Here is a 72,089-nt window from a genome sequence, read left to right on the forward strand (position 1 = left end):
TCATCCTCCATGTGAAAATGCTGTGTTGGCTGTCTGTTAGTGGTCAGGAAAGCCTGCCCTCTAAACTCCTCAGCATGTTGCAGAGTAATAGGAAGAAAGTCAGCAGCTTTTCAGCTGCTCCAATGAACAAATATTTTTGTTTGGGCACATTTGATCAATATATTTTATTTAATCTCTAGCTGCAACATTTACTTTTGTTCAATTTCATCTCTCACCTTCACTGCTGTATTTTATCTTCACATGTCCACTCCAGTCTCTTGACAGTTTACAACTGCCATTCCTGCTCTAATCAGGCAGCTAATAATTATGGTTCTTATGAATGTACAGAACTCTGAGCACTGAGCTTGCATGCACAGCAAGTCAGCAGATCCTGTGCTGCTCACTGAAGTGCAGCAGAGCTCCTCATGAAGTCCATCAGACCAAGGGCCATTTCTTTAAGACGGCACTGGTAGTACTAAAGAATGGATGCACTACAAATCCTGATGACCTCTGTAGACTTCCTGGTTCAGTGTGTGATTGTTCTATAGTTCTGCTCAGTTTACTTTTAGTTACTAATCAAAAAGACTTCAGCATCTTTTATTTTCATCCTCCTGGCAACAGAAATTTAAGTTTTGACATTAGAGATGGATTACTTTCACATGAGCATTGACATAGCCACCTACCTCCAGTTGTAGGAGGGAGTGCCTTGTACATATCTAGAGAATAAGTATGTTTCCTTATACAAATCTAGAGAATGAGCATATTGGCAAGGGGATGCTAAAGAAGTAAGTTTCAGAGAACATTTATTGAAAGAAATTCAAAAATCTGAAAATTTTTACAAGCAGTGTAAGAACTGATTCATATTCAACTCATAGGGGAAGAAAAGTATGCAATGCATTTAGTCATAACTAGAAAGAAAGCTCCAAAAATACATTTTTACAGAAAGAAGCTACTCAGTCAGACCAAAACCAATTCACAGAAAATACTGAGCAAAGAATTTTCACTACCGACTGTATTTCACTAGTGAATATGTCAGAAAGGCTTCCATAGCTTAACCTGCTCTCTCTGTCATTCACTACTGAGAAATCATCTCTTTCTGACAGACAAACAGTGACACAGATCTTTGACCACGTGTTAAGTTTAAAAACAATTACAGTTGTGCTTTTTCTCATTTACCTCAGATGGAACACTCCTTGGTTAGGAAACTACATAAACGTCTAGAAAGATACCTCATTATTTTTCTTCATGCCCTAAATAATGTCTTTGTTTAACTTTTGCTATGACGGGTGTTCAAGACAAAATGACACTGCTTAGGGTGTGGGCATACTGGAATTACTGCTCGAGATCAAACTGTCTTGTCATTTCCTTACAGTCCCCATAATCTGCCTCTGTCAGCATTGCCTCTTGGTATATATGTAAAACTGTAAGCATTACAAGGCAAATGCTATCTTTAGGTTCTTTTTTTTTTTTTTTTTTTTTTTTTTCCAAACATCTTGTATAAAGGGATCCTAATCCAAAACTTGGGCTCCAACACAGTGAACATACAAATAATACACAGTATCTGTAAACTGAGTTATATGGGAAATCTGTTTGCTGAATATTATGATTTATGTTATCCAGTTTGCTCCAGAACACATCTTGTTTGCATACGAGCTTTCTCACTGGCCAGTACACATGAATCTCTCTATAATAAAAAAAAAATAAAAAAAAAAACAAGAATTCACACCTGCTTCTGTCTACCACGAATTCCACTTCGAAGTAGGATCATTTTGCAGCTATTGCCTGCAGGTGCTAATGCTACACAGCAATCTTACAGCCTAAGTCATCAAACTCAGAACATTGCATTGCTCTAATAGTTTTCATCTTTAGAAGAGAATATTCTTATCACAATGTATACCAATTCCGATTTTCTCACATTTAATCTACTATCTTCAGTCATTATTGTCTAGGTGTTTGTATTAGCTTTACCCGCCACTCACCTGTCAATATAGGAACAAGACCATTGTTCCACCATTGATTGTCCCACCAATCAATATAGGAACAAGACCACTGGGAGGAGATGCACATAGTCAGCTTTCTTCTGGCATTAACAACACACTTGCTGCATAGGAGCTTTTAAATAGAGGGCTGCACCCCAAGTGCTCTTGAGGAGCTTGAGGCTGTGCCCACTCAAGGTACATGTTGTTTCTCGATAAAACCCTGCAGGTTTACTGCATCTTACTGAAGTCAATGCACAGCAGAAGACCTAAACCTCTAGGCTGAAGGCTCTTCTCCCTTACAGGCTGTGTTTATCCAGCTGAAAATCCAGGCATTGTCCTGAGGCTGTAATAAAACAACCTTCTAAGATGAATTAGGATGAAGTGTTGCTATTGTTAAGAGGAAATTTGAAATTGAGGCTCATATGCAAAATGACTGTAGTACAGTATCTAACAAGAGAAGTTCTTTTGATGCCCTACTTTAGCTTCAGTTATCTTGATCTTCAGCCTCCCACAACTGTTCAGGAAGGCAGAAGCTCGTATGTCACTGTGGTCAGTTGTGGGAGAGAAAGGAAAGGGAGTTCACAGTCTTGCTGCACAAAGTTTTGCATTTGTTCCTTCTTGATCAAACATTCTAGGGTTTTTCCCTTCACCTCAAAGCCTCTCCAGTTTTTATTTTAGCTTAGTATTTTCAGGCGATATATCCTGGGAATAAGGAACATTGCAGCTATATCCAAACAAAAACGGCTCTTCAGGAACATAAGGTAAGACCTATTATGACCACTAGATGACGGTTTCACATCATCCTATGAAAAACACTGCCATAGGAGAAGTACTAGTTATCTGAATACTCTCTTGCTGGATTCGGGATTCTAGTGATTCTTTTTCTTATATGTAGAGTTTCATTTATGACAGGGAGTTGCATCTTTCTGTGCATGACACAGAGTGATAGTGGCATATAAGGTAATTCTAAGGAAAATTAGCAAAAATAACACAGTATAAACCAATGAGCCCATTCAGAAATGGCTGGTGATATCTCTATGGTATACATTAATTCAAGTAGGTTCTGTGGGGATAGAGAAGAGAACAGAGAAAAGCCAGTGAGATATCTAGGGTTGGAGGAGTGAAGGGCAAATTGTGAAAAGGTGGAGGAATTAACGAGAATTCAAAGGAGTGCAGTTAAGGGCAGGGGTTCCTCTCCTGTTTCAGCACTCCACCTTCTTAGTGGGAAGGCTCCTTCTCCTTTTTATTATAGAAATCAAAAGCCATCTACAAGCTGGGGCCCACACCTTTCAATTTAAGGGGAGGAAAAGCAAATGAGTAAGAGACCACTGCATACCAGCCCAGTGGGTGTCTCATTGAAACCTGATGGAAAACATGACAGAGAAAGTCTGCAGTGGCCACACTTTCTACTTCCATGAAGGATTAAGCTGGAGAGGTGCTCATAAACCAAGGGGAATTGATGCTTGCCCTGCCTTTTAAATGTAGGATGTAGGCATTCCCACCCTGCTATATGCATGGTCTTTCTTTCTTGAGAAAGCCCTACAAAGCATGGCCAAGAATGTCTGATCACAGGCAAACATAAGCATATATTCGCAGTAGGAAAATTAGTTTCACCAACCCTTTGCCCTTTCCCCTGTATCTTTATGGCTTTGTCACAGAGAGAACCGTGGACCAAATACCTTTAAAAGTTTGCATCCTATCACATTTCCCCCTTCACATTTCTCCCAAGTAACCACTTCCAGGCCCCAATTCAAACCACCCATCTCTGCTTAGTTTCTTTCTTTTGACTTTTCTGCAAGCACTCAGACCTCTTAATACTGATGAAAATCTTAAAAGGTTCTTGTCATGTTACGGTCATGTTACAGATACATTGCAAGGGGCTGAAGATGTGCACTTGGGCTGTATGATGTGAAAAGCTGTATATTCAAACACAAAACAGATGACTGGGTCTGGGGTTGCATGACCCATCGTGCTCCTTAGCATGCTGGTTCAGGAGAGGGAAGTAGGGGTGTGTAAGATCCCAGCAAAGAACTGGGTTATCTAGCCTAGCTAGTCCTGTTATTGGTAGGACCAAGAGCATAAATCTGCAGTAGGAAACTTAAAAGAGCTTATAGATGTGGTGCCTTATAGATGAACAACTGTAGGAACATGCTTTTTAGGAGCGTTTACCACTGGCTGCAATACAGTACCGCTGTCTCCTTACTACTGCAGGACCCACATTGTAGGAGAGCAACTCAGCACATTATAGATCTGCTGACAAGCTAAACCTGATGTAGGGGATATCCAAACCAAGAGGATGCTGCAAACGTAGGAGCTGAGCTGTCAGTGCCACAGCAGAGCAGCACAGGAGGTAATAAGAAACAGAGGTGTTTTTTTAAAAAAAGCTCTCTGCACCTCATTGACCCAATGAGGTTGAAGTAAGTAGGCACTCCTGGCTATCTGGACTTAGTATTTTAAAAGCAGTCAGAACAATGGAGGAGACTAATACTGCTTTGCCTATTAGTAACACCTCCTGGCCAGAGATCTTACAGTACTTCACCATTACTTATATATTTAAGTACATTAATCCCCTCTGAATTATCATCAATATTTCAAATAGACAAGAAAATGAAGGGAAGTGGAATTCAGTGATTCGCCCACAATCACCCAGAACAACATTGTGTCCACTAAAAAATAAGGAAAGAACAGCTGCAAGAGGAAAGAAAAATAATAATAATAAAAAATGTATATAAAATAGACCCTCAAATCTGCCTTAAATAAAGCTGACAATACCTTTAATAAACATAGGTAAATTTCTTCTCCTCTAGAAGTCCCACTTCTCCTGTAGGTAAAACAGGGTTTATGACCTACTCTGTGCAGTGCATGGTCTTCTAGTTATTGTAGATACTGTGTAGAAAGTAAGCATGAATTCTGTCATCAAAGTGCATCCACCTCCAAGCTTGAACACAGTTAACTATGAGAACTGTCAATCCATTTAAGAGTTTTAGAATAGAAAGTGAAAACTGTAATATCAAATTGAAACTACCAAACTGGGTTTAGATGGGGAACCTGCTCTTCACCCCTACCCCCTACATTTCTAACATGTCACAGAAGTGTGTATACCATCCTCACAAAGAATAATATTGAGATTTTAAGGGACAACATTTTTATGCCATTTGGCATCTGATTTCAGAGGTCACCTTACAGCAAATCACTGTCTTTTGTCCATTTATTAAGTAATACTTTCCATAGGATACTTTTTTTTTGTTTGCTTGTTTGTTTTCCTGTGGTCTTCTCACTTCACGCTGTCCAGTGCCCAGCAGTGTTTTAGCTGTACAAGCTGATGAGCTCATGCCCTGAAGTGGAAAGGTTACACAAGACTCAGCTGCTAACACTTCCAAGGCTGAAAATCTACTAACACTGCCACGTGTATGCAGGGGTGGGAGAGTGGCTTTTAAAAATAAAAAAAAATTAAAAAACTGCAAAAGCAATGTATAGCACTGGGACTTGGTTGTGCGTCATCTGTTTTCATTTACCATTTCAAGCTCTAGTGCACCAGCTGAAAGTAAACATTATTTCTACTCTTTATAACCATAATCATAACCATGGATCAGAATACAAAAAATCACTTAGATGACCGCACGAAAGTGAAAGAGATTGCAAGACACTAGCTCTAAGGAACTAAAATACACTGGGATAGCTCAAAAGAACTCTTAAAATTATTCCAGGTAAATATTATATCCTTCCTTGCTTTACTCCTCACATCATCAAAAGCAAGAATAAAATCTCTAGAAGGAGCAAGTTACATAGGGGATTGAGGAGAGAAAGTTTGTAAAAATTTCCATGGTGGCTTTTCAGCTTCTAACCAGATTCCATTAACCTTATTCATCCCGTAAAGGGAGCAAATCTCAAGTCACATAGAGTCCAATATATGACTGCTTAATTGCTTTTAATGCAGGAGGATTTTATTTCTCATGCCCTGGCTAAAGATTAAAAGAAAACTATTAGGGCAGGAGGTGGACACCAAAACGTCTGTTGATGCCAGCTCTTTTTTCCCCTTTTTCAGACTTTCATCCAAAACATGCTTACTTTGGCAGCCTACCCAGAGGGCTATGAAATCATAAAGAGCCACTGTCCAATTCTTACCTCTGCAAGACAGTAGACCAGATCTAATCCCTGCAAATTGCAGTTATTTTGATCAAAACTGTTTGGCCAAACTATGAAATCTCTCTCTTTTCTTTTCTTTTCTTTTTTTTTTTTTTTTCTTTTTTTTCTTTTTCCTCACTGTTTTATTTCTGTCAGCAGGACCTGGAGGGACTCTGGAGACAGACTTTTCCCAAAAGCTTTTGAGGCTATTCTTTCCTACCTGCCTTTTAATTACATAAAGAAAAAGGGGTGGGGATTGCTGGGGAGAGAGGGACAGAAAAATTACTTGCACTGTTTAAGAGCTTGCTTTCAAAAGACTGAATGAATGGCTCAAGGGATAATGAGGCCTTGCCTTTATGCTGCTGGCTCAAATTTGAGGTGATTGAAGATTACTGCTTTGTTATTACTCATGTTTATTATAGCAATGTCTAGGGAATAATCAAAATTGACAAAGATATAGTAATCACTATACAAACGGAGTTGTAGACTGTCCATTACCTAAGAAACTTACAATTTAAACAGACACACCAGACGTGGCAGGGCAGGATATCAATAGTGATGTTTGAAAGCACATGCAGTGTTGGCAGCATGTTTAATGCTTTAATGCCAGCTACCTCTTCCCGGATCACAGTTAAGATTTTCAAAAGCACACAAGGGTGTGAGATGCATGAATGTATTGAGAAAGCTCACTGTAAATTACTAACTCTGCAAGCTGATCACTGATAGTTTCTGTTTCTGTTGCAACATCCTGTAGAAACATGCTAAAATCTTAAGTGAATAGCACATATTCCACTTAGTAGCTCAAAGCAACACTAACAATTCAAACAACTGTATGTCAGACACTATAAAAGCAGCAACCAGTTCTTATGAGGACTTTTCTTGGGCAGACATCAAGGTAGATAAGTTGAAGGTAGGTAAGACTCATTGTATTCCTACCGTGGAGAGGAGAAGGTAGTCGGCAGATGGAATTTAAGGCATCAAAGACAAGGTGAGAATTAACCCGATACAGAGTAACTTGGAATTAGACTGGTAGGACAGAATTCAGCTTGAGCAAGAGTGATTTTGTGCATTTTGTCAGAAACCGAGTAACTGCAAGTAGAACAAGAAGTTATATGTAAACTTGAATAGCATAATCCCCGCACTGATACCCTCTGGATTTTCAGGTGCAAAAAGTTCTCCCTTTCAAACACAGAATCACAGAATCACAGAGTGATTGAGGTTGGAAGGGACCTCTGCAGGCCATCTGGTCCAAGGAGATTTATGGTTCTTTTTATGGCATCATATTCAGATATTAATGCTCTATGAAGTCAAATTCTAGCTACTATAGTCTGCTATGTGTTAACAGATGATGCTGTAATGCATGTATGAATTGTGTTCCTGCTTGAACCACAATACAAAAAATCCAGTGTCTCAGTAATGTAAGATTTTGATCTCACAGGAAAAATTAAGTGCAGATTACCTAAAAACTAAAACAAGTAAATAATGTTCTTTTGGGATTCATATCTGGCAGTTTACTAAGGAAATTTAAAAGTATAAATATTTACAGTAGGAGGTACACAGATTTCTTGTAATGTTATAGCTGATTCCAATTTGGAATACATGCTGTTTTGCTTAATTTTATTCCATTTGCTTTTGAAAGCTGACCCACACCCCACATTTAAACTTCATTATTCCCACATATAAACTTCATTATTTGCTCATCCTTTCTGTCCCTATCCCTGCTCTGTTATTTTTCCAGGGTTTGTCTTTTATTGGAAATTCCACGTGCTTTTAAATTTACCAAAGGATTGCTTTGATGAAAAACTGTGAATACAAAAAGCAGAATCCTAACTTGGTATTGACAAAATATATTTGTGCTGCATCTATAGTGTATGAATCTACAAATGTATGTATATAACATTACTATTATTTAATAGTATCACTGGCAAATTTAGAGATCCTGCTGAAAACCAGAGATAAAAGCTTCTTCCTTGTAGAGTTTACAGCTTGGATAGTCAAAATAGATAATGTGGAAGAAAATACCTTCAAGTCTTCTTCACAGATGTATACTTTCAACCTTTCTTACCTCATTCCTTTCCTGCATCTCAAAAGGAACTTGCAATTTAAGTAACACAGAAGGGATTATACCAGTCAGTAAAAACAATTTGTAATACACAGGGCCAAAACAATGAAAACCTTGTCAGCACAGTGTGACACATCTGCACTGGGGGTTTGCAGTAGCATGAGTGCATCAGGGTCCCTGCACTACTGCAAGGAAGATCATAATTAAAACAAATTGAAAGGCTCTAGCTAGGGCTGGGCAGACCTCAGATTATGCAGAGGTTCCCGACGGCCTTTTTTTTTCTAACGGTGCAGATGTTGGCTGGGCCTTCTCTGAATAAGCCTCAGGATGTGTCTACTCCATAACTTCAGCTCTCAGTCAGGTTCCTGTGGTGGTTTATCACTTCCCATTCCCAAAGCAGAAGTAGACTTAAAATAAATTATTTGAAACCTTCTTCTATCAGTTCAAAAGGAGTTAACCTTAAGCTTGGAGTCCAGATTTCATCCGAAGTATTTTGCCCCCCTTTATAATGCAGCATTAAAAGTTACCAGTTATCAGTTTGAAAACCTGGTTCTTTCACTGAAGGATTCTCCTGAATCAAGAGGAGATACTAGTGTCTGATCATGGAAGAGAAGTGGGACTGTCACAGAAGGTTGGTGAAAACTCACAAATATGGGAAGTTTGTGCATTCTATAGTCTAATGAGAGGTACATCATGACATTCATCCTTGATTTACTGGAAGCTAGAAACTGAGGGCAGAAGATCAGTTCCCAAATCTAGCTTAATTGTTGGTAATAACTGGAGTGATAATCTGGTGCATTCTACTTATACTGGAGGCCATGGATTAAACAGATAAACAGTAGAAGGTACGCACTTACCGTACAAAGTGCAGTCACTTCTAGAGTTTGCTCCTTCTCTAGAGGACTTTCTGATGCTGTGCAGCGCTGGAGAATGTTTCATTCTTTCTCTCTGCAATAAAATGATGAACCCTGGTATTACTAAAACTGTTAAACAAAACAAAACAAAACACTTTTTCCCTGCTTTGCAGAGAAATATTCAATGTGAGCCGCAAGTGTAAGAACATTCCAGGGTCAAAGTCATGTCAGTTTTACTCAGTCTAACATACGTAAGTAGCAAAAAGATGTATAGACAACTGGAAATGCCTTGAAAATTCAGCCCTTATAGGTTTGAATCAGGCCTATATCTGAAGTCCAAACATATGATCAAAGTAACAACACTTAAACTAGGCATTAAGAAATCAGAAACGTGTCCTCATTCTGGCCTCAGCTTATTTGGAAGTAATGTAACTGTTTCATTGGATAGATCCCTAGGTTGTAGCCAAGGGATTTAAATCAAGTCTTGTTATCCACTGAAGCCTCGAGGGTCTAAGAATACAAGTAAAATCTCATGATTCTCTTTTAGGCAGGGAATCACTTTGCTTTTGCCAATCTATAATCTTTCAGGCCAGGCAGCTTCCCGCTGAGCCAAAGCTAATACAGACCTTTGCATTCTAGGCCGTGCCCTTTGTGTATTTGACACACAGAACAGAAAAGGGGAAAAGAACTGGTTTTATCTGTGCACTGGGAATTCCCAGCTACCTGAAGTTTTTTTCTTTGGACAGTTTCACCTTGTGCCAATGGGTGGCCCAAGACTAGCAGAGGCCAAGGACCAGGGAGTCGTATGAGTGGTTTCAAAGCAACTATAGCTGTGTGTGTAAGACCTCTTTGGACTTCTGCCAGATCCAGTTCAGGCAACCTGGAGAACGTGGGCCAAGCTGTACAATGCAGGCCTGTGGTGGTTTAAGACCTGAGGCACATGAATAGTGTGAGGTTCAAAGGGACGCAGGGAAAAAAAAGCACACAAAGCACAAAGCAGTATCTTTCTGTGGCTGCGAGTTCTAGACCTAAGAGTTACTGCCTTGTCTCAGGGAATAACCTGGAGGCATAATCAGCTCTGATCTGTTTGTTTTTGTCTCCTCCTGGGAGCCATTATACGATATTAACAAAATAAATCAATTTTAAATAACTCAGTGTGTACACTCACAACAGAGCAGTTCTTTCTGGCATACCTCAGGGACATTGCACAGTCCTCCACCATTATGAATGAATGAATGGGCCTTAGCTGTACTGCAATAGAGTAATTTGTTTTAATAATGTCTGAATATACACTGAGGTAATATTTGTGCAATCCTTAATAGTGTTCTCGGGGCAAAAATGCACATATTAAGGGAATAGTGTTTATTTACATTTAAAGAGCAGTTATGTACAGAAAAGAGCCTCTAAAAATGACACCAGGAGGATCATATTTACTCTCTCCCCGTGGTTTTAGTTTAGACTTGCCTGGTTCACAAGTCAAAGGTGTTTTCTTTCAAATGACAGTTACAGAAACTTCACATAGGATTTGAAAGACATCTGCTTTTTATCCCCATACCCGCAGTGGAGAGCCTGCAACTGTATTTAACTGGAGTTGGCAGCAAGGAGAGACACCAGATGCCCAGAAGCTTCTTAATCCTTTACAAGAGTCAGTCGTTCTCCTCTTAAAAAAGGAACATTTTGGTTGGTGGTAAGTGAAATCTGTATACATACTAGAAACACCACAGAAAGAGCACTGTTTCAAGGGTGGGAGTGGTTTCTTTGGGTCTGTTTTCTAATGTTAATTCCTTCTCCTATTAAAAATGGCAGAATGCTCAAAAAGGGAGAGTATACTACAGTCTTCATGAAAGCCTTGCTGGGGAAGATAAAGTCATGGGTAAATACATGAATAAATCCTTCCTGGATCAGAACATTTCAGTGACTTTAAGAAAGGTTAAGAATTGAGTATCACATGTTTGTCATTTTTTGATTTTCCAAAAGTATCCTGGAATCAATGTCTCCTCTCAGCCCAATATTAAGCTGTTCTGAAGGTATTTCCTATGCTGACTTGTTTCTGCAGAGATTCTACCTGTTTCTTCTTAATTTATGACAGCTCTTTGGAACATTTTTTTCTGAGTCCAAGAGAAACTGTTTATAAAAGAACAGCTGAAATCTCATTAACAACATAACACACAAAAATAAATTGCTCTAAGCCAGTATTTGAAGGCCCAAATTTCCTGTTAATAGTCAACCATTCATGGTCATTTGATAAACCTAACCTGAATTTAATTCTGGCAGAACATCTTGTTTGGCCACTCGGTGTTTCAAACCATAAAAGACTACTTGCAAAGTTCTTTCCTGTATATGTGTATATATATATAATTTTTTTTGAAGGAACACTGATGATGGCTTTCTATTCTCCAGGCTACCTGCTCACTAGACGACATCTTTCCTGATGTATAGATTCAACACATTTTTTTTGTTGGTGTAGCTTATTACCTCATAAAGATAGATCTGCTGCTCCTGGATTGCTGCTTCAGCAGCGGTGGAGCTCATGCAAGCACTGGCAAAGCACAATGCTGAAGATGAGACTGAGATGGAATTTCCAGGCTCAGCATTGCAATCAGTTATAGCCGTCTCTCTCTTTCCAAACAACAATATCCCTTCTGGGCAGCAGTTATTGATGCTTGGCTTTGACTCAGAAGCAAATCTTTGCAAGGATTGGAAAGTTTGAATGTAATCATTTGGCTGCCTTGCAGTTATCTCAAGTGAACAAAAATGTTTTTCATCTGTTAGGAACTTTGTTCAGCTCAAGGCAGCTGAAACATCATTCCAACACTTCACAGACCTATATGCTTCTCTTTTTAGTATTTCGTTTTGTCCAATTCAGGTTTTAGACTCTACAGAAAGTGCTTAACGAAGTGAATATAACCCATATGCCTGGGTACTGCTATAGGACTCAGTTTCATTGGGGGTGACAGCCCCATACTTCATCTGCACGTGATAGGTTCATTAAAACCAACTACAAAAAAAGTATTATTCTTGAGGAAGGAATATAAATAACAAGAGTATAACCCTTTGCTGTGCACTTAGAGGCACTGGTATATTGCTCAACTGCCTGTAATACAAATTCCATGACAATCCACATGACAATCCACAAGATGTAGCAGAATTTCATTAATACATATTAACAGGAAGATAAAGATCAATAGAGCTATTAAAAAAAAAATCACTACATGAATAATGCAGAATATAAACCAGATTCACTCCTTTCAGAAAGAATTTTAGCAATCCCTGCTAGGTTATTATAATACCTGAAATTAACAGTAATCATTCTTTACCTCATGAAAGTAATAAAATCGTAATAGGAAATTTTATTACAAAACTATGAGCCTGATTTAACAAATAACCTTATTTTTACATCCTAATGAGCGAGTTTCTTCATGTGCTTAAATTTGAACACAAGAATCAATTGCATTCCTGACTGGAATTAGCTCTCTTAGAATCTATTTTCTGATGTTTTAGAAGACACCATTGTAAGAGTTACATTATAAAAGAGAAAATGAATGGCTTTTGAATATTTTTCAATTGATTTTCAGTTCATTACATTTGTGCATGGACAAAGGCACTGTATTTCCATTAAGTAAAATAGCACACTAAGTCCTCTTTCTAAGTTAGGATAGAAAACAGCTGATTCCTACCTCACTGCTGAAACCTGTCACTAAATCTGTTCCTGTAGAAGCAGTGAAACAGAACCATTTTCATCATCAAAATTGCTAGAGGGACCTCCTGAACACAAACACGGCCATACCTCAGCTATTTTCTGCTTAATGCTCTTGCCAGCAATGAGCATATCATCATTCACCCATTATGTCTTAAACTAAACGTTCTGTTCAAATTGGTGCCTGTTCTGATTTGGCCTCTTTAAGGGGCCTAGAAAAGAAATTTGTGTGGCTGTGTCTTAAGGGGGGTTGTCTGGTACTGTGCAGAGGAAGTACATGAAAACATGTTCAGAAGTACAGCTCCTGGTTAGATATATTTCTTCTAATGAAGAAGACCATGGAAACAGTGAATATTGCCAGTCCCAAGTGGATAGTGCTTACTGACAGAGTTTTTTGTACATTTTAATCAAAACAGTACGTAAAAAGGCCTATCAAAAACAGCAGGTTCGACTTTGCTAACACTATAGCTTTAAAAATCCCTCCCTTTAATGAAGCTGCTTTAATGCAATGTTATTGTTATAAGGTTTTGTTCAACAGCGATAAACTCAGGTTTGGCCTGATTTAAGGGTGCATGTGTCTCCTTTTATGAGAAAAGTAAGTTAAGGAGCATAAATAAACAAACAGCCTTCAGATAGTTTTCACAAAAGTCAAGCAATGTTTGTTAGTGTGACGTTTGTAAATCAACGTTCAGAGTCTGAGCCAAAGATCAGTAAAGCAAATAGAAGCCTTTTTGGCTGGCTCTAAAGGCAAATGAATTACCATGTACTGAGGATATGTGCTGTAATTATTACAAGCATCAGCTGTAAAGACCTGCCTATGATCTGCATAAGCACTTTTGGGATGCTTTTCCACGAAGAACAGTGAATTCTAGAACAATATAAATAACAATTGGAAACATTCAAAATTATTATATTTGTGTACGGAAAACCAAAAACAAATAAAAAACCACAACACTTCATGCAGTGAAAATATGAAATGGAGCTGCATTCGTTCATGCTTTGAACCAAACTTATTTGGGAAAATATTTGCCATTCCCCTCTTCTAAAACTAGATACAAAACTATCTTACTTCACTGGAAAAACAGAGGAGTGATAGAATTCATGTTTCACTGTACACAGTTAGGTGAATCTTTTGTATTTTTTCAGCTAATCCAATGTATCTTGCACCTTCTATGCTAAATTACAAGCTTTATAGTGGACCTTTCTTGCTTGCTTGGTGAAACTGGCTTTGTGCTTTATTTATTATTCACTTTTACAGTCTGCTCTAATCTGGAGAGATCCAACATGGACATTCTCCAACCTAGTCTTTACAGGCTATGCCTTCTCATAAATAGTTTCCAGTACAAGAGATTGTAATCCAATGCCATTTAATAAATGACTTTTTCCTATCCTTTCTTCCTCCCTGTTTCCTTACATTGAAGCACATTTCATCTAGCAGAAAGTAGGAAACGAGTCACTGCCAGCATTTGAACCACCAGATACTAATCGAGTACTAGCAACACCCAGTAATGAAAATTCTACAGGTCAGCATGAGCTACGAAATTCACACCTGGATCCAAGTTTTCCCTGGTGTTTCAGCTCACAAGAACCACAGGATTTGCTTTCAGCTCAACTTGATTCACACAAGGCAAAACTACATTGTGTTTCGTCACAATATTTTTACTGTAGCTGGTGCTTGTTTGTGTGTTAGACAACGAAATACATGAACTTTGTCAGCTGCATGGACCATCAACGATGCCACAAAAGCCAGTGATAGGTTTCAGACACCAAAGTTGTACCTGGTATTATACATAGAATAATATACATAGAAAAATCTTGTTCCCTCCCATTTAGTCCTCTCCTCAGACAAGTTTAAAAACAATACTGATGAAATATATCTACAGAAATGCAACAAAACTTAGGAAGATGAGGATGATACTGTACAAAAACAAACATCAGTGAGCCTCTACACAGAGCCTCTACAAAGCAAATAACCAGTGAAGAGTTCTAGTTCATAATAATAAGAATAAATGTCTGCAAAAATAAATATTGAAGATTTCCAGTTTGCTAGAAAAAAACAAACAAACAAGAAACAAAAACAAAAACAAAATTAAGCACTTGGAAAGCTAGATGTGTTCCATCACCATTTCCAGTTCCATATGGCAATTCTCAGAGGGCCTCTGACCCAGACACAAGATTGATTTGCACTAAAACAGTCACAGGGTGGACAAAACAGATTGCAAACACTTCAGAGGAGAGAGAGTGTATTTGTGTACAAAACACCTGTTGCTGTAGGGCTCTGAGTCTATCTGGAGGCCAGGAGAAATAATATTAGTAATAATAATAATAGTTGAAAGCACATGCTGTTAGCTAGACTGGAGGCATCCATGTGTAATACTACAGGACAGGCAGGAAACCGCAGAACCAAAATATTAACGTTGCAATGCTGGAGATGAAAGGACGAAGAACACAGGATGCGTGCAAAGTCTGTGTTAGAAACACTGCCCTGAACATAAAGATATCGGGAGAGGAAATAAAATCCCCCTCAAAACTTGGTTATTTGTGGCAAAGCAACAAAGTGAACTGACATGTTTTTGCCCCGGTGAAGAGTCTGAGGTACCACCCCAGGTTTCTCTTGCTCTTTTTGCAAGAGTTGCTCACTCCGCATGTGACTGGATTGGTGACTGCTCTGTTTCCTGGTAAGCAAGTGTACACATCTAACCAGCCCTTAATTACACGGTGGGTTACAGGCTGCAGCCGCCACTGCTAAAATAGCCGTCGTCTAACTAACTTTCAACAGAAAATTTCTTAGTGGTAATGTATGGGAAGGGATAGAAAAAGTCCAGCTGCGTTTTCCGAAAGATCAGCATTTGCCTCATTAATCTATGTATCTGGATTTGGAAAAGAGTGAAATTAATGGGTCTTCTAAAATCTGGGTTAAAGTCCTAAATCCTTTGGACACAGTCACCAAACACAAAAGTCATTAAAGAACAAATTATGGAAGTCTAATAATTGAAAACACAGTAGCTGATAGTAATCTCAAACCACAAGTACCTCAATCACTCAAAGCACGGACAAGTGAAAGCCAGTTCAGAAATCTCAAACACATGCATAACAGCTTCGTTGGGTACTCTTTTATGTCACAGGGGCATGCATGCTTTCATAAGGATTGGAGTGGGGAGAAAGAAGATACGGAGTGAGAGCAAAGAAACAGAAGAAACAAACTTTGACATCCAATAGAAGCACTGGTAAAAAAGCCTAGAAAGGCAGCTTTGACCAGAATGTCACTGAAATGCTAAGAACTCTAAACGCAAAGACTTCTTGATTCCTACTGTGTCCAGGGCAATATGTCCCTCCCTGCATTTGCATACTTCCTAAACATACAAGATGGCATTGAAGATACCTAATCCATTTTGTGTCATTAGACAGGAGTTTGCTTTTTTCAGAGACGGTCAAGTTTTACAGCAGTTACTCTTACACATCTAAGTTCCATGCAAAACAGCAGAGGTTGTGACATCCCCCTTGCAGGGTTTCACTGAAGAATTTGCTCTTACAACTTTAAAAAAAAAATTGAGAAGTCTACATGAAAGCTCTTGGTCTTTGGTACAATTTGGGTACTCAACAAGAGCTGCAGCTCTGCATGGCTCCACCCTATGAAATGTGGAAATTCTGCAACGTTACAGCTGCTAAGGCAAAGGGCTCATTTAGTGGCACTGTTGAAATAGCAGGCTCAGCAGTCTCCAAAATCTGCATTCAAGATTATTCAAAGATTTTGGAATTACTGGGCTTGTATAATGTTAAGCTAAAACCATGTCCTCAGCTGTTAGGTAAAGCTCATCTCATCATCACCATCTCCGCTCTTCATTTCCACATAGCTTTGCCAATGGAAATTCAGCTCCAGCTGAGCACCACCAGACATGGTGTCACTGCTGTTGCTGGGCTGGCCCATGACAGTTAAAATTTCTGGGCCACTATCTGATGCAGAGTGCAAGCTGGCTTAGAAAAATCTTTGCTGCTGCACTCTCAGCTCTGAGCGCCAAGTCAGCTGTTGGAGATGATGATGGAGCAGCTCCAGGGACACACATCTGCCGAAATCTGCAGAATGAGCCTTGATGTATGCAGCTGGATTGTCACAGACCTTGCCATCAGCCTCTGACATACCATCACACTGGCACGTCAAAACCTTTTAAGAGCAAAATTGGATTGTTTTTTGAGATTCACTTTTTGTTCAGATTCAATGCTAACAGTGGATTTTGGACTTTTTATTATGAGAGCTACATAAAACAAGCTTAGTATGTAAAATCAGGCTCATTTCTCAGATAAACATTTCATTTAATTTTTTGGCTTATTTCACAACTGACCACTTCTAAAAATGTTAAGATATACACAAACACAAAAGGATTAAGGAAGCTCACTGGGATTCCAATGCGTATACACAGACATTGCCTTGCAAGGGAAAAATATTCATGATTTTCAGTGGTGTTTAGCTGCTGCTATAGTCCTACGCACATTGCATTACTGAGCAAATTGGCAGCAAAAGCGATCCCAACATCTATCCAGCAACAAATTTAAGGAAATGGAGATGTTCCACTGAGAACTGGTTCTGTCAAAAAGTCAGATGAGAGACCCCAGAGTCTTTGCTAGGAAAGAAATAACAAAAATAATCTCCATGTGCTTAGAAGGGAAACCAGGGGCCCACACTTTACAACCAGCTCACTACAGAGTTGTGGCAGTAATGTGCTTTCCAGTGAAGGAATGAACCAGTTTCCAGACAAGCTCTCCTTCCTCGGTGGCTGGGGATTGACAATACATCTGTATTAACAGTGCTGGGAACTACAAGTGTGATGTGAAATGAAATATTTATGATGTTATTGCAAGTGCTACATACTTATAAACTGCAAGTTCCTGTAACTTTCACTGGCGAGCTTGTTCTCTGCTCCACACAGTACAGGCTAGTAAAGTCTACAAGCTTCAAGGGCAACATTTTAAACTCCAGAAAAAAAGCTTTTTAGCCTAGGGATGGAGAAAAGCATTTGCATGATAATGTCAATATTCCTCTCTTGCAAACCTAATGCTCGCTTGACAGTTCTAAAGATGAAGGTCCTATCAGGAAAAATGCTCTCTCTCTCTCTCTCTCTCTCTCTCTCTCTCATTAGGCCTTCTTCATCAGTGCCAGCCTGCTGCAGAGAAATCTTGGTAAGGGGCTATGCTGTTACAAGACAGCAATTGTACTGAGTCCATATACCTCTGCTGGCAAGGACTAACTGGAGTCTATTGCTGCAGTGATTTCTTCAGTGTGACAACAATCAGTCTCCAGGTAATTCACTGCAACCACTACCCTGCCATCAACAGCTCCCCAGCAACAGTCCATGTTGATAAGAATAAACAAAGCTGAACAGGGTCTAAGGTCAATGTAATAAGTCTCCCTCTCCCAGCGATATCAGGACACACAGAACGGAATTAGCTTCAGTAAGATGAAAATAAATCATTGGAGAGAATGGTCTAATACTCTGCTTATACAATCAGGGAAAATGTAGCACCTCTGAGAAATGACAGGTCAGAGAAAGTGAAATTTTCCTTAGTGTGTCTCAGTAAGCTCCATCTCACCCCTCTCCTGCAGGTCTGACGTTCACTTACATCCGGTAGGTTTTACTCCTGTTACAGAGGGGTCAGAGCCAGTTCAGAGTACCACTGAATTTCAACCTTTATCTCTAAAGTCTGTGATGTGAAGACAGGGGCTGCATAGGTTTCTTACCAGTAACAACAAAACCAGGCCTTGGGGATCATCAGAAAAGCCCCAGTGTCCTGACAGAGAAGTGCCTCCTACAGTGCAGCTACCAAAGGCAGAGAGGACAGCTTTGTGGCAGGGGCAATTCCTCCATTGGAGGGACAAGTTCCTGGGACGAGAATCTGCCTTGTTTCAATTCTGTAAAGTACAGAGCATATTTATACATCTACAGATGTATTTCCCTGACCATGACCATAAGCCCTTCAGAAATTGCTGCTAAGTACTCTGTGATAATTTTCAGAGAGAATGGACAAATGACATTGCAATGCTTGCAGAGCTCATGAGCAAAATGCGTGGCAAAATGGAGTCTGTTGCAAAAGGCATAAAAACATTTCACATCTATTTAAGGTTAAAAACTATTTCCTCAGCACCTTTCACCCTCCACATCACAGTGTTCACAACTTCTGCTTATCTACTAAGATTATTTGAAGTGCCTGGGTTTTGCATTTTGTAACATCAGATGATATTTTTTCCACTAGCAGCTTAAGAGAGGATTTAGTTCTCTAACAACTGGCAGCTTGAAGGGCAGGTTTCTGATGGTTTTATCTGGCTTCCTCTGAAGCTGGGTTGTGACCTGGCCCACGCAGTAAACAGAGAAGTGCATAGGTACCATAAGAGAGAACAGGCGGCTCTGCTGGGCATGCCAGTTGTGCCTCGCATGCTCACAGGTAAACTGATAACGAGATGGGAGGAAATTTTCTCCAGGACAGGCTCATATATGCACTGGAGAGGTTTTCCTCTGCACTGAATCAGACGTGCTCACTTGCCAGAGCTGATTGTATTCACCAGCATGTCTGTTGCAAGAGCATTCAGCAGCAGGACCATTTTAGTCCTCTTATTTTCTGAGTGCAGCTAAGGACAGTTAAGCTTTCCAAATATACCAATGCTTGCAGCATAACCAGCCTCAGTCTGGTTTTATACTGGCAGTTCAACACAACGGGCTTCATTGTGACAGATGAAAGATGAAGTGGTTTTTACAGACTCACCAGTGCTGGGTAACAAGCAGAGACTTTACTACAGAGGCTAGCACTGGTCTCCGTAGTCCAAAAGGGAAAGGTCACTTGTGCTGGAGCACATCAAAAGGCCTAAGAGGAGAGACAGCACTGGGAGCTACTGCAAAAGCCCAAGCATCCACACAAATATGTGCTGACTGTAAGGTCTAAGGATGTAAAATCATCCTAAAATCTAACCTCTGCCAGTGAGGGCATTTATTTCCTACTGCGACAAAGGATTCATTTTAGTAATATGCTTCATCAGATGCCATGCAGCAGGTGGAAATAGGTCACGGCTCAAAGCAAAAGCTGTCAGTAAATAATCCAAATATTTTTAAAGACCACAGTGAGTTGTTTTTCTGTCTTCCCCAGTCATGTTTCTCATGATTTGGGCTCTCAGACCATCTCCCAGTAATGACCTGAAGAAAACACTCTTCGTGATCTCTTCTCAAAACACAATGAATTCCCTTAGCATACTGCCTTTTTATTTTTCATTTTTAATTTCTTGCTAAATAAAAACAATTTCAAAACCAGAGGGCAGCTTGCTTAATTTTTACATAATGGAGAAGCTGAATTTTATTTGATGTGATCTCCAAGCGAAGTGTAGAGGGAAAACAGGATACTGTATCTGGCATCAAGTATGTGGCAATCGCGCAAAGTAAACTCTTGATATGTCTGTAATCTCTTTGTTGGCTTATCCCTGATTCAATTTAAGATTCTGGAAAAAGCCACCAAACCTCTTCATGTGAAGTGTGAGATGGAACTTATTAGTCATGGCAATTTGCCTCTCATGGGACTCTGGCAGCCTGAGCACAGTGTAAGAAAGGAAACAGACCTAGAGGTGCGAGTCCTTTGTCTTAGTCCGTGCATTTTTGGGCATGTCAGGACTGTATGAGATGGGAAAGCAAAGGGGACCGTGGCTGTGGGCAGCCCCCAGTTCCCTCAGGGGCCCCCAGGTCCGTGAGTCTGCTTGGGGCCGAGCAGGGAAGTTTCTGGAGGAATTTGTGAGGTGCACATGCAAAAAAAACAAAGGGGAGTGGTGGGGTGGAGGCAGAGGGGAGGAAGGAGCCCACAGTGGGGAATATCAGAATGGGTGCAAGAGAGACATGCTGTGGCAACTGAAAAAAAAAAACAAAAAACAAACAAATAAACAAAAAACAAAGAATACAGAGCAGGTGCCCCCTCTCCCACCTTCACAAGAACCTCAGAAGAGCCACAGGCACCAGCTCTTACCCCAGCAGTCCAGGTTTCCCAGCAGCTTCCTCAGGAGGGTGCCGGAATGTTCCATGGCCAACTGCCAACCACCAACTGCCATCTTCCAACAGCAAACCGCCAGCCCCTCACCTCCCCAGCACAGCAGCCCTCTGCCGGGGGTTTGCCCAGCCTTCCCGATCTGCAGACCCCTGTCTCTCCCTCAGGGCAGCCTGGCTTGCAAGGTTCCAGAACCTTCTGCAGCCCCCTGGGAGTAACCCGCATGTCCCAAGTGTTGGAGCAATTGCCTCACATTTGGGCAGAACAGCCCCTTCTGTGGGGCAGGAGGGGCAAGGCAGGGTATAATGCAGTGTGAAGGGGCAGTCTGGCAACAAAAAAGACAAGAATGCTTGAAAACAGATCTATTTTCTTCTGTCCTGGGCAGCCCCGCTCAGTGCAGCACGCTGCCAACCCCGGTGTTTGGGATACTGCTAACAACACCGCCTTACCCATAGTGACAAAAATAACTGAGCACTGAGTCATGCTTTCCTTTCCTTCTGTTTTCGGCATAAATAAAATCAGGGCAAAATACCTGGTATTTCAGGGTGTCCCTCGGAGGGAAGAGTTGGGTAAAGTTGCTAACAGTGAGGGTGAGTTATATTGGCTCAGGGAAAAAAGACTGCTTCACACCACCCATGGGCTTCACCAGGAGCCCACTTCTTGGGGTGGGGGTGACAGCTGGGCTGGACTCACACCCTTGCTCAGGCTCCATCCCTGGGGCGTACAACTCATCACCTCGGCAGCTGTTCGCCTTACTGCATTTTTGATGCATCATGAGATGAAGAAAAGGTCGAACCAAACTTTATAGAGATTTTGTTTTTCATGGTTTCAGGTTATTTAGTGAAAAAGCAAAGTCTCGCTAAGTTTCATTTGGGTTTCTTGACCACTTTTTTAGTTTCCTCCCTTTTTTTCTTCCCTTTTTTCCTTCAAAGGACACTCGATTACTTTTTAAAACAACATTTCACTTAGCTGGAAAATAAAGGAAGAGGCTGTGAGAATTTATGAGTTAAAAGTAAAAAAAAAAAAATATTGGGGGCAAATTTTAAGGAAAACACTTCCAAACATTGACCATTCTTTAAAGTGAATTCCTTTAGCTAATTTCCCTAATTCTTTTCCTGAGTTATGAGACAAGCTGCAGAAACAGAAGGACTGAGGATTATCCTTGATGGTACCTAGAACATCTCTAAATTCTTAAACCTTCATTTCTGCTTCTCTTTCCTTCTCCTCAGTTAAATCAATGCTGGAAGGAATATCAAGCCAAATTCAGGACCCTACTGAGAAGTGGCCACAGCCTGTGCAGGAACAGTATGGTGCATAACCAACTGCTCTCTTACGCTGTACATAGCATAAATAAGAGAGGCCGGGCAAGCCAAAGCAAACTGCAGATAGCTAGGAGAGACATGATACATGTATACAGTGCAGATGCTAGTCCTCCTGAACTCCAGAGTTGTCCATAAAGAGATATGTAATCTCTACAATCTAGGGAAGCGTCTTGGGTATCTTTAAATGAGGGGCACATAAACTTTGAGGTAATTAAGTATGATAGAGGAATCATAGTGGCACAAATCCAGTTCTTATTCCCTTCTCTCTGGGTATTCTTTCATTTCAGTTTTCTTACAGACATAGCAAAAGCCAGCCCCAGTGTCCTTATCTTCTAAAGTGATCACAGAGATACTCCGCTACCTCAATAATCTCTACCTTCCTTAGCAACTTGAGAAACAAGTAAATGTTATGATGCTCTGATACAGGCGCACTCCAGAGACATCTCTGTTTAAGGAAACAAACTGGGTTTTCTTCTGACTTCCCCTGTCCTCCTGTTGTCTCACCATGTTTTTGTTCTTCCTGACAGAAGAAAAAGCACTCATCCATCTGTCAATGCCATATCTGCTTCAGTGAGATGCTTTCCATGTTCGTTCATCAAGGGCTGAAAAATGGACCAGTGCCAAAGTCCTACTAAAGAGAAATGCTACTAGTAGTTACAGCTCCTCAGTATTGTATATGTTTCTGAGTGGGACTGATTAAGACCTTTGTTTGGAACGGGAACTGTGTCGGTGATGCCATATCCCATAAATTAGTTTAAGCCGAGGTAATGTATGTGCCAACATATAGCAACATGTTTGTTAGCTCAACAAATCTGGTAAGCACATGTCAAGGAGAAACAAGACCTTCAACATTTCCAAGCATTTATTCCAAGACGGAATTGCACAGCTGAGCGGACCCTTACAAAGGTCCAAATTCACATGCGGTTTATCAAAACACTAAAGACCTTTGCGTTTCCTTTGTAAAGGAAAAAAAAAATCTGATAAAAAGAAATGGCAGACTCAGTTTAGCTAGACAGGAAGAACAGTCTAGTTATCAAAGTACGGCATTTGCCACAGGGGACTCCTGAGTTTTAATCCACCCCCTCTGCAACCTGGGTAGCACTCTTTAAAGTCATTTATTTCTAGTCCAGACAGTGAACTTTTATGCTGCTGAGCAGATTAGTCATACAAGTGTATTCCTTTCTGTTGAACTACTCATGTGAGTAACTTAGCAATGTGGAGGGGAGGCAAATCTGATCCTCTGTACAGAGCCACACAGAGGGAGAAAAAACTACCACAGATTTTAATTAGTCTGGCCTTCATGGAGGAAAAACTATCTATGGTGATGCTAGAAGAAACAGTAAGAAAGGAAAAGCTGTTAAATGGAACAGTAATCTCCTAAGTAGCAGAAACATTGACTGGTTCAAGTATGATTAAACTGGACTATGGAATTGCCAACATAGGGAATCAAATAGAGAGCCACCTTGTCAGGAACACCGAGTAAATGAGTCAGTAGTGCTCTTCATGTTTGTAGCATCCATCACGTCTTACAGATGGTGATCGAGACACCTGAGAGAAGAGCATGCTTGCTGTGCAATGCATCCAGAGAAATGAACTCGACCACACTTAGAATTGTCATTTCCCACTTGAACCAGAACTGGGGTGTTGTTTTGGAGCCTTCAGGAAGTTACACTGGAACTGGACCCTCTCCAAATTTACATTAGTTAATTACCAAGGGGAGCAAATGTTTTCTCTCTCTGAAGCTCCATTTCCACTTCATCTTTTCTAGCGTTAACTGTTGTGAGTCAGTTCCAAGTTACCAGCTTGGTTAACAAACCATTGGTGGCCTCCACTGAAACCAAAGAGGAACGGTTTCAGTTCCAGATAATCCTGAACTGAACCTCTGATGTGACACATCCTTACTGATACTGGGCTTACCTCATCACACAGATTTGCTAAGAGAAATCTGATCAGAAGCAACCTTTCTTTAGAAAACTGGGTTTTATTTACCATTTTACCTTTCCGATACTGTCTGTAGATTATATCTGTGCCTCCCATAGGATCCCAAAATACCAGTTGAGCTTCTTGAGCCCACGGAGATACTGGTTTCTTCTTCTGTAAGAAAACTAAGATGGCATACAGAGAACTGAAATCAGGGCTGGAAGCTGGATGCCAGTCCTGGTGTCAACCCAGTTCCCTGTCTTACTCTACTTAGGCAGTTCAGTAAGCTGTTGGTGCTCTAGGTAGTTGCAGAAGACCTGCTTTGCTCCATGAAGAGCACAATAGGTAGGTTAGGAGTAATGCAGCCCACAAGACCACAGCCTCCAAAAGTATGTGTTCCTGAGCCAAGCAACAGCCATATTTCATGCCAATGACCATCCAAATAAGGTTTGATTCTTTCTTCTCTTGTTTTATTTTTTTTTTTATTCTTTCAAAAATAGTAATATTAACTAGATTTTCTGGATTTTGAATTACAGTAGTCTAGACCTGAGCTGGGCCACAAAAATGTATTTAAACAGGAAAGTGCACGGCTGAAATGCTGCATGGCTCAGCATCCCAGAGGGAGTTATAGCTTGCATGAGACTGATATTATGTGGTATTACCAGGTCTTGATTATGACACTTGGATGACTCATAACCAGAATATTTTTTTTAAATCTTATCCTCATCTAGAGACTGGGGAGAAAAGCATGTGAAGGTGAACCCAGTGAACGAGTACATTGCCCTGTGCTGCAATGAATAAAACTCTCAGCTTGCTTGGAATTTACTAAAGTTACCAAATACTGGAAGACATATACCATAGCTTATTCATTCTTTCCATACCAGAGGGGCCTCCCTCTGAGCAGAGCTTAGTCCATTTTCCATCTGGAAATATTCCCCTTTGAGAAGCCAGTGACCTGGTAGGGTGGTTGTTCTCCTTTTGGGGGAAAGAAAAGAAAATCCCCACAAATTCCAAGGACTTAGTGTCACTGATCACACTGTATTATCCAGAATCAAAGAGCCTAATCGCTATTTACACTAAAGTCTTTAGCGCTATTGAGGCAGAAAATTATAGTTTCTCCCACTCATATTTTTGCACTCATATATTGTCAAGAGCTTTAAGAAAGTGCCTTGGAGTTAATAAAGATGAGGTGTGCATTTCTTACAAGCACGTGTATGAAGGGCAGCAGAGAAGCCCAGGTTCAGGCCTTTCCTCCAGCAGAGTATGTGTTCACTGTCCAGACACCAAAATTAGTTCAGAAACAGTTGAGCTTTCCTAGAGTGGAAATCTACTGGGGCTAACTGATAATTGACCTTGTGGAGAGGATGAAACTCCTTCATATACAGGACAGAGTTTACTTACAGCTAGCTCAGATATCTCTCCAACATGCTATCCCCAAGGCAGGCTTGTACATTATACGGCACAAATTATACTGCATTATCCAGTCCAAACTCAGATGGGGCTTGCGAGAGCTAATGTGCTGTAAATATTAAGTCACAGAAAGTTCACACAGTCATCTGGCATATTCAGATAGGCAGTACATAATTAACAAGTTACAGGAGACTGAGAGCTGTAACTGAAAAAGCAGCTGCTGGGCAGCCTGTGCACAGGGCTGTGCTTAACACTCAGGAGTGTTAGGCCTGCTTGGAATTTGCAGAGGAAAACGAGCTAAAGAGGGCAACAATCATATGTTTTGTGCAGCACTTGGCTGCACTGCCACTGAAAGGAAAAACAGACTGGGGTTCATAAGTACTTTGCTGATCCTTCGCTTTGTTTTCCCTTACCTCACCCTAACACCTTTCAAATTACCTCATTAACATAAACAGCTCTCAGACTCTCAGTTTAGTATTCACAGCAGTTTTAGGGAGTGAGAGTCACACACAATGGTATCTGCAGCTGATTTACATTTATTTATCCAACCATGTTTTGAAGTCTCTTGGCCAAAATGAAAACAGCCACCCTCTCGAGAATGCAGTGCCAAAAGCACGCATACATGCAAGGCTGGCTGAAATTTTAATTGCGCAGAGGTCAGGAAGTTCAGGCTGAAGGTTCCCAGAGCAGCTCTAGCCCCTTTCCCCTGCGTGTATCACGTTGTACAATGGGGTCTTTCTTTACATAATCACACAGAATGGGCAATTCAGCCCAATGCTCAGCACGCAAAACCATCTCTTATGCTGCAGAGGACTTCCATCCCTCTGCTGTCATCTCAGGACCTCCTCTACCTCTTTCCACCCCTAGGAGTGCTAATCACGTTCTGAAAACTCCTACAGAAGCAGTTATAAGAGCCTGCATGTCTACGTAAGGATGCAAATTGAACTACATGTCAGGTACATACATATCTGGAAGAACACTGCTGGACTCACTGATTAATGCACAGGTTTCATTTGAGGCACATGTTTAGACAGTGTCCAGGTGAGTTTCAGTGTGGAGGAGGAAACTGATTCCAAGTTCTTCAAATTGTTGCTGTGAAGTCAATGAACTTTAGTGATAGCAAAATGTAGTAAGCAGCTGTTTTAAGATGGATTTAATGAGTCCACGAGTGGTGTTATGAAAACAAGGGGATAATGACAGCAATAGATTAGATTTAGGGAGTCTGCAAATCTTACTTAGTCCCACAGTCCTCTTTTGCTCTACACTAATCAGGTGTATGCATCAGTGACTCGCTTCTATATTAGCCATTCAGGTGTACTGCCATCTCCCAGCAATTCTGGATCAGCTGCCAAATTTCTATAGATTTCAAAAGCTCTTAAAAAATATTTGAGTAATTTTATGTGGGCTACTAACCAAAGCAAGCCTCTGCCTCAAGTGAGAGCTTCAGTGGGTCTTACTCCTTCACCTGGTATGCATGGAATGCACAGGACACAGGACACTTACATGAAGAGCTGGGTATGGAAAATATTCTTATTTTTCCATAAAGGTTATTTATGTGCTCATTTGGGGAAGAATTTAGAGATGGTACTCTGTATCAGCCTAAAATAGTCCTAAAAGGACAACAGAAAAGAAAAGAAAAGAAAAGAAAAGAAAAGAAAAGAAAAGAAAAGAAAAGAAAAGAAAAGAAAAGAAAAGAAAAGAAAAGAAAAGAAAAGAAAAGAAAAGAAAAGAAAAGAAAAGAAAAGAAAAAAGCCACTCACCCAAACAATCAAAGAACATATACTTAGTAAGTCTTTTCAAATGGTGATTGTATACAGAAGTAAAATTTGAAATGTCTTACTACAGTTATCAGTTCTATTAAAGCAGAGCCTGCAAACCACAACTAAGCTGTCGCATTGTGCTGAATTCTCTAAACAGACAAGGAAGGGGAGAGTTCCTGTTAGCAGTACTAACATTATATTGACAAGACAAGAGTCAGAAATTTTATAGATGTGAAAATGAGGTCTGAAGAGGGCAAGTGGTTTCTCTCAGGTCACACAAAAAGCCTGTGGCTAAGCAGGACCTGACACACGTGTTTCCCAGAACTGTGCCTACAATTGTCAAGTAACTTCCTTTCTAGTTAGTCTGGGGATACCTGTCTGCATATAGGTCAGGTTACTCTTCACATTCTTTCAGGACAGAGCCAAATGGGTTTCTGCAAAAGGAAAACACAGGCACAATTGACAGGACAGTTCATTCTGTGGTCTGCTCCAGACAGCTGGTATAGATAGAAACTGCAGCTACAAACCACACCAAACCTGAGCACCCCTTTACAGCACCGTTTCAGCACACTTTGTGCTCTCAAGCATTCTGACAAATCCTCATGCTACATGCACAGCATGTAATTTATACTGCTGAATTCATCTAATAACAACATCAGCCCACTGAGCTACAATACAGCTCTTATGGTTGCAAGCATTTTGAATGGAAAGGGAACATATTTTAAAATATTGATTATATCTAGGGCTAACAGGCTGCCATGTAAGTTCGTGGGGAGGTGGAAAAGTATTCAGTGTGAACATTGCCAGCCTTTTCTTGAGCAGGTTAGCCTTGAGTACGGCTGTAAGCCATGCTACACCACTTGTTCTGGGAAAGGTGTATTTGGCAGCGTGGGTGACCAAGTGGAATACTGTGAAAAAGCAGGAGAAAAGCTTTTATTTCCACAAAATTGACTAAGACTGCATGCTAAAAATATTTTTGAGCCATTGCAGAAAGGTGAATTGAGAGGTAAGCTACCTCACCCCAACCTGGGTAAGCCACCAGCTTTAATAAAAGCAAGTCTTCACTGAGCATGACGTAGTCAGTTTGGATCCAAGACGATTCTGCACAAATGGAAATAAGATATGCTGAGTCAAAAGTAGAGTTAGCCTCCTAGGGCATGATGTGCTAATTCTACAATAGACCATAGCTCAAGCACTAAAGCAGGATTAACTCCTAATGCCCACTGATTAAAAAAGGGAAAAAGACCAGACCTTACATCGCACAAAAAAGTGACTGGATACCAGCCAGATGTTTGAGCAAGTGTCTACTTTCTCCAGTAATAATGTGCTGCCTCTAACTCTCTGGGAAACCTTCCCTAATGGCACTGCTGTTGCAAAACAAATACTTTGCTTATTCAGTCTTCCCAACTTAGTCACACCACACTCCCATGAACTCTGAGCCCCATTCCTTATCTTCAGACAGAATTCCCTGCAATGTTTGTAGCAGTTGAGGACTACTTCAAGAAGAATTTGTAAGCAGACCTCAGCAAGATTTGAGATTTATGGTTTGCATGTTACACTGTGCTTCTGCCCCAAACAGCACATGCGTAATCCTAGCCCAGAAGCTACACGAAATCTCATGACTGGAGATCAATGCTGTGGCAAATTCAGATAAATCTAAAATGCAAAAAATGAATATGATGTATGTCAACCATGTGAATCAAGTGGCTGGATGTCTATTTGCCTCTCCTTTACTTGAAGACTTTGAATCAGGTTGTCTTTCTTGAAGGTAAATGCCAGCCGAGAGTTAAGGCTTCCAAGAAGAGATTTTTGAGGAATCTTAGGCTGCACAGAATGGAAGACAAGTAATGATCATAGTTTTTTCTCAGCATAATATCTATTTAGTTATATAGTAACCCACCGGCTGTACAGAATCTTAAGAGACTCTGTCTACAAAAGTCTACATGAATGCAGATTTTCTCACTTAAATACTGTATGTAACAGTAATCTACAGAGCATTTGTGTGCAGGGTTATAGAAAAACTTGATCAAACACCATCCTTCTGACTACAATGCTGTGATTCATTTTTACCTGCTCAAAGATACTTTATTCCCTATCTCACTTAATAGAGAGCTACTTCTTGCCAACAGGCCATTTGGGCAGCCCAGGAAAGCCACGATATATGATTAGCACCTGTTATAATAGAAATCAGCTTTCTTCCCAGGAGAAGAGAGAGAGAAAAAGAGAAATTCATCGAGTGCTGGTAGAGCTGCCTCTAGGTTGAATGACTAACGTATGATGTAATGTACCTTGGCTCTCCCTTCCTGCCTGAGCGCTGTTCAGCCTGCTGCTTCAGTCTGCAAACAGTCAGAGCAGGCACCAAACTCGAGCTCATACCCAGGGAGAGGTTGTGGCTGAGGTCAGGGCAACGTTACAGGCTCTACTGCAGCGTCTCCTTGTTAATGATGGTAAATCAGTGGTGTTGATCAAAGCTGTGGAACAGCAACCAAGTCCAGATTATAATTCAGACAAGGTGAAACCCCATCTACTCCTTCCTGACTTTCCCATCCCAAGCAACTTGAAAATATTAGATACACAGCAAAAGTCAAAACTTCAGATGAAAATCCTGAAAGTCACTGTGTAAGGCAGGGGCCCCGTATCACCTTGGCCTTGGGCCTTCTGTAAGAGATCCCATGTTTATTCAAATGAATCTTCCAGCGGCCTGTGGCTAAAGCCAGAAGAATTCAGGGGGAGTTTTTCTAGTGCTTCCAGGAGGCCAAGAATTCGCACCTGAATAGCTAAGTGATCACTAAGTGCATTCCTTTAAAATTTGTTTAGCACTGGTTTGACAGCTTTCCATATGCTTCTTCCCTGTTAGGAAAGTTACATGTGAGCCACGTAAACCTATCTCGTAGCTTCTTTTAAAACTAGCTTTAGGGTTCAGCTGTCCATATGTCACACACAGTCTGCCTTGCTGCAGAACATGCTGCAGTGGGAGCTTTTATTACTTGCTATTACACAGCTGCCTGCTGGAACTAGAGGGAGTACAAAACAACCAAAGAGGCTAAAGACTAACCAAGTTTTGTTTATCATGGATTTGATCTACTGACATGCAGGTGAGAGGCTCCGTATATTAGTACTCATCCCTCATTACTCCTCTTTGAGGAAATGCTCTAGGAACCTATTTTTGTGTTTCTGAAATCATCTGGATGGACCCTGTGTGTATTGAATGCAAAGTAGTTAAGGGATTTGGCTGCAGAAAACCTTAATCACCTTGGTCTTTGGCAAAGTGAGCAGTGGTGAGAAGTCTAATCTACAGTTAATCTCTTCAGATAATAAAAATAACAGTACTGTCGGAAAATAGAAGCTCTGAATGGAACAAATAAACGAGAAGAAACCACTGAGTCCTGGGTAACAGAACCAAAACACAGGATGGATGAACTACAAATGAAAAAATGATCATCTTTTAGGCACGACACTTTTTGCAACAGGTGACCGACTAAAAGATAGAAGATATGCAGGTAATGCAACTCAAACACTCTATTTGAAGCCTTAGTTAATGAGGAATGATGAATAATGCATTGACTATTATAGAAGCGTTACATAAATCAACAGCACACACCTGCAATATTCTACTCACCTCCAAAAGAGACACAGAGGAGGTCTCAGAGTTAAGTAATGAATGTGACCAGGGGCAGAAGAAAGTTTCTGTACAGAGAGAGACTGAGGTTTTTGAGGTCAGAATGAAGATGCTTAAGAAAAATCAGAAAATGATCAAAAAACTGGATCCAATCAATTACTGAATATTGGTTCAGTATTTCAGAGGCTATGTAGATCTGTAGCATCAGCTTTGCGCACTGTTGACCTAATCCTTTTGCTGCCATGTATATGCAATGATTTTGAGGAATGTCAAAGCTGGGGGAAAACTGGCACAGATTAACATCAGACTGAAAAGGTATGATTCTGAAGAGGTAAAGTCCAGCTCACATCTCATAGAGGAGAAAAGAGAAACCTGGGCACTCACTGAGGGAGTTGCTGAGACCAGGAATTAATGTTTCACAAAATGAAAGAGGTAGAAGGAAGTAATTTTAATCAACATCAGTTTATTTAGTAAGTATTTGCTACTCAGACCTTTACAGCTTTCCTGAAGTAATTAATAGTGGCTATATGTGGATACAAAATACCATAATATCTAATATCATGTAGCAATTCTGTTTGGTGGTTTTTTTTTTGTTTGTTTGTTTGTTTTGAAATAAACATAGGTTACAGAAGACCAAATGAAATGTAACAAGTGGATGTGAGAATTAAATCGCTAAGTGAACTGCCTATGATTTCACAGTTATTTTGCAAGAATTCAAATAAGCTAAAGTTTAAGACATTGCAATAATTGCTGAAAAACAGCTAAGTCAAACTCTGTGCTCTTGCACCAGTTAAAGCTTATTGTTTTCCTGTGATAAAGGTAACACTGAATGGGAAATAAACCCAGATCCTGCAAAACTTACATCTTGTCACAGTTCTCATTTTGCAAACTTCATGAGCAAAAAAGAAAAGGAAGAACCACTGCAGGACACATTTTATGAAGGAAAATAAAGTCTCTTTTGGAACAGTTCACTCTCAGCAGTGGAACCAGTTCAACTGCAGTTCAAATGGGGATCCTTGTTATAATATAAAACAGTGATCTACTGCCCAAACACAGGTGAAAGGAACTGTCACATAGCACACTGCATCATTACCAGGGAGCCTGGGTAACCCTATCTATAGTTAAAGCCCTGAATATTGTGGCCCAATCTCTCTCATTTGTTACACATGCAAAATGGCTTTAAGGGACTTTAGGAGAGAGTTGGCCCAAAATAAGATAAAATGGATGACTTGACTGCTTTGCTTCCTTCTGCACAAACTAACTAACTAATTAAATTGCTCACTGCAAAGCAGTTGCCCTTCAAATGCCTACTCAGCTTAGGAGACCATACAGTAGTCTAATTCCTAGCCAGTGAAGTCAGGCTGTCACCACGGCAGCAGGGTGTAAATCTCCACTGTATGAAAAGGCCCAGGCTGATAAAGCAGATTGTTGTACATCTGTGTCTGCGTCTACACAAAGTAAGAAAGAACGGCTTAGGGAGGGGGCGAGGGAGAGCAAATAGCCCACCAAAACCTTTACCAGGGCGACCACGGGTGAGCTGCCAGTTAGATCGCATGAGCATGGCAGGCGGGCTGAAGGATGCTTCTGAGCACAGGGTGTGGGGTCACAGGAAGAGGAGGCAGACAGGATGGGAAGGGATAATCCAGTAAAGGAACATCACCCCGTGCCAGCTGATTCTGGCATCATACCGTGATGTTGTCCCTCAGGGGGAAAAAGCTCATTCCAGCCTGACCTCGGTCTAAACATTACAGTTATTGCACAGAGAAAAGCTCAGAAAAAGCCAGCGCTTTTGCTCCAGCCTGCACTCCAGACTTACAGGCTGGGGCCCATGAGCTGGCAGCATACACATCTATAAAGACGGGGAAAGTGACAGTCTCCTTTTAATCAGTTTAAGTCTGGCACCAGGTCAAGCTTTTCTTTATCCTTTTCCAATGAAACTGGAGTCTTTTCTTCTTTCTTTTCATTAAAATAAATGAATGTATGATTAATGATCCTGGAGCCTGATATCTCCCACGTATTCAGAGATTAGCTACAGCAGTGGCTACTGCCAAAACAGCACATGCTGATGTGTTGCAACCTTAATCTCCAGACTCTGCTCTAAGGGCAAGAAGCCCATTTCCATGGCCTCATCAGCCACTGGCCTCTTTGCTGCTGTGGAGGAACGAGCACAGTGGTGATCTTGTAAAGAGAGGCTCTTACCTGCTAGGAATCGAGCTGTGGCCCACCTGTTCATCCCAGTGAGGGTGCTGAGAGACAAAGCAGCAGCAACACACAGAATTACACAATGACAATGTAGCAAAACACAGGCAAAATTGAGATGAAAATTAACCGAGCAATTAAAACCCTTAATTTTACCATCTGGGCACACTGGTTCCCTTTGAGAATGGGCAGTTTCTACAGAGCTTAATTCTGTATTGGAGAGGGTGTTGAACTGAATCCAAGCAGAAAACCAGTTTGAACTGATATTTTTAATCTCAGACCACACAGAAACTTTTATTTTGATGATTTTTCTGCAGCTGAGCCAGAATGAGCAAACATTGATTCTTCTGCTTCAGAATAACAGATCAAAATTTGACATCGTCACCAGGGACCTTCCTGCATGGGAACAGCTTGTGTCTAATAGGGCCTGAACCTCACATCTTTTGCCATTCAAAAGCTTTCACATCTCTCCTAGGATGCTCTACATGCCCAGATGCTGCTTTGCGCTGCAGACCTTTACAGCAGGCTGTTCACCAGAGCAACTTTTTCACTTGCCTAAAGCGATACTCCTCACCAGAGAAATTGGCCAATTTTCTTTACTCCCCTATGCAAAATGACCTGGGAGGCTGCAGAGTCATCTCTGTATCTGCTATTCCCAGCCCAAGCTCCTGCATACACCCTTAGGTGCACATTAGATCAATGTTCATGCACTGTGGAGTCACAGGGTAATCAGGAAAGGCAAAGAAACCTCCAGTCCTTCACCACTGGTGCTCTTCGCTTTCCCTTCCCTGCAAAAATACTGTAACTCTCCACCTTTGTGCTGCTGGAGAAAAACTCCGGTTTGTCTTCTCAACAAGGCAGATATGGGGATGTACAGAGAAATGGTCATACGGTTGTGTTAGAAATGGGTATCACTGCAGCTCTAGCAGAGAAACAGGAGATCAACACGGTCTTGTCTTGAGACTCTGCATGTAATGGAATCCTCAATGGCACTGAAAGCTCCCAATAACATCAGTGCCAGATTACAGACTTCTCTGTGAACATCATACTTCTTTTTTTTAACCCATATTCTGTGTCATCCTTACCCTGAGGCCACACACCTTCCTGGGCTTCTCTTTGCCCATCTGCACAGACTTAACTTCAGCAGATGATGAGAAAGACACCAAAAACTAATGGAGTACGGTGGACCAGAGTAAACCACAGGATCACAGCCTTTAGCTGCCCCAAAACAGAATTATCATCGTCTTCCTTAATTGCACAGACCTGTGCAGTCTGTATTTGCTGCATGACCAGTGGGCCACCACTGTAAGGTCACCAGAAAGCCTAGAGTTTGACCTCTACATGAACAACAGATTATGTAAGTTTCTACAAACTGAAAGTCCTGGAAACAAAGCAATATATTGTATCTGAGACGGGTCTCCCAGTTAAGTACTTCTGGGTACTATTTCCTTCCTGTTCCCCTACGAAGACAGACAGGTTTTCTTTTAAGAAGTCTCCTCATCCTTGGTTCAACTTTGTTTTACAAAGAGAATTAAGCAGGAGCACAAAGCTGGAGATTGTGGGTAACTGGCAAGATCAAACTATGAGAGTTGTTTTAAAAGTTACTTGATACATAATGAATTGCAAATTCAGTAGAGTACCAGCTGGAAACAGCTAAGCCCTTTACCAGCATGAGATGGGAAAGAACAATGACGAAATGAGCGAACAATGCAGACCTGGAGAAAAAACTTCTGGCACAGCAGGGCAACATAAGCATGTTATATAGAGAACTGGTCCTTGGGTGAAGACACAGATCCTAAAGATGACCCCAGACAGAACCCCAGTTGAGGTACGTGGAGAAATACACAGGATGGCTGCGTGGTCTGAAGCCTGAGCTGTGAGCCAAAAGTCTCCGGTTTCCCTTTTTCCCAGTTGAGCTTGTCCCAATCCTTTTCTGACACACAAGCAACCATACCGAGGAAGTTACGATCTGCAGTCAAACCATGCCTGCCTCCCTCTGTCAGCTGGCCATGCCAGAGGCCACGGAGGACCTTGTCTCAAACTGCATGTTCTGGGAGCGTGCCCCCGGCACAACTGCCCTTCCACAGCCTGCAGCTGCTCAGCGTTTCTCTACTCCCCTCCAGCGTGCTCCCCTGTCCTGTACCGAACACCAACACACTCCCCAAGAAGGATGAGCGTTGGAAACTAAAGTATTCACCTTGGGGACTGAAAAGGAGATGAAGGTTCTTTAATACCTCAGCTACAGGCCTCTAGTTACAGATCTTTTTTGTGGTTATGGCCTAAAATCTCCCCCTACATTCTGATGCACCATTTTGCTCTAAAAATATTAGATGTTTACATCTATATTAGACCATGGAGAATTGAATGAGAATATGTAGTAGGAGTGATTTACTTATGCAATGAGTGTTCGAACACCATCCCCAAACAATTATTTTCTGTTTTGGTGGGGAGAACAGACTGAATTGTCTGTTTCAGAGTCAATAATGTTGCTAATGATGAGGGATTTAAAATATACTTCTTGGCAATATAGTTGTTCCATAAAACAGGAATGCTCTTGGATTCAGTTCTGTACTTCTTAAATTTATGATTTACCCTGGACAAAAATCTTTAAAAATTATAATATGGTGATAAATTATGAATATTGGGCCAAATGCTTCGCGTCTTAAGCATTTTTTCTCACAGTCTTCCTCTAGGCTCCATTAAGAAGAAGTTAATGTGTGTCTCAGAATTTGTTATTTCTTAATAAACAACACGCAGTGGTAGCAGACTTCAAAAAGACAGATTTACTATCATATGATATACTTCAGTTTCAGAAATAATTGACTTTGAAAGCAGACATGCTTGCACTGGATTACCTACTTTTCCTCTCTAGATCCTGGATGGCAACTTATACTTGCCATGTCTCCTTGAAACCTGAAATAAGCTGGATCCAATTTATACTTTTAAAGATCCTAGCTAACCTTGTCTGATTTATTCCTTATTCTTTCCATATATCTAGAAAAAAAGCTGAGTTTAAACAAAATTCAGTCCATCAGTTGAGAGGCAGAAGTACATAACTTCTAAGACAAGGACTAAGTGAATGCTACCCTCTACCTTTTTTGGGGGGCAGAGGAAGATGTTAGTAATTTTCCAGAATTATTTGATTCACTTTGCCCAGATATTGTGAATAATAATAATAACTTGATAAGAAGACTCCAATAAGACTCTTTTCCCCTCCTTCTTCTGACCCTCACTGCAGTAAAACTAGCTGTCCACTATGAAATAAATGCCTTCTGTGATCACCCCTGCAAAAGAAAGAGCATTGCTGATGAAACAAAATGTACAGGAATTGCTTGCTTTCTGTGTCTCCTTCATAAAGGCATTACTTTGGATCCTTTTTTCTCTTCTTAAAAAAAAAAAAAAAAAAAAAAAAAAAAGGAAAAATATACACTCCCTCGCTTCATGTTAAAAACAAACAAACAAACAAACAAACAAAAAAAAAAAAAACAAAAAAAAAAAACATTATACCAGAGAGAATTTCTCTGAAGAAATTAAAATTGAGAGCTAGTAGGTCAGAGCTTAACCACAGTTTGCAAGGAACTCAGCCACTTAAGGACTGGGGACAAGCTCATGAGGATCTCCAAGTCCATATCCCTGATGCATTTCTATAATCTCTGACATGGACAAATGCATTGCTGATATTAGGCCCCACATCAGCATTATCCTTCACAGATTTGGCTCATTCAGTTGAAGAATTTTTAGAGAGGTTTAGCTCTAAGTATTTCACTCAACATTGACATTCACAGTAAAGTTTTCATCCTTGGAGCTCTAATTTCTTCATGATTTCAAACCAAAATTATTTCAGTTTATTTCAATGCAAGTAGAGGCAATGAAACCTAAGGATGTGGCGATGTTTTCTCATATGACAAAACTAGCTTCACTTATTTTTTCCAATTGAAATATTTCAAACCACTGGAATGTATTGTAGTCTAGATCTTTTGTGCATTTGGGATTAAAAATAGCCAAGATACTTCATTTTTGAAATAGTCTTCTGTATCAGAGAGCTATTTTTTTCCTCCTAATAAAAGTTAATTAAAATCTGCTGGATACAGTTGGATTCATTTCATAATGCAGAACAGCACGTGAAGCACAGCTCGACCACACAAAAAAAAAAAAAACTCAGTTCCCTCTGTTCCTTTTTTTCTTTTTCCTCTTTCTTTTGGCCTGGTTTGCTTTAGCAAGGGAAATTTCATCATGTGAAATGTATAATCAGATAAATTCTGCACTCAGTCCTCCCCGCTTTTCCCCATCCAGCCATATTCATTTCAAAGGAGTGCCCCATTCCACAAGGATGTTCCTCACAAGCCAGCCAAACCTTCTGCTTTAGCACAATCAAACTAGAAAACTGGGTGACAAAGCCCAGAGCTGCACTCTGATCTCATACAATTTGTTGCTTTGAGATATTCAAGACAGCTGTCCTGTGCTTCCAAAACGTTGACTTGGCAGAGAAGGAGGAGACATTTCGTACCTCTGCCACCTCCCAATCTGATTTGCTCCCGCTGGCCGGATTTGCAGAAAGACTCCCAAAGCAGGGAGGTGCAGCCCAAAGTTCATTTGACCCGACCCTTGGCTGCTGTCAAAAGATGTCATGAAATATGTGTGACACCATTTGCAACCTTCAAGACCTACCCGCACACAGCAACAGATTTTACATGGTGCACTGACCAAACTCTCCACTGGTTTATGTAAAAGAGCATTTTTAAGTTTCAAATTCATCAAAGCATCAGCCTCACCTAACAGAGCCAAAATTGAGGGTCCCCAGTAGAGCACAGAGGAATGTGCGTGCATGACAAAGAAAATGTACATCTCATTTGCCAGCTATCAGCTATATTTTCACAGCTGAAGTATCACAATAGCCCAGCAACCAGTTTGTCAAGTACTCACGTAGTGACCTTCATTTTTTTACCCTTAGATCTTAAAGCAACTTACAGAGAAAAAGAAAAGTCTCTTTTAGAGATTAAGAACTTTTACAGAGTAGGAAACTGATGCATGTTGAGGTAATGTAAAGAAGGTGAACAACTTAGGTGGCCCTTGAGTGGCATGGGTCTGAGCAGCTGGCAAAGCTCTTGAAGAAGACTATTATTTTCTAATCGTTTTGGATCTACAAGGAAAACAGAAGAAAGCTTCTTCCCCCCACCCCAGTAGACCCATTTCAGGCCATTCTGTGCTTCCAGAAACAGAAGAAAAAAAAAAAAAGAGAGAGAGAGAGAAAGATCATCTGGTTCTTCATCAGTTGTGGAGTACATACTATACCAGTTACTGTCATTTCCTAACTCTTCAAAGGATTTAGTACTGTCTTATTCACCCTGTCCAAAACAGAACAATGAGGCCTGTAGAGACTTACATTATTCAACTACATAGTAGAGTTTCCTCAATAAAAAACATCTGGTACTGCACAAAACACCAGCAAAGCTACACACGAGCATGATGTTTGCAGTCCTGGGGTCTCAGAAGAGCCATATTGCTTTATTTAAGCAGAGTGCAAACCAGCATGAGCCATGAGATGAGAAAAGAGGGTAATTAAGGCATGGCTCTCTGCAACCTTCTCCATCTCCGTTGCTGAAGTTTAATTCCAGTGTAAACAGTTGCACAGATTTAATTAGAAAATGGCAGAGCATTACTGCTAGAGAGAGGCAGGTGACATAAAGCATTTCAAGATGCCTTGGACAGATGACAGTCAAAAACCTCTGTTCTGCATAAACACCATAAATACATTTCATGTGGAGCCAGGCTGAACATTTTAATTAATTAAATACTGTGATATAGATACTACGTTGTTTGTCCCAACCTTAAAAAAAAGCTACTAACAAGATCTGATCAGACCCCACTAATCTTATGAACATCTACTGGCGAGTTACCTGACCAAAAGTGAAAATAAGGGTTGTCGTCTCTTACCACTTGTTCTAAGAATATCTTCAGTCAGTTACATTTCTACAAGAACACAGGCTTTTAATAATCTATTTGTTCATGTCCTCAAGTGTGGTAAATGTATTGGTTAGCTAAGAGACCCTAAACTAAAAGAGAGTTTGGGTAACCCAACCGACCCTGGTTTTCTTATCTATACCTCCTTCACAAATGCATTTTCATATTCCAGCTTTAAAATAACTTCAAGTTTATTGGGGAAAAAAATAAAAAAATAAAAGTGAATGCTCCATATAGCTGAAGAATTTTAGCAGAGTGAGACCTGAAGCATGGTAGGCTGGGAACAGTTATCGAAGCCCTGGAAAGAAACATCATCTTTAATGGAAGATTAACGAAGGCCAAGCCAACTCATCTAGAACATGAAGATCAAAAATATATGGCAACTTTGGGCAAACAGTTATGTCATTAAGCAGCCAGGTGAGATGCCAAGGTTCATTCCCAGGCCGTGAGATAAATGGCCACAAGATTCAAGTGGTCAGGAGATAAATAAATCCAAATGAAACCTGAAGGTCACTTATTCTTGTCTGTGCAGTAGGAGAATTAATGCAAGGAAAGAATGTTAAAAGAGTATTTTGTATGTGTAGCCACTCAGCCACTAATTATGGGTGAGGTTATTGCTTCCAAAAACAGTTAGTTACAGTGCCCTGCTGTGACTGGCAAAGGAGAGAACTTGTTCTGCAGATGTAGTGCCTACAGCTGGGTATCATGATGTCAACACTTAGGGTTCCTCTCAACAGAAAGCCAGCTTTCTGGGCATGAGAGATACTTCAATTCTCTTTTCAGAAACTTTAAACAATCATCCTCACTGTTGTGCCTGGATTCTGACCTGGGTGGCTGCACTGAACTTTCTGTGGCTAGCCTGGCCTTGGTCTCTGTTCATCCAAAGCACCACAATTTGGGACTCAAATAAAGTGGTTCAGTTTATTCTTACCTCTGCTATGACAGGCAGGTTTGGTGTTGCAAAACCTCATCAGTTTCGGTTTTGTTCTGTTAGTTCAGATATGGAATTATTCATACCAGTGTTCCTTTATAACTAAACCTCAGCAGCTGGATGGATAAGATGGCAAATTCCAATTTTAGGTAACTTCTGTTTACAAAACATGTATGACCCTTGCAATGACCTTAGACGAAACTAAATTTGACTGCTGAAGTGGTAGATCTTGTCTTAGTATGACTTTGAGGACCTCACACTGCTGATGTTCTGAAATGGAAGCTATAGTCTTTGCTCTTTAAATTTACCTTCTTGGGCTATTCAAACAGCAGAGTGTATAATGACTAGTTTCTCTTCTTTGCTTGTATCAAAAATGCTTTAGTGATATATTCTTTGCAATTTGCTGCCATGTAGAGAATTCTCTTGAAGTCTTGTCTCTCAGAGTAAGACCATTCTTGCAAGAAACCCATGAAGATTCAACCATCCAGTAAAAAGCAGATGCTTTTATGATAGCAAAGGCAGAAGGTGGGGGGTCAGAATCTTTCTGAGGTAGAAGTTCAGTGTAGTCAGCAGAATTATACCACAAAGCTGCCCCCTCTTTAGAAAAGTTGCTTCATTCAGTAAGATGTTTCCCAGCACATCCAGTGGAAAAGTTGTTTTTAACCAGTGGAGAAGCTTTCTTTCTTGTGGCAGGCCCTTGGGACTTTGGTCAGCCAGATTCACAAACAAAACTACCCTACGGTTAGATGATATAAATACCAAGCTTTAAAGAAAGAAAAGCAGTGATGAGCTGAATGCTCAGGGCTTGGCTTTTCCATAAATATTCACCTATGTACAATGAAGATATTTCTAATACAAAGAAGACCAATTTCACCAAGTATGTTTAGGATCTAGCAAATCACTAGACCAAATGTTTTCACGAATTGTTCCCTGGCAAGCTTTTGCTTTTGGCATTCTCTCTGGTTATTAAAAAATATATCACCTTCTTAGAGATAACTTCCCTACCTCCTGACAGATTCTTTCCCAACACTGTTGACTCTAGGTACCACAGAAACGCCCACACATACTCAGCTATGTTTAGCATGTATAGACAGGTTTTGATCTGTAGGGCTCAACGGGCTCACCAAAGGAAGGAAGAAACAGACTTTTATCATCCATGGGGAAGATTCTTATCACACAGATTTTCTGATCAAGTAAAGGGCTTTTTCTGCAGCCAGCTAATATCTTCTCTGCTGAGCAGCACTGCTCATGACAGCAGGCTGTTTGCGTAGCAAGGCACTGCTTAATGTGAGTAAGGGCACTGCAGTCTAGCCAAGTGCAACTTGCCTAAGCTGATGCAAATTGGTAGGAGAGCCAAGTAGATGGATTCTTGAGATAAGCAGCAAAAATGCACAGAGCCAAAGAAATACTTTAAAAAGAGGAGTTTGTGGATATGCAAGTGGCTGTTGAACTAAGAGAGCAGTTAAATACAAAGAACAGATTGGATACTGGTGCCCAATGCAGGGGGAATGACACCCACCTCTCCCACTGTAACAATGAAATTGAACAGACTACAGTGAATATGAAAGGTAAAAGCTTGAAAATTGCTAAAATGAAATTATTTCTTTACCTCTTTACTGCTTTTATCTCTCTGCCGAGCCAGATTTGATGAAATCTTTGTACGTAGTTAAATTCCTGTCGAAGGAGGAGTTAGGAACACAGATAAACACATTTTTAGCATAATTTATTTACTTGCAGAGGTCCTGTTTCATTAGGCACAGGAACAGTGAAAACTACCAGTATGTTTCTTCCAATAGAAACATCTTCTTAACGCCTCACTTGTTCCCACAGGTAAACAGCACTCTCTTGGTCTCAATCTCTCTTTAACATATCTGTTTATTATACCATTTCCTCCTCACCAGCAGCATCAGGTTTTTCCCAGCACTAAGAAAAACAAATGGGACAAATCCCTTTCTTTAAGCCCACCTTGCTTCAGTGACTGACCTGGCCAAATTACAGCTAAGCTGGTACCAGAAAAAAGCTTGGGTCATGATACAGAATTGTTCACAGCTGGCTTCCTTTGACAAGAAGCCTAATCATCTCTATAAAGCCCATGTGTTCTGGTTTGCAATCTCCTCCCCTTACTTTTTCTTCTATAGGGACAGCAAAAATTACTACTCTATCTTCCCAGACTTGATATTTTTATCCATCCTCCAAGAAGACGTTGCCATACAACATCATCCAAACAGTACAAAGAGAACTGTAAGAAGTACTGTGTAATGCAAAGCACAGAACTGCCTAACACGCTGTATCTCTTGGATGTTATTTCTCACCAACTTGGGCCAACATTTTTTTTCTTGGAGTATTTGGAAAGAAGCTGTCATTCACAACATTAGTCACTGTAAGATACAGAGGGATTCTAGAAGATAAGCTGTGGTGGTGGAATGATACTGGTTTAGCCTCCTTTATCAAAGCAGACTGACAAAGCAATGTGTGTTGGATAGTCTGGTTCTCAGACAGTCTGGTGCTCACTTCCCATTCAGCAGCCTTCATTTCCAGATGTTCACGAAGGGCCTTCTTCAGATGAAGTGCAATGTTCCCTGTGTATGACAGCCACTAACTCACTATGGTGAGAAGCTAGAATAAAGGGGGACCACACTGTGAGCTAACGCAGGAGCTGCACAGGGGGTGCTGGGTTAACAACATGGAGTGGAGGAGTTAGATCAGGCTGCAGAGCAGGCAGGTGGAAGATGAGCCTGCTGGAGTTAAAATGCGCCTGGCTGCTCTATGGGCACAGGTAGAACTCAGTGCATACCAACTTCACTGAAGGGAAAATACCGTGCTAGCAATGGTCCCACAACTTCATCTGTGAGACGGGCAGGATTAACACATTAGTACTTTGCAGTGGGGCTACCAGAATTAATGTGTTAATGTTTGGAAGTGCTCAGCAGCTGCAGGAGTTGTCTCTTCTCTGTAACTTCAAAATAGCACACAGTTTAGTGCCCTGTAGACTGAGTACCTAGCCAGTGCCAAATGCTGCAGGGCACAAGGGGCTGGTGCTAGACAAGGAGGGCTTTTTTCTTGCATAGTAATTTCTTTAGATCAGTCTTTTTCTTAGCCGTGTCAGCAGAGTTTAGCCCAGTGATATATTTGGAGTTGAAAGGTTGTGGCTTTTGTCTCCATTGTCTCTGTTCTGGCACATAGGGATTATGCATTTCACTCACTGACAGTACGTGTATTCATTGGCATTGTCTGCTGTTGACCATGGGAATCAACCTGATTTCTTTATGCTCTAATTTGGAATTTTTGAAACAGGGACGAGGAAAGGAAGTTGACTGTCACTAAACATTTTTAACATCATTTCTCCTCACCCCACCCCGTCCCAAATAAGGAGAGGAAAATTTATACTTTGCCTAGGTCCTCAAACACAGCTTTGATTTTGCTCCGATGTTATGAAGGAACTTCATCATAACAGAAGTAGAATTAGTTTACATACTTTCATTATTTTTTTCTAAGGCATTGAAAATATTAACACTGGCTCTGCCTGACCAGCATTTAATGTCAGCATCTCATCGTTTCAGCCAAGTGCAACGCTGACTTTGAAAAGTCTGCAGTCTAAAAAGTGGCTCAGTGAAAGTGATGTTGGGATACTTTATGTTCGCTCCTCTTTATCCCTCACAGAATGGGTAGGGGTAGAGGCAAACAGCTGATTCTTTATATTTTTGTCTGTCAGTGTGCTGATCTTAAAAACATCAGGCATTCCACCAGAAATAAACCTGGAGAGGTCAGCTGACAGCCTGATGAAGAAAGCAAAAGTGTTGTCATCTGCCTGCAGCAGGAACAACAGGTTGTCACTAGAAGAAAAAGCTTTTCAGAAGCCCAGTTTTCTCCTCATCAAGCCAAAATTTGCCCACAAAGAAAACCCTCAAATTCTGTCAGTCCCCAGTTAAGTAACATTTAAAAGAATACCCTTTAATCAGCTTTAAAAGTGCTGCCTTTCACTTTTACTTAATATCCTCCTCTTTGAAGAGAGGAAACCAGGACAAGCAGCCTTCATGTTGTGTGCTACTTGTTACTTTATGCAAAGTACTTCCATACCTGCGTTAGGGCTTTATTTGATTCCAAAGTTTTACGGAAAATGAAAGAGCAACACACAAAACTTCAGATGAAAGGATTGCCCAGTCACCACTAAATAAACTAAGAAGTAATGGAAAGATACAGGACCTTTTCTATTTATTTATTTAAACTCCCCTCAACACACCAGCAGAAAGCACATCAGGCACAATCATCCTCAGCATAAGGGGGGTCAGATAGAGGTTTTTATTTCACCAGTTGCCAAAACGGGTGCAACTAGCAAGTATTTGAAGATCACCCTCAAAGATCATGGCTGTTGCTTCCTTTTCTGAGTAAAGTAGCAGAGAAAAAGGAAGTAAAACAGGAATGAAAATATTTGGTGGGATGCCTCCTGAAATAACCTATTTAGCAAAAAGGGCACTGTTAAATATTTTTAAACTAGCACCAGCTAATTAAACAATTAAAGGTTGCAGAACTTGCCCTGAATATAGGGTCAGGTGCTGAAAGACTCTTTTGTAAACAGAGTAAACTGATGTGGCTAGATGAAAAACAAATTATATGTATGATCACAAGCCCTCAAAAACCAGTCCCACGTAAAGGACTTTTAGAAAAGAAAAAAAAAAGCAACAAACAGTGAACCATTCAGTTTTCAAATCAACCAGGAACAAATTCTTCTCTTACTTTTGCACACTTTTTTTCCCTGCCAATAGCAACAAGGTGAAAACGAAAGGGCTCTCTAAAACAGTTGTTTCAGATTTGCATAGTGCAGACCTACAGCCCTAGGTGAGATCAAAAGCATGAGCTCACACGATACTTCCTCCTCAAGGTGGCTGGAAAACAGAATGAGAAAATCCCAGACCAAGTTACACAACTCAAGAAGGGTAACTATGGTCTTTTTAAATGACATTCAGCAACAGCCTGTTTTGTCCCTCAGTTTGGATGCTACAGAGAAGAGAACAAGAAGTCAACAACCACCTGAACTCCTAAAAGAGCAAATGCAATTATCCATGCCCTGCTCAAACTGAGGACTTTGGAGTCAGATGACAGGAAACGTTCAGCAAATGCAAGTGTCTGGTTAGGATAACTGGCCACTCTGCCGGAAAGAATGGAAAATCAAAACAAAGCAGCTGTATTAAAAGGGCTCACCTACACACACGGGTGACAATTGCAGGTTTCTTACCACCCCGTAGCAGCAGAACTTCAGACTGTATTGGCAGTGGCTTTTCTTGTTCCATGAACAATCTAAAAATATTTCCTGATTGAAATAATTTGTCAAGGGACCGAGCACTTCTCACCCACTGAAATTAAAACATTTCCTATTTGAATCACCCAAACATTTAATTGATACCTGTTAAGTACATCAAAAAGATTTTGAGAGTTCAGATAAAAAAAAAAAAAAAAGGTATTTAGCTTACCTTTTCAAAGACAAGTTCTTTTGCATTTGAAAAACATATTTTGTAGCCTTAAAACTTTTTTTTCCCCCTGTATTGTGAATCAAGAACACTTGAAACTGACTCTTTCAAAGTTCTTATGAGAACTTGGTTTCCCAGCAAAAACTAAACATTTAAATGAGGCCTGCTCTATAGGAACAATTGCCTCCCATCACTATCACCCACACCACCCCTTTTAACATGACCAGCCTCAGAAAAAAGGATATTTTCCTTTCAATTTATGCAAGACCCTACGGAAATAAAGGGTTCTTGTACCTGCTGTTGCTAAAGCAGTACAGCCCTGCATACCTCTGATTTGGTTATCTAAGCATGTTCTGTACTTTCTAGGACTGTAACTAAGCCAGGAGCAAGGTAGGCACAGTCCCTCCTTCAATACAGCTCACTGAACAGAGTTCATTCTGCAGGGTCTTTTGTGCCGGCCCTTGAAATCCCGTCCCCTCTGCCCAAGTGCTAATGATCCCATGGTGTTTTGCAGAGTTATTGGGGTTGTCCTTAAACAAAATCCCACTTCATTTTCCCTTTTCGGGCAGAAAGCCCAGAGCTAATTGGATGCATTCTCTCTCTTCTTCAGTGGCTAAATGCAATGCTGATGTGTGCATATAATGTGGGAATCACGTTAATCATAGGCGCACAGATTTCAAAGCCAAGAGTGCTGGTTGTGATGACCTAGTCTGATCCACAGCGTAACACCAGGCAGAGAAATTCTGCCAGTGATTCCTGCCTCAAGCCCATGATTTTGCACCTCAGTTCCCATCTGTATAAGCCTAGCTGCAGCTTCCAGACACTGGGTTTGTTATGCCTCTCCCTGCCCCACAAAAGAGATCTTTGTTCCCAGAAACCCTCTACCACACTAAAGTCTTGTGGGCTCTGACCAAGTCACCTCTTCACCTTCTCTTTGCTAAAATGAATAGATTAAGCCTCTTATATCTCTATCTCCAAGGTAAGGTTTCCAGGCTTTGGATTTTTAAGTGAAAAGACCTCATAGACCTACGCTCTTTGTATCTCCCCAAAATCTCAAAGATATGAGGCTCTTGCACTCTGGGCTCTCCAAAGGCTGCTCAGTAAATCATTCAGAAGTTAGCCATTCAGCCCTCCAGTTGGATCCACAGCCTCCGCTCTGAACCCAAGCACTTGTGCTGTGTTTTTAGTTCTCTCGTCACCTCGTATTTCTCAATTTATGCAGCAGAATAGCCCTCTGCCCAAAGTTTTAAACGGATCTGAGCAGCCACACGTAAGTAGGGTCATGGGTCCACGTTCAGAAGACAGACGTGGAAATTTCACTTACATCCTTAAAAGAGGACTTAAAAGAGGTAATCAGTAAGGAGGATTTAAGCAATTAGGTGGGATAACACATGAAGTCTTGGCTGTTCTGTTTGGGACTTGGCTTGTTATTTTGGTCTGTTATTGCTGACTTGGTCCTTTAAAAAGAAAACTTGGCTGGAAGAGCTGCTCACAGTGCTTCCTGTTACCCTGCTTGACCTGCCATATGTGTGTGTGCATCAAATGCCAGCTTACCAAATGCGCTGTTCCAGTAATTACTAGCAAAAACCCATGTAATCCATGTCAAACTAGCCCTAATTTTCATGGCAAGATTCCCAGGCTTTGCAGTGATCTGGTGCACCAGCAAGATCTCAAGCACTTCGTATACATTGAGGCATGGAAACATTGTCAGAGGGTTCATCAAGAAATTAACAAATAGTTAATGCTGAATCCCCTTCGCCTTAGTCTCTTAGTTTCTGCCTCAGATCGATATATATACACACAACTTCGGTCTTCATAATTCTTGCACATAATTGCATTGTGAAAATCAGATTTTAAGAGAGCAAGAGTGTTGGAGAGTTTAACAGAGATGCTTAAGGGCTACCTAATTCTTTTAAGATGTCTAAGATACTAAACGATCCATAGGAGATGCATATCATAGTGAAAGTGCCAACAAAATATTTATCTAAATAGCTCTAGTCAAGCTGGTGAGAATTGAAAGCTCACTTTGGAGAATAAATTTCAAAGATTTGCTTTCCAATGTCTTTTGTCAATTTCCATGATTTCCTATACTTTAATAAATCAAAAGGGCATCAAAATAAGTGTAAAACCCCTTTGCAATACACAGGTATTTTTACCTGCTTTTACTTACCATGTTTGTATTTTTAAAAACTTGAAGAAGGAAGGAGAGGAACTTGGCAAATAGAGCAAGCAAAACAGCATCAGCTTTTTTCACTACAATTTTTCAAACATTTTTCAACAAAACAAGTTTGTAAAAATACTGCATGTTTTTCATTTTATCTGAAAATGCATCAAGTACAAATACAGAAGATCATACATCTTGAAGCTGTTATTTTAGGCAATCTGCAGACTCAAAAAAAAAAAGTAATGTTATTTTCACAGACAGTAGACTAGCCTTTTTTTTTTTTTCTTTTCTATATATGCAGGGATTCTTGACCTGATTCTTGATTTGGTGGTAAGATATGGAATATATCTTTGGCATGCATTTGGCATTATTATTTACTCTAAGTGTAACAATACTTTTTTCTCACAAAAGTCTGAGACAATCTATCTGTTGCCTGCCACCTTCCTGAGTGTGAGGTAATGCTTACATCCACTGCTCAAGAAGAAACCTAGGAACCAGAGAGCTACTTGTTCAGCTTTTTCAGCACAGTCAAGCCAGTGTTTTCATTTTCAGCATGCTTTTCATTAAACATCACTGAAGCCTTTTTACTAAATCTGTTCTTGTGATTTTTGCTGTTGATGAGTAGGAGCAGAACCCAGCAGAGCAAAGTGATGTAGCATTAGGGTATTGTTTCAAAAGCAACATCTAAATGTGACGGCTGCTCCATTGTCTGGCTCTTTAAACCCAGCACAGTATTTTCCTTATGGGACAGTGCTCCAGCAAAATAAATAAATGGGCTGTAATCTAAACTCCAAAGCCCTCTATAAGATGTTATTGTGTTCCGGGCTCAGCAATAATAGGAGAGACATCACATTACGGGCAGACATCCACTTCTGCACTTTTGGAGAGATCAAAGCTTGTCTTGTCTGCAATAACTTTGGATAGATGCGAGATAGCTTTAGCCAGCATGGTCTAAACACAGTAAGGGAAAATGTCATCAACACCCTACAGGATAATTTAAGTCCCAATTTCTTCTCAACACCTCACAAAAAGAAAAGCCTGAAAAACAGCATACTTATATGGCAGCTCTAAGGACTTGAGTGTGGGAGGCAAACCGCAAGTGGAAGAAGCAGCAACACAGAAGTGCTTATGCCTCTAGGAGAGGCTATAAAATGGAGAGAGAAAAGAGGTCATATATCTGAGCTGAAATGCTTTAAAAAGAGCTTAATTACCAGAACACAAGTGCCCCAGACTTTCTACAGAAGAGCCTCAAAGTGAAACACTCCTTGATAATCCTTGTTCTCACAAAAAAAAAAAAAAAAAAAAAGGCACAACTTGGGCAGGGGCAGCCTGAGCCAAGTGGAGCAGCATCACAGGGTGCAAGATACTCTTCTGCAGACTTTTCTGTGGAGGCTGATCCCAGTTCTTCATTGTCTCCAAATTACAATGAGATATGATGAGATAAATCTTGGCACATTGTCCTCATCTTCTGACACTAGCTCTGGCAGAGAAGAGCAAGATAAAGGTCTGTACCTACTATATCCCACCCTGGAGACAAAGCCCAGGTCCTGCCTGGACATCTTTCCCCCATGCCCCTTACAGCATGGAAGACTGTAGGGCAGCTGGCACAGCCAGGAGCAGAGCTGGATTTGCCCACAACCCCCCATGGATGGCACAATGTGGCTGTAGCAAGCTTCAAACACCACCAGAGCATGCAGCAGATCGGAGTCCTGGGTGCTTTTAAACTGCCACAACTCAACCTTCAAGAACAACCCTAAATTTCTGAATTGCTCCAGCTTGAGGATATTGGCTCTGGGGCACAGAGGTGTTTTAAGAGCTCAGCCCCTGCTCCTTTGAGGAGCAAGTCCCAGCGCCTGTCAGGCTGCAGCACTCCTGCAAGGGGCTGCAGCCCCAGTGGGGTCAGAGCCTCCAGGCTGAGAAGCAGGGGGCTGCCAAGGGGGCCACGGGCTGGCTGCCCATCTGCAGGCGGGGAGCGAGGAGCGCCTGGGGATGTTCCTGAGGGCTGCCAGCTTCCCCACGGGAAACCTTGGCTGAGTTTTCTGCTGTGCTGAATGACGACGTGTGGGCTGTAAATCTGGATGTTAACACAGGAGCAGTATGTGCTCCTATACAGACGGAGGAGGGACTCAGCCTTTTCTTCCCCATTACGGACAGTTATGCCTCTGGTAAGCCAAGCACAGGACAGCTAGGTCTTACTCAGGGACACTGACATTAAGGACGACACATGATTCTCCTCCTTTTGCCTCTGTTTCTTCCAGTCTGACCTCATATAGTGTGTCTAGGTCCTGCCTCACTGTGCAGCTAACACACAAGGCCTGGTTTTAATATGTATCTTCAGTCAATTCATTTCATGACAGGCTAGTTACACGCTCATTTTTGCATCTTTGAACTAGCATATCAGTGTTTTCTATCAAAGCGAGATCCTGCTGCTCTCTGGCAAGTACTTATAACAATGTTCTTCATGCAACATTAGATAGTCAGCCACAGCCCCTCCACCTGCTTCACACCGTACCTTCCCTACTGCTGGCAGCCTGCAAAGCACTAGAAGCAATATTTTATTGAGCTCAACACATCAAACACCCCAGTCTTGCTCCAGTACAGCCACAGATGGAAATGAGTTATTTGTGGAAGAGTGAGGATAACTAATTAAGTGTATTATTTGTCTTGTAGCATTGTTTAGGGTCCCTGTGCCAGACAAGCATCTTGGTATGCTAGGTGCTGTACAGAAACAGAGCCACTCCCCTGGATGGACAAAGACAAAACCCACCATGTTCAAATTTGATGCAATACAGTTATAAAAACACGGCCCTTTGAGTCAACAACCACCCAGTATTTTCATCTGGCAATATGGAATGGATTAAGAGTACAATAGGGGAAAACACCTAAATGCAGCAAGAAAGGGAAAATAAAAGATGAAAATACAACTGACTGCATTTAGATTAAAATGGCCAAGACTAAGCATGGAATTCGCATTAGTTGTGATACACAAAACTGACTGGAAGTGCAATGAAGTTTTAGGATCTGCTTTCTCCAGCTTTCACCCCTCCAACCCATTTTATGAGCCTCCTCTAGCAATAATTCCGCAGGTCCTAAGTTGCCAACACTCAACAGTCCTGACAGCTGGAGGTTGATTTCCCCACCCCTCTTTTCTTTAAGGCCTAATACGAGTCTCCTTTGCTGAACTCAGGCCAATTTATTGCCTTACCCCACCCCTAACCCATAGAATTGATCACTGTCCTTTCTGTAACACCCTCAGACAGTTCTGAAAACTATCATATTTCCCACCCCTGCTCCTGCCATATTCTCTTTTCCAGACTAAACAAAACTGATTTTCTCAGCCTTTACTCACAGGTCATGTTTTCTAAGCTTCTTATCATTCTTGCCACCCCAGTAGGGACTCTTTAATGTTTGTCTACATCTTACTGACAGTGCAGTGTATCCAGAGGTATGTCACAGTATGGAGCAGACTTACAAAGAAGGGATAATATTGTTTAAGTTTAAGAAACACATAAAATTAAATATCAGGAGTAGGAGGAGTTATCCCATATTGCCAGAGATTGATTAGGTGAGACCAAATATATTGTTTCTACCTTGGTTTCTTCTGAAGTGGAGGTGGATGGAAAAGGCTGCAGTGGTGACCATTTCAGACGCGTGCTTTCACAATGAACTCAGTTACTAAGACGGGCCTTCCCCTGTCTCTCGAATGGGGTCATATCAGTGGGAAAGCTGGAGCAGAGTCAAGGAGCCTGTGGCTCTTAAGTTTAGTGGCATTAGAATGCCTTCACCTGATGCTGATTAAAAAAAGCATGACAATATACCACAGACACACACACCCCCTGTGAAGCAAGGCTATAGCAAGAACACTGTGCCTGTCCTGCTCAAAGGAGTGTGGTGGAAGAGCCCCTTAAGTTTGTGTCTACTCTGCTGGTTCTGAAGCAGAAGGCAGTACTGTTATATCCTACATCTAGAAGTAGAGGACCCCAGCTAAGAAAGCAGCCTATTCCCCTCCCTCATGTTCCCCCTTCCAAGAAATAAAAAATAAAAATCCACAGGGACACACTCAGCTCTGCCCCAGTCTGCTGTGGGAGTTCGCTGGGTCTCTTGCTGAGGCCATTTATCAGCATCAGCTCTAAGGAGCAAAGCCTGAGAATTTTTCACAGAACAAGTTGGAAAACTATGAGAAATTGAGAGGGGGAGGGTGTGTTAACAGTCAAAAAGCCCTATAACAACTGTTTTTCCTAGAAGGCCTAAAGGAAAGTTTGAGACCACAGTTTATCATTTGATTTTATTCAACCTTTACTATGGGAAATAACGAAGGGGAAAGCTAGGATTGTCTGGAATAGGCTCAGAGCCAAACTACACTACTGAGAAAAGGAAAAATAGGCAGAGTAGCCACATGCACATGCGATTAATTCCGCCAATTCTTTGCTTGACCACATCAATCCCCACCCTGTACACCCCAATTACTGCCTCACCCATTTCAGACCAGGAATTATGCTGTGCTGCTCCTCCAGCAACCCCATGGGCTAAGCCCAGTTCTCTGCTCCCCTTTCTCTAATCATTTACACTAATACCAAGAGTAAATAGAAGACAATCGAGTCAAAAGCCAGAGCTTCAGCTAGTGGAAATCAGATAGCCACCACCAGTGTTAGACCGTGCTGGGGCTCTACCCCTACAGCACACCTCTTCGTGTGACAAGATACAGGGAAGAGGGGCCCATGATTATTTTCTAAGCCCACCTCAGTTTGCCTAGACATCCATCAGCACTCTCCCAAATGTTCCTTCACCCCATCTCTCAATTCCCCTTTCCTTACCATTTCTTCTATCTCCATCAGCATTTATAGGAGGCCTTCTGTCCCCTCAACTCTTCACCCCATAGAAGACTCCTTCTCAGTCCTCTTCCTTCTGTGTGTGTCAGGGAAAGGAAGGTGTGCTTCAGGCTCTCCTCCTGCTTTGGTCTCACCCTGTGGGAGAATTTCAGGCCCATCATTTCCAAGAAAAAAAGTCTGTATAACAGAAGACTGAATGGTAAGCATCCTGTTGTGGCCCAGCTGCCATTATTAATCTATATTCCATGTAACATACAAACAAAACAAAAAACCCAAACAACATCCAGGAACAAGAAAAGAACACCCTGAATTCAGGGCTTAAGTAACAATAAGAAAACAGGTAAGTCTCCTCTTCTGGAAATATAAGTTTTAATAATTTACAGATGGAAAATATGACTATCCCTCTGCATATTATTTTCCTCACTGCATTTTACTTGGCAGCTCAAAACCTTGCAGCAGGAAGACGGCCATATAATTGCACGGGTCAGTTCAAAGCCTTGTGCTTTGCAGATCATCTGGTGTTTGACCTACACACAACTGAAAGCCTTGGCAAGAACACCAGCCTGTGATTTTTAAGATCCATTAATGAAATCAGTATCTTCGTGACCACCGTGCACATACACGTTACACCTGAAACAGACACAGCTCAGGTCCCATCAGGAACTCGGTTCCAGCTGATACCATCCACAAGCAACAGCAGCAAGAAGCTGAGATTCCTACACTGACCAAACACAAGTCTAAGTGACAGCTCAGGTTAATGAGCTGACACACATTAAGCATTCCACTGAGGTTTTAAGTAGAACACAGTAATTAACAGGTCAGGCAGCCTGAAGCACACATAATTATGGCAGCTCAGCTGACCTGAGGTAATCAGGTAAATGGTGATAACCTGACCACCTGTCTGAGCCAGAAGGTGTCTCAATCTGGCTCCCCAGGAATGATTTGTATGGCTATGAATTGAATTTGGTCTCCCTGTTGCCTAGCAAGGCAACAAGGGCATTATTTATGCTGCACATGTAGAGAGCCTCTACATCTGTATCCATAATCTCCAAGTCTGCTTCAGGCACACACAGCTGATGCGGATGCAGCCCACTCAGCTCTCCAAGGGCTTGGGATCACACATGTGATTGTCAGCCAAAAGATGTTGTGTTTTTCTGCCTACATGAGCCAGTGCTCTGCTCCTGCCAACAGCCATTCTTGTTTATTCTATATCTGTCTGTCTTTCTTGGCACCTCGCGTTGTAGCATCTAAGAGCCAGCAAGGCACAAGCAGTTGGAGGGATCAACTCATTTCATTAAAGTGCTCAAACAGACAGCAGGTGGGTAATAGCTTTTGGTCAAGAGCCACACTAAGAAGGCTCTGAAAATGAAGGCTTGATGAACAACTACAGAACTTGAAGTGCCCAGCTGCCAATCAAGACAATTTAAACAAACCCAAATCTTAAAAAACAATCTCCTCAGGCACTGGAGAAATTCAAACCACACTGGAGGTTCAGGATTCACATTGTGACTCATCCTAGGTGACACGGTATGCTTTTATTCACTTACTTTCCTCATAAACAACCACTTGATGTTTCAGGATAAACATCTGTCAGGAAATAGATCATATCCTATAGGAACAGAAGGAGGAAACTAAGCTTTGTTCATGAAATGCTAAGAATGTATTTTTAATGACAGGGGCCCGGGGCAGTTTCCCATAATTAGTTTACAGGAATATGTCAGAAAGGCTCTGGCAGGCTACTCAGTACTCATAAATCTGCATGATTGTGAAGTGTTCCAGGGTCCCTTCAAAGGGACTGGACCAGAGGCAAAAATAGCAGGATGCCCTTCATGTGGTAATCCCAGCCTCTGCATACCAGGAGGTATCAGGAATCTTAATGAGGAATCCACTCTCTGGAGACTTTTACTTCTAATCTACACCACGGGCAAGGGGGAATGAAGGAGGGAAGTAAATAAACAGAAGTAAGTGTGCTCACATTCTTTGATAGAGCCAAAATGCACTTCCAGAGTCTTTAATGTTCTCTCTTTGCTGACCAGCCCTGACCCTGTAAGACAGAAGGAGTCAATATATTCATCATCAGAAATAAGGCCAAGTTCCCAGGCAAAGCTAAATGCATCTCTGCTGGTGTCACCTGCACTTTCTCTTCAGAAAGAGAGACCTGCTTCAGTGAGGCGGACTCACCCTTAATCAGGCTTGCAGCACTTAAACTGTTTGAATAGGAAAGGGCAGCAGCTGCTTGTATGCCTGGGAGGGAGAGGTTGGCTTCACCTCCCTGAGAATGCTGTTGTCCTAGACAGGAGGATTCCAGTGGGTTTGGAATGTGAAAATGTTTTTTTCCCATGAAGGTGTGAACACTCATATAGCAAATTTAAGACTAAAAAGAAAAAAAATCCATTGATTTCACTTAAAAAAAAAAAGAGAGAAACAACTTGGGAGGGTTAGCTATGTTTTGTTTTTGTTTTTTTAAGTTGCCCACCTTAATATATAAGGGAGTACCAGTCATTTTTACTGCTGCCTGCCCTTACAGCCCCTCAACGCACCTCCTCTGCCTGCCTCCCAGAAAGCCATGAAAACATTTCCTTACTCTCCGCTTGCCATTTCCTCAGACTGAAGAGGAAACACGACCAAATCAAGACTGAGGAATGAAATATATTGAAACAGCAATGTAAGTACTACTGTCTCTCTTGGTAATCTCCTTCAAACCTTGTATCCAAGGACCTTAAGAAACTTCACACAATCCTGATTTTGTATGACAAGTGCAATTCCCCATTTCAAAGGGAGGGGAACTAAGCCAGAAAATGAAAGACAGTCTCCTAAAATCCTGAGCTGTGTTTTAAACCAAAAATGGATTACTGTAGGAAAGTCTTTTCAGTACTCCCGTCTGAAAGTTAACACTGAGATATTAAGTGTTTCAAAAATAGAACACGCGTATGAGAAATCATATTTCCAAGCTATTTAACAATTTTTCTCCTTAAGTTAGCTGTCACATATTTCTTAACGTTGAAAACAAAGTGTTCTTCAAACTTCCAGGTAGGGTTATTTACTTCATTCTTACATGCAAGTCAAAATACGCATTCAATTCATCAGCTGATATCATTCATCCATTTTAAGTCATGAAATCAGATATTTTTTTCCCCTCCTCATTCTTGTAAGGTAGCAGAATCCCTGTGCTTTTGAGGAGTACAGTGTGACACAGTACAAGGCAATATAAATGTATTCAGTAAAATTTAAGGATGAAAATCCTCATTCAAAACTCCTCTTGAAATAAGGAGAACTAAGATTGTGCTTCAGAAAGTCTGTTTGGGACATATAGAAAATATATGATTTTAACTCCATTTTGAAGCACTTATTCAGAAATAACACAGCCTGTGCACACAAAGGAGAGCCAAGCCTCTTTTAACCTTTCATTTCTATAGAAGTTGTCACAGCTCCATCAGTGAGAGGCCTCAAGACCACCCTATTGACCCAGCAGAGGAAAGAAGCTTTCCATGAGGATCTATACCAGGCTCAACAATATTACCTACCCTTCTCTTCCACCATTTTTGCCTTCCCTAAAATGAAAACGCTTCCACTTTATAAAGCACTTAGGAAATTACAGGGGAAAAGAAGGGAATAAAAAACAACCTGAAAGGCATTGAATCGTCATCCAGATCACTTACTACTACAAAGACTCAAGGACACCAAGAAGTAATACCCAAGACAACATCTGCTGAAGCTAACAGGAGGATTCATCTTCCAACCTGAGTTGAAGGAAGCATCTAATAATTTGCACTTACCCCCACCTACAGACAACCAAAGCTTAAATAACCTGTGAGCCACTATCTTTAATTTTCATTATAGGCAGAATGGCAGGGCCCAGCTGGGAAAGGCAATCTGCTAGCTTCTCACCAGCTGGCAACAATCAGGGACTAAGTGCATGGAAGGAGTGAGTGCTTCACTTCAGACACTTGAATGAAGTAATGTTTTACAGTGCTAATGTAAATACAGTTCAATAGAGAGGATGCTGGCAGGAAGCCACTGTAAGGACATAAATTCGTGGTGCTGGAAAACCAGCTTGGCTTGGCCTGCTGAAGTAGTTCACAAAGCAATCCAGCATTTCATATAAATAAACTTTTTACCCAGGTAGTAAACCAAGAGGAAGGCTGGATTATTCTATCAGATGCCATGATTTAACAGATGGTTCCATTTCCTCCACAACTCACCCATCCTGAAAAACAAGTGAAATGAAAGAGGTTCTCAGACGTGTCTGAGTTATTTCAGCTAGACAGGACATCTGAACAGCACACAAAGCAAGTGAGAAACTATTCTCTTCTTGCTCGTTCTCACTTGCATCACACAAGATAGTAATTTATACTGTCCCCAAATTAGGAGATTTGGGCTGTGAATATGTATCTGTAGTGGCTTCTCCAAAGAAGAGGAGCTCTCCAACTGTTGCTCAAAAGAGAAGCCACTGAATCCTCTTGGATTATCACTTATTTGCATTTCTCTAGCCCTGCTGTTTGTCTCTTGCAAGCTCTTTATAAATGCTAAGCCTGACAAATGCTTGGGAATTCATCCAGTGCCCAGCTCAACTGTCACAGGAAGAGCACAGAGGTGGCTGATGGCTGTAGGTACGTGTGCTGACTGGGCTCTGCAAACAGGCTGATGAGGGCAGTCTGAACGCAATGAAAACACTGCAGAGGGGTTTCACCTTTGTGCTCCTGGTAAATCAAGTAGCTATGTCTTCTATCATCTGTAACAGATTCCTTCTTCAATACCTTTATGAGTCTGTGAGGCTGTGTGTTTCTACTTGTGACTTCACTTCAATTTCCCATCACCTATCTCCTGTACTTTGTCCTCATACTGAACTAGTGTGGTGGCAGTGCCCATGGCAATCATCTTCCCTTCCCTTGGGTTCTGCTGTCTTATTTCAGATTCCTCCTTAGCGCTGCCCTGCTTTCCAGCAGTGAGCAATACTGATGCACATTACCTCGAAACAACAATGTGTCTTGTCCTTATCTATATAATTTTCTATTCTTAACAATATCATTCAGAAAGGGGTTACTATGACTCATCTGTAGGAGGTCTCATTACTTGCTAATCCTAGGTTAATGAGTTTTTGGGATCCCACTGTTTGTGCCTGGATGTGCAAAATGACTGGGATGCCAGTGGTGGTGAAGTCTGACGACTGTGTTGATGGCAGTAAGATAGCTGGTAGTCACACTCAGCTGAGTGTGTGCAAGGAAAGTTTTTGTCTAAACCACCTCTTCGACATCAGTCACTAGCCCACACTCCAGGTATGTAATCTGCTTTTTAGCTTAGGTTCCTTGGACAGACCTCACCCTTTCTTCTGACAGAAAGTAATCCAAACCCTAGACTACACTCCCAGGGAACCAGGCTTCCTTAGCTTCAGTGCCAGGCTGTTTCTCTTTCTTCCTGGAGCATCTGTTCTATCAGGGATAAAAAGGGCTGAATTTCTCCTCACATAAACCTCCTGTAAGTATCTAAGGGGTGGGTCCATGCACTCTCGGTCAATCTCTGTCCTGCTTCCTTCAGTTCAAACCAATGTCAGGAACTGTGTACAATCAGCTACTATGGTTTTGTTCCCTACTCTGAAGAGTTCTGCTCATGTTGATATTTCACAGCGTTTTTGTTAGGGTTAGTTTTGGGCTGTCACAGAATATTAAGCTGGAACCACATGTTCCTCAAACCATCTTGCCTTTTATTAGAACTGAAAAGCTATCTGTGGCCACCAGGGCTGCATATTGTAACATAATGTAACTGTACATTCCTTCTTCCAGTTCTGGTTTTGGGGAAGAAAACAAATCCTCTCAAACTGTCTGAGGTCACGCAGCTCTGTAGATATTGCCAACACTCATCCCAATATTTTACGTATATCCTGACATCCCCTGGGTGAATGTGTTTGCACATCTGGCTGGTCAGAAATGGAGGTATTTCACAGGAAAATGTAGCAAGCTGTTGCTGTACAGAGGACACCTGCAATGTAGCATGCCCTGCCTGCTCTGTGGGATGACATCTGTGACATTTGAGATCAGGAGGAAGGCTGCTGGTGCAGAACCTCTGCTTACATTTGGAATTCACATAGTGCAGTGCACAGCCCTTGTTCTCACCTCAGACTGTAATTATACTCCTGAGCTATATAATAATCTCCATAAGCATCTATGCAGACTCCAAAGTATGAAATGATATAGGCACTTTTACCACTAATACGATCCTGCCTCCTTGATATGATTTTTGGAAGCCTGCACTTGACTCAAGAAGCAGGACAGGGTTTTACGTAAGGCAGAATATAATGAATTACTAGCAACTTTGGATAGCTAACTAGAGAAGCCATCATAAGGGGCCTGGATTTCCCAAAGGTACTAGGTTCCCAGCCTGATTGGTCGAACATCCTTGATAACACATTTCAGGTACAATAAATGAATGAGGAAAACATACCCAAAGCATTTCTGCAGTTTGTAGACCCAGTCTGAACAAATGCGAGCTCCTTCTGAAGTCATTCACTTAGGTCAGCTTTCCAACACACTCCTTCTCTTACTCATCAGAACTTTCGAGTTGCCAACAGCTGAGACTGAAACTCTGGACTTGGAGGCTCAGGCTTCTCACGTCTGTGGCTGTCATTATTACCATCTTAGGCATGCTGGAAGGGAGGCGACAATGGATACTGCAGGCAGCGATTTAAGATGTGGCCAACGCAGAGGTGGAACTGAAAGGAAGAGAAAATTAATTTACTAACCAGTCATGTGCAAACACACCCCCAAAAAAGAGCTGTTTACATCCACCATCTTTGCAAACAAAGAAGCCATTTACTTTTCTGATTTAAAATCAGGACATTGGGCACTTTCTCCTTAAAAAGGTAGAACCAGCAGTGCAGTCACTTGCAAGCAAATTTAAACTCAAATCTCCCAGCCTCAGGAGGGAGAGAGAGAGAGAAAGAGAAGAGGGTCAAGCCCCATGGAAGAAAGGGAGAATGGTCAATGCATTCAGGAGCAATGGCATGTGTGGAGACTTAAAACAGTCGGGCATGTAGAGCTACATTTAGAACTAGAGGAAGAGGAAAATGGCCAAGGTAGAAGGGAAGGAGCTGAGAAGGAAATGTTTTAGTGGTGGGTTGTAATCTGTATCCTCCATTCTGCTGTGAACTGCTCTTTAAGACCACTTTGCCTAGAAGCTGCCTGCTAGCTTTGAAGCTTGTCCTCTGCTCTCCCAACCGCTTTCCTAATGGGATCTTGGATCTTCATTCTTTTTGGTTTTCTGGTTCTGTGCACAGCTGCTTGCCAGGTTTGCTAAATTCCAAAAACCTTTCCTGACACCAGGGCTGCAGTCACTGCAATCCATGCACCATGCTCAGGAAATGGGAGCAGGATACTTGTGAGCTGACTTTTGTTATACATTCAGCAGACAAACCCACAGCTAAGGCTATGGGATGGAAAAATGGCATGAATGAGAATCCTATCTTTTGTGGCTAAGGACAGGAAAGGCAGAAATACACAGATGAGGTGATGAGAGGCCCACTAGTAGCAGCAACAGAAAAAAAAATAGATTTTTAAAAATGAATCATACATTCCAGGGTTCAAAATATGCCGTGCTCTAAGACTGGCTGCTTTTAACAGGACGTTATGGTCATTTATAGGCTATGCATTTCATATCTGAAGTGACAGATCTTGTGCCGTATGTTTAGGAAACTTTCCAAGGTAATACACAAGACTGCAGGAACATCCAGATGTTTGTTCATGTAGTTTCTCCCACCTCTGCAGAGTCCGTTCTTTATTAAGTAGGAGTTGTCAAGAGACGTATCCACTTTCAAGAACGACAGCTCCAAGTCCACGTCCTGTGCAGAAAGGGAAGGGGAGCTGACACTGCTGGTGGCTGTTCCCAAAAGAAAGAGTGACATATCAGACCACTGAAATTTCCTACACCGCTGTCTCTGTGTCTGCAAACTGGGGCTACCATAAAGGCTGTCATGAGGCACGTATTTCAAAAGCGTGCCTTGAAGCTCCTGACAGCAGAGGTCTGGATATTGCTAAATGTCAGCTTTCAGTTCCAGGATCTCAAATAGGAAATAATGGAAATAGACAACATTTATCCTCTAAGATAGGCCACAATGTGTGGAACAGGAAAAAAATAGCATTGCCACAACAGCCCCTTTGTGAATGGCGCGACAGGGACTGAGGCTTGTATTTATATGAGCCTGCACAGATCCCCATAAAAACATTGGCCTGAGATGGGTCAGTGGATGTGCTAAATGAAGGCACTACGGCATTGTTCTGCGTTGGCCCACTAATGCCAAGAAAAACACTTAGCAAGGCCTAGTCACATGTATTTCTGACCTGCTAGATAGCGTGTTATGACACTTGCTTCCTGGAAAAACAGAAAGAGAACTTGCTTTCTACAGAACTGGATCTGTGGTTGAGGTTTTGCAAGTAATATGGGCTTGCCACATGAGCAGGGCTTCTTGTGACCCCCGCATCACACCCTCTGAGCTTCTGTTGAAACGAGAGGCTGCCTTCTAGGGGGCACCCAGCTCGTAGCACGGGTGAGGGAGAGCTCCCCTGGGCTGAGCCCCTTACTGGCTCTGTCCTCCTCCAGCTGTAGCGTCAGCTAGCAAGGGATGAGGGAAGAGACGTCTGTTTCAGATTAAGGGATCAGTCCAAAACGTTCTGTTCAATGCAAAAAAAAAAAAAAAAAAAAGAAACCCACACCACAGTGTCGCCGTGAAACAGCCAGAACCCTTCAAAAGGGAAAGGATGGGAGGAATACAGTAGATGGCAAAGTAACTTCTTGTTATGACCTGCCCAAGGATGGCAAGTGGAGAACCACGGTAAGAGCAGTCATTAGAAAGGGTGTTAATTAAGTACCAAGCTTGCTGCGGGATAAAGGCTTCACCATTCCTCAGCATTATTACATTTTTCAAACATAAGGTTCTCATTAATCTTTAAGTAGAGAAAGAAGTATCAGTTCCAAAGTAAAAAAATAAAAAAAAAAATCCAGCAATAATTCAACATTTTCCAAAATATTAAAGTTTAAAAAGTATGGGGAAAAATGATTTGTGCCTTTTTAGACAGCTATGGATTATAGAAGGAGGTTATTGGCTTTTCTGGATTCTGTATCACTCTTTTCCCCTACCATTCCTCACAGACTTACAGAACTTGGAAGCTTACTACGCAGCAGGCTCATCAAATGGTGAACTCATCAGTAACTTCTCAGCAAGACTTCAGTTTTAATAGGCCTCTGATTACAGGAGGGATATTTTTGTTTTGCTTTAAAAGAAGAGCACCGATACAATTTACATATGTTTATCTGGAGGCTATTTTTCATGAAACATAAACGGAGTTGGATTTGTTACTGATATTAAAAGCAGAGGGATGTTTGTGTATCAGGCCTCACGCCAAGACCTGAAGTGGGGGTGAGGCTGCGAGTGCCAGCCAAACTTCAGCACTGCCTGGGAACGGGTTATTGCTTCAGTGGATGTTGTTATTCTTTATTTAGAATAAAAAAACAGCTTACATCGTATGGACCAAATGCCCCACTTGTATCTGTTGTTCTAATTGTCACTGCTGTTAAACGTAAACATTTATTTTCCTTGCAAAGCCATTGCCTGTTCAATTCACAGCAATAAATCAGATAAAAGCAAGAGTTTGAGTGGGTTTGAGGCATCCATACGTGTCACTAGATGGCGGTGCAAAACAGTTATGGTATAGCTTAGTGGCAAATCACAAGGCTGTGAAGCTTGCAACAGGCTGCTGTGGGAGAACCTGCTCATGTATCCACATCCCCACCCAGAGATGCTCGAAGAGATGCTCCGAAGAGACAGGCTACACAGCCCACAGACATGAACACAGAAAGCAACAGTTTTCATTCTCAACAGCAGCCCCTACACACTGCTCTCGCAGGTGTAGTGAGAGCCTCATTCATACCCGGCTAATCCGCTGAAGCCAGGGGCAGTGGCAGAGTTGGGGCTGTTTCCGTACTGAATGCGGCCCTGACTTAGGAAATCTGTCGGGCACGTTTCCAGCTTCAAGCAGATGACTGGCTCACTGTCTTCCCCTAAAGCCTGTGGTGTGGCTGAGCCTCAGAATACGTTTCTAAAAATGATACAGGGAGGTGTTATGGCTATTAATATTTGAGTTCGGCTCATCAGACTTTAGAAGTTAATAAATAAATAAATAAATAAAAGCTGAGAGCTAGCTTGCCACCCCGCTGGGAGCTCTGGGAATCAAGCCAGTTGCCCCATCTCCCACTGTACCTGCACCAGTGCTCTCAGCCTTGTTCAGCTCTGAATTATAACCCCGCTGCCTCTCGCCTTCCAGGCTGCCTGCAGTTACAGCAGTGTAGCCACACCAGCAGTGTTAGGATTGGCAGAGATGAGAGGTGAGGACAATTCAGCTGGGCCTTTGCAGTCCTGCTAACAAGTCTGGCAATGATGCATGAGCCCAGCTCACAGAGAGCTGTGCCCATCCTGCAGGGCTTGTCACTAAAATCAGGAGGCGGTCTTCTAAACCCCCTGGGGAACCAGCACTGGAGGCTCCAAAGGTCTCACCTTCACGTAGTGTCACAAAACATGTGAAACTGGAGTGGGCACTTCCTATTTTACTTCTTTCTGCCCAGGATGTGTGTATGTGTCCACTATGCTCCAGGATTGAGTGCCAGAACCAGATGGTACAAGTGCAAAAGGCTGATAGGGCCGTCCAGGACTTATTTCCCTGCCCAAAATCTGTTCTGCAGTGCTCTGCCCAGCCCAGATTTAACTGACCCGGGCGCCGTGAGCTCCTGGCATCTCCCTTGGGAAGTCACTTGCGAAGTTTTAATACATCACTTCCCATGGCCTCATATGCCTCACCCTAGACTTGCCTTTGTCCACTGATCTTATCGCCCCAGCCTTCCCTGTAAAAAATCTGCTCCCTGGTTCTTTACATCACAGCTCACTTTGGCTTGTCATTTGCCCAGGCTTTAATGTATCTACTTCTTTCACTCTCTCCTCATCAGTCAGCCTCTCAGTCTCTCAATCACTTCTGCGTCCTTCTCAAGAAGAATTAAATCCCCCCCTCTATAAATAGTTCTGCTTGGTGTTCCAGCCCGCTGTTGATCTTTCCATTACCAAAACTTCTTGTCATTTTATAACCCGCTCTCTGCTGCGCATGATGGCATGCAGATGCTACTCATACAGATGTTAGACATTTTTGGCTACCGGTACAGCAATAAAGAGCTATTTTTCTAACACAAAAAAATTGAGATCTTGCCTTAAATGAACTAAGTCATGGAGAGTCAGTTCTGTATTGGGTTTCCTTTGCTTCTTGTTGCTGATAAGCAAAATCACATTTTGCCACTTACATCTGGGGAAAAAAAAAAAACATTCTTCTCCTTCATATCGTTCTTTAAAAGCTCCCTAAAGTCTGTCCTTTGCTAAGATACCCCCACACCACTGCCAATGAGCCAGCTGATGTAACTTTGGCCAACGGTGTGGCAGTCCTGCCCCCATTGTGTCACTGTTCCTTGAGCTGTTGCATCCATCTGTCTGTATCCACCTATTGCTTTCAGCAGAGATTACAATTTCCCTGAAGAAGAGCTTCTCTGGATGTTCCAGGTTCTTGATTGCAGGTACAATAGCATCCTGGCCCCAGCCAGGCTCCTAATAGCTACCATGGATGAAAACACCAAGCCTTACTCCTTTAACTAATTCTTAACAAGAATAAGCTTATATCAGATGTAATCGTATATTTCCAAGGGTGAGATTAAAGGCAAATACTACGGATATGTCAGTCACAGTTTAGTGTCAGACAACTATTAATAACAGATATTTGTAGAGAGATGAGACTTCCTTACCCCAACGATATGATACTCTAAGACATCTAAATCACGTTGCACTCATGCCTACATCACTGTACACTTTTACATGGATACTTAAAACAATCTCTTCTTCTCTTCTTGGTAGACAGTGGTTTTCAGTCCGTTGCTTTCCATTTTGAGTGCACAGACACATACCCAATTTCGTACTTGGCTATATGATGTCTGCTATACCTTGATTCTGCAAGTGCTGACACATAGGTGTAAAGCAACTTTAACAGTTCTGGTCATTTGTGTGTTAAAATTTCCATTGCTACTGGAAAAGTCCCAGGTCACTTCCCCTCAGTGGAAGCAGGAGCTTGCTATAGTAATTATGGAAAAACTAACAACATCCAGACATGAAAATTTGGACCAATTATTTCACCTGGGATCTCTTTCACAACATATTTGCCTTCTCATTTCTTTCTCCCTCCTGTCTAGTTTTTGGAAGGCAGTGATCCCCTTAAGTTTTCAGCTTAATCATATCCTATAAATATGGGCAAAACCCAGGAGTCTTCACTGAAGACACGAACTTTGCCATTGATTTCAAGGCAGCTGGGTTTGTATATCAGGAACACATGTGGGTTTATGTACAAGCCTGTATTTAACGTTGAGATAAGAAGGCAAAACCAGCAAAGGAAATATCAGTCTTAATTTGGTATTTTTCTGAAGGAATCTGTTATACAGATTTCCCTTGTTTTTGTTTTGCTCGTTTGGGAGGTTATGAATTGTCAGGGAACTTTTACCATCAACACAGCTCTCTGGGGAAGTAAATGCACTTCTTTTGGTCCTCCAGGTCTGCTTTCTGCTAAGCAGCACAGGTCTCCTGCCACTGCTTCTCCTGTGACTCAGCCCACTCGCTGCAGTGAAATGTTGACAGCATTGGACTGGCTCATCCTGCGGATTTAGAAAGAAGCCATCTGGACTGGGAGTCACTCTACTCACCCGTTACATACAGAGGTATCAAACTCAATGGTAAGAACTTACTGCACTACTGTAATATTGGTGCTCCTAGTGCATGGGCACTAACATAAAGGTCTGCAACAATGATCTACAGGAGAAGGGCAGCGACAGCTTGTCTCTGAATGCTTAAAACTAGGAATTTATCCCGTCTCTGTATATTGTAAGAGAATCGGATCCAAAAAGTGAACCTTGAAATGCTCCCTAATGTATAGTCTATCAGATGTATCATTTCAGTTGTGAGCCTCTACAGGAGTATAATCCAAGAACAGCAGCAATATATTAATAAAACATGCTTCAACCACTTTTTTTTTTCTTTTTTTTTTTTTTTTTTCTGGCAGATACTACTTTGCACTGCAGCCTAAAATATATAATGAAATCCAGATCTCACTAGTTGCTGGAATGTCCTTTGTCAATAACTGTGAAAAATGTCTCTCACCCTGCAGTGCAAAACTGAGCTGTGGAATTTATGTGCATAAGTTCTTCCACTCCTAAAATGCAATTAATCCTGAACGAAAATACTGACATTGATTGTGCATGGCAGAGACCACTCCCTACCTCTGCTGTATATCCTAATCCCTTCTGCACCTATTCTGTTTATGTGAATTTATTGCTTGCAAAGCAGACTCAGCAACCTCAGAAACCCAGCTTGTTTTTTGTTTGTTTGTTTGTTTTTAATTAAAAATTGGTATCAGCATTACCGAACAGGAAAGAGGTGGGTATGTAAACCTCCTCAATGTGAGACACCATATCAGGGACCAGGATGCTTTTTCATTCTTTGCTTTATTTTGTTTTTCCCTAGGGAAACCAATTTAAGATTCAACTGCTTTTTTAGTCTTTGGCTTTGTGGAAAACATCCACATGACACCAGTTTGGGTTTGGTTCTGACCTGAGCTGAGTTTGCGTCACCAACCTAAAAAACCTACAAAATATATTTCCCAAATCCTCTGGACCAATGTCGTGCCTAAGGACTTCTCACACCACTTTGCACCCTCTTCATATGTTTTCAGTTGAAAGCACCAGAATAGTCAGCATTGTTGTGTTGCCAGCTGCTGACCACTTGACATAATTCCATGAATTATGGTTTAAGAACTAGCTGCCTACATCATTCTGCACATACTTCTGCTTCCAGAAGTAGTGCACAAAGATCACTGGATTTATGTCTCTGTACACTTGTGGAAGGATGAGATTAAGCAGATTAGCAATTCAACCCTTCTCCCGGGTGAGATTTTGCCCCTCCACAGCCACAGAAGGAAAATAAAATTATGCAAGGAAGCAGAAAGAACTGTGTTCGCCAGTCCAAATGCATATCCAGGGCCTTCTCACAGTAAATGAACCTCTTAAAGGAGGCTGTGGATGTCCATCCTGCTCTAAATGATTCCACAACGTTTGATTCCATTTTCTAAATATTTGAGTTTGAGCAGATCCTTGTCCATTTCCTCTCTGTCTCTCAGAGGACTTCTCCAAGCTTTTCACTTTACATCTTCAAAAGGCCCATCTTTTTCTCCTGCATGGCTGGCCATGGATGGTAGTAGACAGTAGCACTCAATGCCAGTTCAAGGAAAGAAATTAAGAGCCCTGGCTTCCAACCACTTGTACTCCTTTCCCCCATTTTTATGACCCCGTCTACAGGCCCCTGTGAAGCACTTGCTCACTTGATAGTCACAGTGCCTGCTGCAACGGGTACCCCCATCCCAAGGAAAGATTACAAAGTACCTGAAGAGAAGATCTGGTTCAGCCCAGAGGAGGTGAAGGAGAGCCACAGGGTGTCACTGAGCTAGACACAGGAGTGCCTGATACTCCTCGTATAAAGGAAAAAGAGTGAATTCCCTAGAGGTGAAATTGTGTAATGCTCCTCATAGCAAATAAAAAAAAGAAAAGAGCCATGAAAGCCTGCAAGTGAGCATAAACAGCCTGACAAAAAGAGTGGTGCATTAGCTGGAAATGGTAACATCTCCAGCTGTCACTTTCAGGATTGAACTGTCTTCAGTCTGACCTGAAGCAAAGGGACAGAACCACTAAATTCTTGTTGTATTTTGATGCCTTGCCTTGCCTTCCCTGTCCTTCTCTCTGTAAAGCCATACAATCACCAGGGACGTGAAACTTCAGGATATGTTTAAGGGATCATTTGACTTAAAACATTGGAGAATTTTAATCTTCTCCATTAGGTAGTAATAAATGTCAGAAGAAAAATGTACATGCAGCCATGTAACTAGTCATTTTTATATTCATCCACAAAGCATTCTGACACGTAATCACTGAGCACAGCCCTGTTTTGGAAAGCTCTTCTGTTGCTAAACTGTAGCCGAGCCTGGTTTTTAAACAGGATCCTCCTCCACTCCTACCCCTTCAATTTTTATAATCAAAACAAGTCTTTAAAAAAAAAAAAAAGAACCAAACAAATCTTGGATTTAAATTACAGGGTGCAAGGAAAGAAGTTTATAAACCAGAATATTTTAGGCTAGATAATGAGGCCCACAAATATGTGAGGCAAAACCTCCTCTGAATCAGCGGGCTCTGCTTTCTGGCAGAATCTCATTGAAGTTTCCTCTGCCCATGCAGAGGAGAGCTGAGCCTTCCCTGGTAAGTGGAGGAGCTGAATGTATTGCACAACAATTCCTACTTGATCTGCTTCCACATGTGCACAGCCATAAGTGATTGCATTTGGACAAAACAGTTGTCAAAGAGATCAGACCTGGGATCTCTGCATGAGCTGAAGCCCTGGTGTTTGTGCAAAGAGAGAACTTGCATAAGCACCAGCTTCCAGCCTGCTTAAATCTATTTCACACCACAAAGAGGAGCAGCGAGCACCAGGTGAGAATTTTCCCTCTGTGCAGGAGGGCTGGCAGTTCCCTGGACAAAGAAAGGGAGAAGGAAAAAGAAAGCATGCTGGAGAAATGAGGTGGCACAGATCAATGTTCATTCAGACCCAGGCTAGCGTGAAGTCCTGTTGTGCAGAGGTGCAAAAGTGGGATGAGAATCCTGGCCCTTGCAGCTGATGGGTTCACAGCTGTGGCTGAATTCATTTAGCCCTGCAGCTGCACCTCCTGGGACAATCCTGAACCTCAGCATCATGAGATGCCAGCAGTACAACTTCCCTCTGGGGTTATACGCTAAGAGAGGGAAGTTGGCCCCACTCATGGATTAGAGCTCACCAAGTCTCCTTGTCCTGCTCAGCCCAAGAAAGAAGGAGACAACTGCATCTGTGACTGACCGAATCCTACACGTCAGCAGCTGCATCACCGAGAAAACAGCTGCAGCACGCCGCGATGGCTCTACGAATCCCACCAGTTTGGGATTAGGTAATGTGGTTTGCAAGGCCGGCAGATGGCAATCTTTGTATTCGTTTGCTCTCGTGCAGAGCATTTTCATCTCAGCATACATAACACCCGTTGCATCAGTCAGTTTGGGGTAGGATTTGTGTCGTTCCCGGCCAGAAGATGTTTTGTTCTTCCTGGCTGACATTTCCATCCCAGATGTCAACCAGATGGAGAACAAGAAATGGGTCTATGTGAGAGCTTTCCTCTCACCAGGCAGCCCTGCAAACCGGACACGGAGAGGTGCTAAACTCAAGGCCACCTTGAGCACAGGCCAATAATAATACCCAGGTATCAGAACTTCACTGCATCTCAAACAGAGCCCAAACCTATGGGGCTGCAACTCTGTCAGTACCTTGGGAGGCTGAGCCTCAGTTTGAAGCCTTTAATTTTAAAGTCTGTGCTGTAAGTGTCACGTTGCAGCGTCAGTTCCTAACAACGCTGCTGGGGACTCCACAGCAAAACGGATCTTTAAAAAGTGAAGATTCAAATGGGGCCACCCTATTTACCAAGAGTGCCTTTCTATTTCAGGAGCCCGATCTGACAGACCAGGCACTGCTCTTTTTATTATGGGTCACTGCTTTTTCAAGCCTCCCTGAATTGACTCCCTTTCCTGCTTCCATCCTGGGGACCTCTGCTTACACTCTTCCTTGTTATTTCCCCAGCTGCTGGCTGGGTTACGACCCCAGTCACATCCCTGATAACAGCTTCCTCCCTCCTTAGGCAAGCGAGGAGCCAGCAGAGTTCAAGAAACCTGTCCCTTGCTTGAGGAGCAACGCCTGCTTCGAAGGATTCAGACTCACTTCTCTGTGCCCCAGCCACCCCCACTGGCATCACTGGGGACCCTCCACCTGCAGATCTGCCTCCCAGCCCCTTCCCTCCTTTCACCTTCCATGGCAGCAATTTCTCTTCCACTCTCTGGAGGACTGCCTGGAAGCCTACTGCAACGGAGAGCTTTGTCACTCCTCTGGCTCTCTCCTCCTTCTTGCTGCTCTTCTCCTTCTTTCTCCAGGTTTTGCTGGACTGAGAATGCACCCTAATTCAGGAGGTAGCTGACTGCCCTGTTAACTCCTTACCAGCTGCAACAATGCAGTTGTGTGCACACCCCTTCACACGTGATTTATGTTCAATTCCAGTACCTAAAGCAGAATATAGGAAGACCCACAATGCGGTTATTCTTGAACAGATAATACTTTCCCTTTGTGGACAGAGCATTCGCTTTCACTTCCCTATTAAAACCACTCTGAGGGCTGTGAGGTTTTGCGTTCCATCTTTCTCAAAGTGCTGGTGTCAATTCAGTGAAACAAAGAATAGATTTCCCCAAGCCTCCAGAGAGCTGCACCCTTCAGAGGTGGGTGTCATTTTGCTCTCAAATTTCCCTTGGAGATGTGTCCATAGGGATCTCATCCCATCCTTTTGCCTTGTCTTCCAGTCCTCCTAAGAAGCTCTCTCAGATGCTTGATTTGAAGACCCTAAACAGCAGAAAATCTCCACATTCTTGGAGAAATTATCCCAGGGCTTAACTGAGATCACTGTTCACTACCAGTAACTGCAATTACTTCAAGTATGCATTTGCTAAGATTTAATTCCTAATCATTGGATATGGTTAAGCCTTCCTCTGCCGGATTACAAAGCCATTTACTTTCAAAAGTCTCTTTCCTGTGTATGCACGAGAAGATCATGCCCAAGGTGTGACTGTGCCTTCTCCAAACTTTTCCCACCTCCAGTTGAATAGCATCATATTGTAGCCCGGACAACAATATCCAGATGTCACATTGCTTTGAACCCTTTGTAATCCTTTTGAAAAGCTTGATGTACATGGCAGTAACAGCCTCACTGATACCATACACCAGTTCCTAACTTGTCATTGACACATGGGCAGACTTCTTCCTTGCTGCAATAACACCCAGAAGCTTACTTCCAGTGGTTTAACTACTCTGACCTTTATGTCACTTATAGAATAGCTGCCTGGTAGGATATTGTTCTTCATTTGCAGCTGCCTTACAATCTATCATCTTTGGTGATCTGTCACCTTCTGATATATTTAAAAGAGAGTCGGTGGCATGCCGCTTTGCAGTCAGGTTGCAAGAGCAAAACAAAGTTCTCACAGAAACTCTTGACTGTATCTAAAATTTGACAGAACAGAAAGCAGAGATAATAAGGAAATCTCTCCTTCACTTTTATGCACTGGATGCATTTTTCTTGGCTTCATTCAACATATGCCGATAAAAGATGTTTTAACTCGGTGTGATTTCAAACTATCACCAACCTCAAGAAAACTGAGGTAACTTAGTGAAAAAAAAAAATCATTTACCCCAAATTAAGCATTTGGCTTCAGCTTTGTGGGGCGACTTTTTTAATCCTTGTAGTAAATCTGAAAGAAACATTGAAATGAAAACCTCATTCAGACTTAGAATTTATTTTCTTTAAAAAAGTCACAATGAGACCGTGTAGTGTTCAAAGGCCTGTTTTTTTTCCTTGTCAAGATTAATAACCCAGCAGACCTGCCACTAATGGAAGTTTAAGTGGAAAATGTTACCCACCCTTGCTCCACAGAGCTCCATTTTTGTGGTGCTTCTGAGAGGTACAATTCTCCTCCTTCCTAGCTGATGTAGGATATGATATTTTGGGAGGGGCTGAGCCTTTCTGCATTCATATTCATGTGAGAGCAGGCGTGTAGCATCCTCCCTTACCTCCACGCCGTGCAACAGCATCTCTATAAATAAATGAAATCTTGAAAAATTACAAAAGTAGTATTCAGACCCTGGTTGTTTTCAGTTGTTATCCACCAGCTACCATTAAGAGGTGTTTTACACTTAGGGATCACGGCACGCTGAAGCCAGTGTGAATCGGCTAAAGACCAGGTGCTGGCAGCGCAGCCGTGCCAGTTTACGTCAGCTCAGTAGAATGGTGTCATTTACACCACGAAGGGAGAGCAGAGGACATGACCCTGTCTGTATCCATGTCTCTTTGGGCATTTTTGCAATTTATTTTATTTTTTAGTGCTAGCATACGTTCACGGGAAATACGTGTGACACTAATTTTAGTGCTGTAATACAGTAAATATCTTGATGTCTTTAAAAACTACACATGAACAAGCAGTCATGCCGTATTTGTTTGTAGAAAGGACTACGCTGAGATACATGAGAACTTGAAAGAGAAATTGGCTGGAAAGTGAAGCGAAATTGGGTTCCACTGGAGAACTCCCAGAAAGCAAACAAACAGGGAAAAGGGGAGCAGGAGGCAGAAACAATAGGGCTAAAAAGCAGTAACTCCTAAACACCAGAGCTGCTACTGACACAGATGGGGAAAGGCGCTTCTCACGGGGCTGGTTTTTATTCAGCCAGTGCCTGTTTAACGGGAGGAAGGGGAAAGATACGACCGGGGATCGCAAGGGAGCCGGGCGGCGTGAAGGAAAGAGTTAAGGCTGGAGTCGCCCTCTCTGAAGTGCTCTGTGATGCTGTGCAGTGTTTCAGCCCCCAGAGCCTTCCTCCTCCTCCTCCCTCCGTGTGTCAGAGTGGGGAGGAGGCGGGTTCTGCTGAGCTGTTAAATCCTGAGTGAAGTTTCCCCCATTTCCAGTGGCCACCGTTGTCTGAGGCTGGTTCGGTGCAGGGCTGGGGTTCCCCTGACATTTCTGGGACCGTAGCCAGCCAAGAAGGGAAGGAGAAGAAAAGACGAGAGTTTTACAACTTGCTTTTGTCTG

General features: G+C 41.8%; 1 protein-coding gene and 1 long non-coding RNA gene across 3 annotated transcripts in view; both read left to right on the forward strand.

The window, feature by feature from the left end:
* Positions 1-29,602: 29,602 nt before the first annotated feature.
* On the forward strand, positions 29,603-37,022 carry LOC113842396 (uncharacterized). Of its 2 annotated transcripts, none has more exons than XR_005267113.2 (2): positions 29,603-31,207; positions 33,254-37,022. It is a non-coding gene; the product is annotated as an uncharacterized lncRNA (long non-coding RNA). The 2 variants fall into 2 exon arrangements; XR_005267111.2 differs by lacking the exon at positions 33,254-37,022 and adding an exon at positions 31,360-31,423.
* Positions 37,023-71,752: 34,730 nt separating this feature from the next.
* Positions 71,753-72,089, forward strand: part of CCDC80 (coiled-coil domain containing 80) — a 20,345-nt gene continuing 20,008 nt past the window's right edge. The window contains exon 1 of the mRNA XM_005025839.6: positions 71,753-72,089. This exon is cut by the window's right edge and continues 496 nt beyond it. The gene's annotated coding sequence lies outside the window, so the exon portion shown is untranslated.

This window comes from Anas platyrhynchos, chromosome 1 (assembly GCF_047663525.1).
Source record: "Anas platyrhynchos isolate ZD024472 breed Pekin duck chromosome 1, IASCAAS_PekinDuck_T2T, whole genome shotgun sequence".
Lineage (NCBI taxonomy): Eukaryota > Metazoa > Chordata > Aves > Anseriformes > Anatidae > Anas > Anas platyrhynchos.